This window comes from Saccostrea cucullata, unplaced genomic scaffold (assembly GCF_032062105.1).
Source record: "Saccostrea cucullata isolate Sc308-1 unplaced genomic scaffold, CSIRO_AGI_Scuc_v1 ctg2396, whole genome shotgun sequence".
Lineage (NCBI taxonomy): Eukaryota > Metazoa > Mollusca > Bivalvia > Ostreida > Ostreidae > Saccostrea > Saccostrea cuccullata.
In genome coordinates, this window is record NW_026920555.1 from 34939 (window position 1) to 107027 (window position 72089).

At 33.0% G+C, this 72089-nt stretch overlaps 2 protein-coding genes and 2 long non-coding RNA genes across 12 annotated transcripts in view; 1 reads left to right on the forward strand and 3 right to left on the reverse strand.

Annotated features, from left to right (window-relative positions):
• LOC134251039 (uncharacterized) overlaps positions 1-2183 on the forward strand; it is a 21586-nt gene extending 19403 nt beyond the window's left edge. For all 5 annotated transcript variants that reach the window (XR_009988657.1, XR_009988655.1, XR_009988659.1 and 2 more), the window contains one exon: positions 1-2183. This exon is cut by the window's left edge. The gene's annotated coding sequence lies outside the window, so the exon portion shown is untranslated.
• A 4944-nt stretch (positions 2184-7127) lies between these two features.
• On the reverse strand, positions 7128-13618 carry LOC134250992 (uncharacterized). 3 transcript variants are annotated; one of them, XR_009988643.1, is made up of 8 exons: positions 13564-13618; positions 12547-12690; positions 10063-10192; positions 9717-9864; positions 9388-9602; positions 8407-8583; positions 8126-8268; positions 7128-8001 (listed from the first exon to the last, which is right to left on the reverse strand). It is a non-coding gene; the product is annotated as an uncharacterized LOC134250992 (long non-coding RNA). The 3 variants fall into 3 exon arrangements; XR_009988640.1 differs by having other exon boundaries at positions 9388-9864; XR_009988642.1 differs by lacking the exons at positions 12547-12690; positions 13564-13618 and adding an exon at positions 10305-10459 and having other exon boundaries at positions 9388-9864.
• Positions 13619-14311: 693 nt separating this feature from the next.
• Positions 14312-27277, reverse strand: LOC134251004 (uncharacterized). 3 transcript variants are annotated; one of them, XR_009988646.1, is made up of 5 exons: positions 24685-27277; positions 24253-24404; positions 14769-14850; positions 14596-14672; positions 14312-14451 (listed from the first exon to the last, which is right to left on the reverse strand). It is a non-coding gene; the product is annotated as an uncharacterized LOC134251004 (long non-coding RNA). The 3 variants fall into 3 exon arrangements; XR_009988652.1 differs by having other exon boundaries at positions 24240-24404; XR_009988650.1 differs by lacking the exon at positions 14769-14850 and having other exon boundaries at positions 14596-14701.
• A 198-nt stretch (positions 27278-27475) lies between these two features.
• LOC134251019 (slit homolog 2 protein-like) lies at positions 27476-50039 on the reverse strand. Its single transcript, XM_062733383.1, has 5 exons — positions 49818-50039; positions 46420-46491; positions 31422-31493; positions 28703-28774; positions 27476-28496 (listed from the first exon to the last, which is right to left on the reverse strand). Exons 1-5 carry the CDS (start codon positions 49994-49996, stop codon positions 28283-28285), a joined length of 609 nt encoding a protein of 202 aa, XP_062589367.1. The 5' UTR covers positions 49997-50039; the 3' UTR covers positions 27476-28282.
• Between the last annotated feature and the right edge of the window lie 22050 nt (positions 50040-72089).

Below are 72089 nucleotides of genomic sequence, written 5' to 3' on the forward strand. Positions count from 1 at the left end.
TTTAAAACTCTCCTTTTCTGCACCTGAGTATTTAACCAATGAACTATGTACATAGTTATGAGGAAGAAGGATGCTTCTTTGAGATTTTTGAATTTCAGGGTCCCTGGATTAGAGATTCTTGTGTCTGGGGTTGGGGGTAGGGAGGGGAGGGGGGCTCTAATGTTTATATAGTGAAAACGCTTGAATTCTTTGAAAATCTTTTCCTTTGTTATTGGGTATAATGCCAATGATCTTAGTATATATTTATGACAAAAAAACGGGTTCTTCAAAAAATTGTTAATTTCCTGTCCCCTGGGACAGAGGTACTTGGGGGGGGGGGGGTTAACATAGTCTGAAATAATTTTATGCTTTGAAGTCTGTACTCAGCTATGTTAAGGCACGATATGGAAAATGTGACCTTTGCACGATTTTAATATGTATTACTTCTTATAAAATATTGTAACAAAGCAACTGAATAGATCTAGAAAATGTAATATAGCTATCAATAAGGGATATGACTGGGTCGTAGTTATTACCAGTACTATCTCACGTATCAGCTGTTGGTCACGTGACTTGTATAAAAATAGAATTGTTATGCTGAATCTATAAAATGGAAAGTGCAAGGGCATACGCTTGTTTTCAAGAAAAAAAATTGATACACACCAAAAGAAGTTTATTTCCTTTACCCAAAAAGTGCTGGGAGCTAGTCAGTGCTGTTTGCGAAATACTTCAAATTTTGCCGAAAATGCTTATAATTGCTGATAATTTCCACTCCGCTTTAATTCTCTTATGAATAAAAATAATCTTATGCAGACCAGGATCAGCTCCCAGAAGTTTTCAAAATATACACTATATAAGCGATAAATATTCCAAATTTCAGATCAAAGAAAATATAGTCTATGCCCTTGCACTTTTGATGTAAATACTGAATACGCTCATCGTTTTAGAGATATTCTTTACATTCCCTACCCCTGTACAGCTTCAATGCTACTAGATAAATTCATATTCTATACACATTGTATTAAATAAATTATTTTCTTTTAGTTTTTATGATTAGGTTTTAAAATTAGCAATAATATCATACTTATTTAAGCAATCTTATAATTATTAAACCAGTGAATCTAGTCCTCTGGATCACCTGTGCTGCGTCATATCTAGGCTGATGACGTCATATTTGAGGAAAGGCTTTTTTCTATTACTCGACTGTATTGCAATCAAGTATTGCAATTTTACAAGATTTTATAAATAATCGATCAAATAAATAAATTCAAGTTATTATTTACGCATGGTCATGTCGTTAATTAATTTGTGTGGCTTGTTAAATTTCAATGACGTCACAATTGAACATCCAATACGATGTACAAGGAATGTGAACTCTGACCTTCCTTAACATAGCTGAGTACTTTCAATTGGTATAAGTCAACAGCATTAAATTTTTTTTTTTTTTAAATTTCCAAAATTTTCAAAGATGTGGCCCCAGGGTTAGTGGTTCCTGTGGGATGGGGAGCTCAACTGTTGACCTGCCCTAACAGAAGAAGCCCTGACCCAGGGGCTCTGAAATTTTCTAAAGTGGAAATGCATTTTCTCTTTGTTACTATGATCTACCTCTGGGTTTTAGGTAACCAAAATAAGCATGCTGAGTGTATAATTATGATAAGCAATGGTGCCTCTTTCAAAATTGTTAATTCCATGGCCTCTAATTTAAAACATGAATCAAATTCAATTGTTGGAAAGTTGTCGCATGATACTCAGGTGACCTATAAGGCCCACGGGCCTTTTGTTCAATATGCTACATGTATTCCTCTTAAAGTTTAAATCGGATTTCAATATAACTTGGCACACAAGAAGACTATACTTAGATACATAATTCTGGTTATCGGTTTTTGATTTCGATGAACGGTGGTACCATGGTTACTAAATTTAAAAATTATGGTTTTATTTTACTTTTTTTATTTTGATGAATGGCGTTACCATGGTAACTTAAATTGAAAATATGTAAAATTTTATCAAAAGCTACTCCTACAGTTGTAGTCTTATTGCATTATCTTACCACAAGGAGAAACTTAATCAAAGATCATTTTTCTATTTATTGCTGCTGTATAATTTTCAAGCCCCAAACTACTTTTCTCTTTTTTTGTTATAAGTACAAACCAGTAGAGCTTCAGTCTCGACAGAGACATCTTGTTTGAAAAAAAAATTAACCCTGCATAAAAAATAGTGATTTCACAGTGATATCTCAAGTGGTTACTACAAATCTGAATATATACTATCGTTATTATTATTATCATTATTATTATTATTATACTTTTCCATGTACAAACATAATAAATATCATCTTTTGAATATGTTTTTTTTTCACGAATCAAACAAGAAGCCCTTAGGCTTCATCCTGTACCCAAGTATCGTTTGTTATGCTGTAGTTTACCAGATTTCCCTTTGTATAATACCTTTTTGGCCCAGCTCTACATTCATCCCATCTGGTCATTATTTTATAATTTAGAGGCTACAATACCCCAGAATGCTTTCACATAAGCTTCAGCTTTTATGGTCCATTGGTTCTTGATAAGAAGATTTCTAAAGAGTTTTCCTCTATATTTCTACAAATAAAATTGGATTTCCTATTGTGTGCCGCCCTTCCCCGGGTCAAATATTTTGAACAATTAAGAATCTACACCACACTAGAGTGCTTTCATATCAGTTTCAACTTTTATGACACAGTGATTCTTGTGAAGAAGATTTCTTAAGATTTTTTCTTATGTATGTCCTCGTAAAACTTTATAGTGATCCTGCCAAATGGTCATGATTTTGACAATTAAGAATGCACAATAACCCAGAATGCTACCACACACGTTTCAGCTTTTAAAAACCATTTTTTTCTTAAGAAGATTTTCGAAGATTTTTTCAGATATTTAATGTAAAACTTGGATTCCCTAATGTGGTCTCGGTCGCCCTACCCCGGGGTTATGATGGGAACAATTAAGAATCTAAACTACCTAAGAATGCTTCCACAAAATGTTAAGCTTTTCTGGACCTTTGTTTCTTGAGAGGATTTCTAAATACTTTCCCTATTTATTTCTTTGCAAAACTTAGATTCCCTATTGTGGCCCCGTCCTACCCCCCGGATTCATGATTTGAACATTTATTGACCAGTGGTTTTGAAAAAAAAAACAATTCTGAAGATTTTTTCCTAAGTATTTCCTATATATAAAATTTGGATTCCCTAATGTGGCCGTGACCTACCCCCGGGAATAATGATTTTTTACAATTTAACATCTACACTACCCCAGGATGCTTCCACAAACGTTTGAGGTTTTATGACTTCTTTATTAAGAAGAATTTTCAAGATTTTTTCCTATATATTTCAATGTAAAACTAGGATTCCATTCTGTGGTCCCATCCTATCCCCGAGGGTCATGATTTGAACAGTTTACAATCTACACTACTCAAGAATGATTCCGCAAAAGTTTCAGCTTTTATGGTCCATTGGTTGTTGTTGAAAGAATTGCTTAAGATTATCACTACATATTTCTGTTAAAATAGAATTCCCTTTTGTTACCATGCCCTAGTCCTCCTTCCGTTCATGATTTTAATATGCAATACCTACAGTAATAAGACAAAGGCACTCTAACTTTTGATTCATTCCTACATTTTGCAACCATCTAATTCAATATAAATGACAATTTTGCCATAAATTCTTTGTTTAATAAAAAGAACAGTTTAATAGAAATTAATGAATTGTCTTGATACCAGCGCTATATAGTAAATAATCCATAACTCCAGCTCTTGAAAAAAGGGAGTAGACGATATTTTTCATACATATGGAATTGTAAAGAATAACGATGCGGGTACTGTATGTCCCCCCGTGACATACAAAAAAACTTTGGTATTAATTTGTGAAATAACAGTCCATATTACCTATAAAAAGAACTTTTTGTGTCACTGGAGGGGTGAATTAGGTGAAAGTTATTTTAAAAATATTTTACATTTTCCATTGATTTCTGTAGTGAAAAACACAAATATTACCAAACTTTTGGAGTTATCTCTCTTGATTTTCAAAAAGAAGTAATGATTTATGAAAATCTAGTATTATCTTTTTTTTAATCATTGAATATGTTGACTTTTAAAAACTTACTTGGAAGTCGGCGGAAGAATAATTATATCATTCGCAGTTCTTCTGTTTCTTACATGTATCGCCACAAAATGACCAAAGCAGAAAACCTCATCTAAATCCGCGAAGTATTAAAAGAGTTATTCCGCTTGTAGAATGTCTAATTTTTCCTTCACCGGAAATCTAATCAAAAGAAATTAGAAACACTCGAAACGAGGTTCTGCTGGTGTGACGTCAGAACGAGGACGATGGTTCGAATTCAGACAACAGTTATAGTGGTGATAGTGACAAAAACAGCGATGGGTAGGTAGGTTCATCAAGATTTGAGGAACAGATCAATGAGATGACCAATTTGGTCACACAACAGTATCTTTTCAAGCCTGAATCGAGTTCAGACAATGAATCTACGGCTGTATGTCCCCCGGAAGCCACAAACAAGATCGACTTGGGAACAATGACTGACAGTTATTTCTCCTATATTTTGTCCTAATTGGCTTTTATATAATTATTTATTACATTGAAGTAAAGCTATATGTTCGTGATCAATTATGATTATACTCTTCCTGTTTTACTTCGATAAGAGCTGTTGAATTCTGCCGGTCATCCCGGCAAAAAAACTCATTTTCGAGGTAAATTATAATTTCCAAATGTATTAATGTTTAAAACAATCACGTTTACTTCATAGAATTCCACGTACCCAAGAGCGATGTAATCAAGTATTTTTATATATGCAAACAACAAAAAAGAAAACGAAAGATCGCGGATTTGAAATTGAAAACTGAATGTTATTGTAAGTAAAGTTTAATTAAGAAAATAAATGTTATGCTTTTTTTTTTATTTTTGCAATATACATGTACCATCTGACTATTTTGGACCGGCAAAGAATCACTTCAGACTGGCATATTTTGTCTTCTTAGCTATCTGAAAAAAAGTTTTCCACAACTCCTTCTAAGATTCACAAATGCCAAGTGTACACTTATTACCGGACCATATCTCTGTTTTACAAAAACTAAAATAAGAATAACTTTCATAAACTCAATTTGAATTTTGCGATGCAGAGCCTTTCAGTATTTAAAAAAAATGATTTATGGAATTTGAAATGAATAATTTATTGCATCAGCAATCACAAATTCTGGTTAAGTTTTTGTTAGCAAGTTCTTTTGAGAACTTGTCAGTTGTTACAAATATAGATCCCGCCCCCCATCAAAGCTCAGGACTGAATTAAATTTGATTAACATATTCAGACCGCAAGTAATTTAATATATCAAGTTTGCAACATTTATACTCACCTTTTAGAATTACACAAAGACTGAAATACTTTTAGTTGCAACTGTGGTCGCTGCCCAACAATGACTACTATTGCAGGGTCTATGTGCTACCAGGAAATTCCACATATAATGACCGTTCTTGAGAATCCTAGGAAGCCGTGCATCACAGAACATAGTGGTTTACAACAAGTCTGTCTCCTTCCATCAGTTTTATGTGTAGCTGCAGATCTGTAGCGTTGTTGTTATACATATATTTCTCTTTGACCATAACGCTACATATAACGTACTAAGTAATGCAATTTACGACGCAATATCTTTGCACACTTTTGGGATAATATCTCCATTTTCTATCATTGGTCAAACAACTATCTTTCACTACCTAATTCTAGGCACATTCTCTAGCCAATAAGTATGTTTTAGCTACCTCCCAAACATTTATACGAGGGTTGTCCCAAAATTCTGTAGACAAGCGTTGTTTTGTAGGAACCCTATGTCATACATTAATGAAACTTCGTACATAGATTAAACCAACACTATCTAACAATTTTATGGACAAATATGGAGTAACTCCACATATTATTCCAATTTAAAAGACACATTTCACTGTCTGGTGTAGGAAGGCGGCGCAATACCCAAAAGTTGCAGTTAAAATTTGGTATATTATATTTAAAATCCTACGGAGAAGTAATAAATACCCCGTATATTGTTCATGGATATAAAAATTCTTGGGTAATTAACTATGTTTCCTCAAATTTTGGTGTTTATGCTTTGATAAATATGAATTTTATAACGTTTTATATACATGGGGTTGAAATCCGAATTTGTAAAAAATGGCGGCTGTGTTGGCCCAAGCGGCGCACTGGACTATGATCAAGTATTTTGATCCTGAATTCACTCTTACAGAAATTTACCTGTCATAAATGTTTGGTAGATTATGAAACTTCTTCTCATCCTTAGTATTTAAAATGGCTAAAACGGTTTTTCTGTGTATATGAGAATAACAGTAACTAAAATAAAAGACAAGCTAAGAAATTGGCAAGAGTTCCATTGTGCAACTCCATTAGAGAAAAACAGACAAAAAAACCGTAGAAATATAATGTTTTCAAATTATTATTATTTCATACCTGTACAGGAACCAAGAACACACTTTATCCATCATGAAAATTTTATAAAAATACATTAATTTCTTTAAAAGATATGAGCTCAGTCTACGAAATTTTGGGACAGCCCTCGTATATGTCTCTACAGACAATAAAATCGCTTGAAGTGAATTTTCAGCAATCTAACAAATAATTTTAATCAAACGACTTTATCACTTGTAGAAACGACTATAAAGGGTTGGGAGATGGATAAAATATACAGATTAGTTTAATAATGTGTCTAGAATAAGGGAGTAAAAGTTAGTTATATGTAATTGACCAATGGAGGAAAGAACAAATTATCCCCAAAAGTTCGCAAAAAATATTGCGCCGTAAATTGCACTTATTTTGCATTGTGGGATCTGTAGCGTTATGGTCAAAGAAAAATATATATACAACAATAACACAACAGCTATGCAGATATTCTATGTGATGCATATATAATATGTGTGTCGACAACAGTATGAAGAACTCCCCAAAAATAATAGGTTAGTACAGTGTATCATTGTAATTTGAAATGCAAATTAAAATATGAATATTGGTCAGTACAAAAATATAAAGAATTTTAAAGTGAAGACAAAAAACTGGCTAAGTTTCATGATTTAAAGAATCTTAAAGAAGGGAACGGCATTTAAATATATGTGTAAACAGTATTCCATGAGATCAATAATGAAAACATTATATACAAATGTATATCATGCCTGCATAAATTTAAGATTCCATGGATGAAAAACGGTTTTGCATTTCAAACAAGTGATATTAAATGTCAAATAAAAGGGAAAAAAATCACAGCTAGATAGTAATACATGAACAAAACAGTAACAAAGAAAATAAAAAAAAAACCTGTAAAATAGACTGAACATAAGTAAAACGTCAACAGCAATGCAAGAATAATCTATCTTTGATAAAAATTATAGTTAAAAAATCAAAACAACAGACATCACCACCAATATGAAATTACTGCAAAATCATAAATAAAACTGACAAGACAACAATAGTTTAACGTGTATAAAAATAATCAAAACAGGAAATTTTAAAAATAAGTAACTTAAAATACGTAAACAACAACAGTATAAATCAATAACGGTATCTTCAATGTACATATACAATGTACCCTCACATACTTAGATATTATTACAAAAATATAATGAAAGGAATAGCGAATTTATTCATCAAAAAACGTTTTAATCTTGTAATATATAACAGGCGTATACGCTACATAGGATACAGTCAACTGGCTAGATGGTGCTGGGGATGGTTGGGGAGACAAGTGCGTGTACCATTTACTGCTTGTGCAGTCCAGAAAATCCGGGACACATATCCAAGGATTCAGCATGGCCCAATTCCTCCGGAACCTTGTCAGCAGCTAACCCATTGCATCGTATTTCTGGGGATGCACATACTGATCCTTCGCGCGGTGGCGCAACTCCAGTGTCTCAACCACACTGTGGCATCTTCATGTTGATGGCCCTTGTCGTAGCAGCATTTGTAAGAACATCAACATACTCTGAAAATGAATTATGTCCATCAAATCTAAATGAGCAAATGTTATACCTGTTCATGTTTCTTTTTATATGTATGTATATATTTATCTGTGATAATAATACAATGAAGATGTCAAATAAATTTACCATAAATACTTTGCGTCTTGACTCTCTTCACAGCGTATTCCACTTCATGTGCTTTGGAAATACAATGTTAGATTGAAGATCCCCCCCCTCTTGTTTGATCCTTGTTGGAATTCTCGTTCTAGTGAAGTGCTGCTGAGGCCAAGCTATAATTGGAAACAATGTGTCTTATATTTAATTTGTAGATAATATTATTTCCTGTATGTCACTGTCTTTTTATAATGACTGGGTACCATTGGAAATATCAATGGTAAAAGTATTGTTCAATAAGCAAGACAACATACCGACTTCGCAATCCAAAGTAGGAGAATTTATACATCCTCGGTGCAAACTAGTTTATGACTTAATGGAATGCATCTACACTTGAAGTTTGAAATAATGGAGAGAGCATGGGGATGTCCATCTTCATCTGCCCGCTATTTACTGTAACAATAGTTTCTTTTTTCTCCATCACTTTAAATCTTGAAAGTTACAAAAAAAAATTAATTTTAAAAAGTTGAAATTTAAAAATAAAACAAAAATCGGTGGTATTTTTTTAATACCAAACATCTTGCACTAAGTCATCCCCGATCCTAAAGAACTATATGCGGTATATTGCATATACTTGTCCCATCAAAAGTCAAATTTTGAAAACTTCCTGAAATGTGCTGAATTCAATAAATTGTAATAAGAAATATAAATTAACAGAAAATAGTATAGTGTCAAAACAGTGGATTCACAATTTTTGTTTTTATGACGTCACAAACTAGTCTGATTTTATATCCTTTTTCAGAAAAAGGAAAAAAATGGACAAAATTTCAACAATTTTAGCTTTAAAATCTATGGAGTGCAAGATTGTTCAGGAACAATATTGACATATGTCATTGATATTATCATTCTACACATTATATCAAAATATTGATCCTGGACACACATGCGCTCGGTGACTTTTACTCAAAATATCGACGAAATATGTACATTTTTCTATAAATTTCATAAAATACTGAAATTTACGTCATGTTGGTGACTTCATTACGTACATATGGCGTCATTACTTATGAAAGTATTCAGTGCTTTGAAGTCAGCATATACTTTCCTGTTTAAGAACTTAATTGAATATATCTCCATCAAAGTTTGATTTGGGGGGGCAAATATTGGTTATTACCGAATAAAGTTCTTTTGTTTTTGTTCCATTACAGAAAATGATAGCCATATGATGCGTAATATATATCTTTTAATTTAAGTACTTTATAACTAGAACTTCTGCCATTGTAAAAGTATCTTACCTGGTCTCAACCACCTCTCCCGTCTAGTGTTGGGTAAAGTGTTCACACCGTTAAAAAAGTTGTCCATGACCTTCGTGAATGTTCTGTACATGGTAGGTAATACTGGTCCACTTTTCCCATCTAAGCTCATTGCCTTCGTCATTAGGTGCTAAGGATACCCAATACAAATGGTTTGCCAGACGTTTTATCCCCTGCCAACAACTACTTAGTAAATCCTAAACTTAAAAACATAACTTATATGTTCATCTTGACTAATTCAGTTACCAGTAAGTAATACTTATGTAATGGCTCTAAATTTATCATGATTTATGTGCACTACTTTCTCCCACCTATTAAAAGAGTAATGCTTATTTCTATTATATTTGCTGCATGCCACACATCGATGCTATGTGTCGTATCTGGTATGTTCTTACGCATCAACTACGCAACCTGAAGATGTCTGTCAGTCACTATCTGGTTTATTGGTAACCTATTCTGCTAAAAAAAAAAAAACGAACATCTCAGATCAAACCCTCTTTTTCCATACATGTATAGCAACTTCCACCTACTTCGTTACAGTACTCTGAAATGGATTAATAAATAAATTGCATTTTAAATATCACTTTAAATTACAACACAGAAAAAAAAAACAAATTCTAACATAATCATTAAACAAAAAACATAACATTTTATCACCTATACATCTCCATTGCAATGTAATTGCCGGCTCGACGCCCGTGCTTCTTGTACATCAGAGGCTTGCTGGTCTCTCCACACTTCTATCACTGCTGGGTGGAGGTAGAACTGTTGGTAATACATAAAGGTCCTGTAAGAGATGGAAGCCATGTTCAAGAACTTGAACATTCTAACATTTTATATGCTTTGCATTGACAAGAGCCTGAAAACAGCAAAGCACAGGATATTTCGAAATTACCTACATGAATGCTTCCAATTAGGGGGTGACTAAGTAGCATTGTTAAGGCTGAGAAAAGGGGGCGGTCCTAATTTATACGGGAAAAGTTTACTGTAACGACACACAAAAATATAACTTTCACGTATCCCTCATAAAACCAGAAAATGAAATATACTCTTCAAAAAAAGAGACGCATGGTAGGAACAATGCCCTGAAAAAAGCATGATAGTTTCGTCATACATGTACCTTTAATTTTTGTATGGATACGATGTACTCGAGTTAAATGCATGATTTTTTAATGCATTTGTTAACTTTACAGCTATTCTACAAGTCTCAGAGACAAAAAGACCTGATTTCGCAAAATTTCCCCAAAAATTTTGATTTCAATTTTCATTTGTTGAATTCCTATGCAATTCCTTCAGATACAAAGGAGCTATCAAAACTGGGGGTTCTCGATATTTTGAATCTGGTTTTATCTGAAAAATGGCGCTTTCTAAAAATGCTGCATCTGAATGTTGCATAGCACAAAAAGGAAAATGGGCGACTGGAAGCAGGGGTACCACAATCTACAATTGCAAGAGGTTTTAATGTTACACACAGTCCAATCACTTCCGAGGATAACGTAAATTGTATGAATGTAATGCAAGGACGTCATCTAAAGCATAAGCTATTCCTGAACTACACAGACCATCTAACAAGACCGTTTTCAGTTGACTACGAATTATTGCAAGAGGTTTATACATGCCATTGTTCCGACCCCACAACACCCCAAATATCGACTTCAAAGATCTCAGATCAATAGAGTATAACCACAGCATCACTGCTGAACATTTTGGTTAACATACTAGTCCAGAATGTTTATCTGAAAGCCTCAGATAAGTTTAAGAGTGCTTATGCTTTGTAATGAATGTTAGACAGATAACTACCTTCAGGACGTTAAAAATGTTGGTGTTGGTTGTGTAATGATATGGAAAACGGTATTATAAGAAAGTAAGATTGATTTGGTTCGAATTCAATGGACTTTGACGGTAAAAGGTACTCTAACCATGTTCTACCTACACATACCCATTCAATTTTGCAGCATCCTAGAGCCTTTTGCAATCTCACAATACACAGCCACATATGGTTCGTTTGACACACCTATTCTTGCAAAGAAACAACAACCTGTTTCAGTCACATTCATCTAAATCGCTAGATTTAATGCAGGTTAAGCAGCATTGGACAAAATGGATTAATATGATTTGCCATAGACAATCGCATCCCCAGACACTCCAGCAGCTGACTCAAGTTCTACATTTGGAGTGGGAGAGTATTCCTATACACCTTTTATTACACGCATTAGCTTCCATTAGATGCCGTTTGTGTCTGCGGGGGGCATACCAGATTTTGATCTTTAATGGTCTTAAACTGACTATAATTTTAAAATTGTTTAGTAATCATGACATTTAGACAGAATTACTGTTGCTTACCACATTTCTGTTTTATCAATGCACCATTTTATTAAATAATCTTTATGTTCAATGTGTCACTAGAATTCTACTTTGCGTTTCTTTTTTAGAAAAGTATAATTTGCAACTTCAAACTGAATTAGCATAATAATCGACAATAAAACTTATCATGCAATAAAAAGAGATAAATAGTTAAATCCCATATAAGTAAGTAGTTAAATCCATATACAGTTGGTTATAAACAAATCACTTGTCAACATCACATCATTTTAGTAAAAATGTGGTATTTCTTGTGCTTTGAGAGGCAGATTGAAGATTTTTTAACAATGAAAAATGTGTTTTATTATAAAACAGTATATGATTTACAGGTTTTTAATAGGGTATAAATACCGATGTATATCCTTTGTGTAGTACACTTATTCATTAACTATCGAGAGAATGTATTTGATGATTTTTGTCGTGTTTTTATGTTTAGGTTAAGTATTTTGTACATGGTGATGCCTCATCCAAACTTTCTGTCGCAAGGGCATACACTAAACAAATCGTTGTCATTTTTGAATTACAAAAGAGTTACATAAGCTGACACACATAAACAAGGAATTTCTTTTCAGGATCTGCCCTAAAAAATATATATGACATTTGTGCTTAAAACCTTTATACTGTTACACATTATTAACTGACAAAATGATTAAATTTAACAGATATATTATTTACTTTTTTAAGCAAAAATTTAAACAGTAATCAAACTTGCAAAGAGTTGTGATTTCCCATTTTTGTTACATTCAAATTAAAAGAGACCAACAAAAAATTAAGGATTACCAAAGGTCACTCTCCACAGTTTCATCAGACTCGGTCGACTTGAAGGAAAAGTCAGTTTCTTCCAATCAATCCTTCTCACTTTCAGTCTCCCATGAGACAAATGCATCTTTGACAGGAACTTCTGGTTTCCAACTTTGGGACAGCCTGTACCTCGACAAAGGTATTGAATGTATTAAAATTCATTTTAAGATATTAAACTCTAATTTCTTATCCACAGAATAAGTGTTAAATAAATATGGAAAATTACATAAAAACTCAGTTATTGGAAGTTGCTGGATCCTATGAAAATACTTTTGTAATTCGTTATATCCATATATATCCCGAGACAGACGGATGCCAGACATGTGATCAAGAAAAACTCACTTAAGCTTTCAGCTCAGGTAAGCTTAACAGTTCTGTATGTACGTATCAGTATATGAGGTTTGGCAAAAGAAAAGTGAGGTCAACTCAAGGAAAGAAAGGTCAAGGTCATAAAATGATGATTCAGATGAATATAATGCATCAGCGTATGGAGTTTGACACTTATTTAAGATAAAAGAGGTAAAGATCGAAAGAAAGTCAAAGTAAATAAAAGTTGAATAGCTCTTAATTTGCACGAGGGCTGTTAGGAAACTATTGAGTTTATACCCCTTCTCTTAATTAACATATTGCAGTGAATATTTGTATATACGTTTGACAAATAGTAAGAAATATTAATAGCAAAAAAATATATAAAAAAATCTATTTCTTTTTTACAGTGGTACATTAATGTGTCAATGGTAGGAGAACCCGGCGCAGTCTCAAAATCAGATATTGAAAATATGTAACACTGGTAAGATCGTACTTAATTCAATTTAAACATAATTTTTTTTATCTAATTTTCTATTCAGGTAATCCCCCAGATTAGAAAAACAATTTTATATTCCTAATGTTTTCAAAAAACGCATATGCATCCAGCTTTGACAATCTTTAGGAGATTCAAAGCATGTTTTAAATAATTAATTTACAATAAATTCAAAGGATATTTGCATTACATACCAGCTGTTTTCATTTTTGATATCCTTGACGTTCCTGCATGTGGATGTTTTGCTTGAAAGTTTAAAAATCAGATAAATAAGTGAATCAATTTCACAGTAAGAACAGGTCTCTTGTTGTCTAATCAAATTGAAAGCTAGTTGGATAATTCTAGACTTTATTATTTTCAATAACGTTTATATTTCTTATAATAATTGATAATAATAATATTAAAAATCAAATGAATTGCCTTTCAAGAGGGTACATTTTTTAAATATATGAAATTCAGAAAACAATTTAATTAATTAATTAGCTCTATATACGTGTACTTTCAAAACATAGATACAAATCAATAATTTTATATTTATATCTCTTTTCTCTGTGATAAATCTTTGAAAGTTCGTAGACTTGATACTTTGATCATTCTACCGGTATTTATATTTAGGCAAGAAATAGGTCAGGAGCTAATGAAGATAAAACTTTCAATCTTATTTCAATGGAAATATATGTATAAAGAATCACTGTCTAGTTGGTACACTTAGCCAGGGATATCAAATAGTTGGAAACAATGTGATAATTTACGCCTAATGGGCTTTGCCCATAAGGCGATTTATCCCACGTTTTTAACTATCGTTGGTGCCCTGGTACAATGTATTAGGCAGTGATTTTTTTAAATAAATATCATTCCTTTAGTTTATAAATTTTATGATCAGCAACAATACAGATAAACGATCATAGGCATACTTTTTTTTCGGGGGTGGGGGAGGGGGGTTTCGTACTTGTTAAATCTACCATAATCATGGTTGGATGAAGAGCTGGCATGTGTGTTAAATTCCGAACCATGCTCTCTGGCATTTTGCACACATCTAATTCCATTGGTGTCCCATTCATAACAGCATAGCTTGAATTGGTCTATCATATAAAGAAATAGAAACAGTGAAGAATACACATTAAATGCTACTTTATACAATTCATTCTGAAATACCGGTAACTCTCTATCTGCATTTTTACGAAAATATAGAAAAGGTCGAAGAATGCTACATCATGACAGCTTACTTTTATGTATTTGCTGAAACTTCAGCTGCTTTGTAAATCATTCATTTCTCTGGATACTAAGTTTTCTTATTGGTCATCTTCATGTAAGAAATAGGAGGTCTAAATTCTTGATAAGTCAACAAAAATAATTTGTCATCCACTGTGCATTATTTGAAGAAAATAAAACTACATACTCGTTGTTGGATATCTTTTGGTAGTTCTTTGGTGGATTTTATAGATTCCCAAGAACATTAGTATTTTTAAGTTCAAAATATACTGTAAAAATTAAAATAGACTGATGTGAGGAATCAATTCCTTAGAACTGAATTGATCTTTTCAAACATTAAGATGGTTGATTAGAAATGACTTCTTTACAGTGTACACAACAAATAATCTCGAAATCAATTGTTTAATTTTTACATTATTTAAAATTTATTACAGATTCATATAAAATAAAGAAAGAGAATGGTTTTTTTTTCTTGCATTGTGGTTCTTAATTTCTTAATTACCACTACAGCATGTTTATGTACCCCTTATAAAAAATTCAGGGGAATATGGTTTTTGTCATGTCCATCCGTCTCTGTTTTTTTTTCTCTGTCTGCCTATCAAGCTTTCCCACCAAAGCTTGGGTGGGACTATGCTTTTCCTATTTCACAGTTTTTCTCTTTGAGACAAGAACTTTCTTTTGGGCACCTCTAAATTTGACCATTTGACATTTACCTTTGACGTTGCGCACGGTGTTGGTACCACCATATCTAACTCTTTATGTCGAAAAAAAATTGGCGGTTTCGCGATGTCATATTTACTTTAAATTAAAAATAAAATTAATTATGTTATCTCAAGTAATGAATAATTCTTAAAATTTTCTTTTAAATAATTTAAAATTATTTTAACTATGACGAGGCGTTACTTAGTATTGGTCATTTACGGCGAAATTGCCGTGTCCGACGTTACATCAATTATTGGTAGCGCAACTAAATGGTATGAAAAAATGCACTTACAACTCTCTGAATTAAATGAAATTTAGGGGATACAATAGAATATATGCATTCTTTAAGATATTGTTGAGTTTTTAACATCATTATATCAGATTCATGAATTTAGACTGGATCTACAGTGCGTAAGTAAAATGTCTAACAGTACAAAATCGTTTCCTTACACTGACATTAGCCGAAATGGAGACGTGTACCAGACATAAATCCCAGACAAATATTAATTTTGGTGAATAATCTTTTAGTACATATATTTCTTAGATTAATTGGATTACATATTTTATATTACTTTTCCAACGTAAATATTAGGAAGGCTTTCTTAACTGTAGCCATTTTGTTATGCACGCACGAGTCAGTGTATTGTTACTAAATATGTCTCAATAACATATCAAAAATATACAAATTGATGTAAGATATAAAGCAATCATGTATGTAGCTTGAAAGAACATTTAATGCTGCAATTAGTAATTACACAATCTTTACAGTAATGGTCTACATGAAATAAATGAAAGCATCAGTAAAAGTGTAGCCATTTTGTCACAGGTACAAAAAACGTCATTTTACTCAATGCGTACACATGACGTCGCGAGCGTCAAATTATTATCGCCGTGGCTTTTCCAAATCAGGTCCATAGTACCAGCTTACAAGTACTTGTGGACATGCAGAAACCATCCCAACCCGTCCTCGATATTCAACCCCGGAGCTTGTTGGAGATTCTTTCACTAATTAATATTTGTTACACTTAATCATCATGTGTACATGTATACCAAAGGAAAAAAAAATATGAAAACCCCAAAATGATATCGTTCCACAAAAAATACCCTACTAAACGAAGTATGCATTAAAACAGCCCCCCCCCCCGCCTCCCCTTCTTTCACCAAAAAATAGTAAAATGATTTTAGAGTTTTCGTGATAAACCAGATTTTCAATTATGGTGGAACGTCTCCATCCCTCCTTTTTTTTCATCCCCTCAATATACTAAATTGATACTTATTTTTTTTTTAAATTTAAAATGACACCAGTTCCATTGAAACGTAGGAAGTATAAAAATTTTAACTCTCATTTTTTTTATCTATACACCCAAAGCGCATGCGGACGCTTTATAGAAATAAAAGACTTTTACAGGGGCGTAGTATCAGGGGGGCCAGGGGGCCAGCCCCCCCCCCACTTTTTTCCCGACATAACCTTTACTATAGAAAATGTTTACTGAAGGGAAGGTTGCCCCCCCCCCCCCCACATTTCAGCAAAGGGTAGTGTTATAAAGAAAATTTACCCCAAAAGTTTCAATTGAAAGATAGTTGGTCTTGAAAAAAGTTAGCCACTACCCCCCCCCCCCCACACACACACACACACACACGAAATAGGATTTTCGACTTCGGGCAACTTTTAATTTTTGTTTTTTTTTTGTTTTTGTTTTTTGTTTTTTTTTTGTTTTTTTTTTTTTGCTCGTCAAGTTTTTCAGGTAAGTAAAAAAATTTTTGCTCAGGTTGGCCCCCCCACTTTCAAAAACAATGCTACGCGCCTGTTTTAATGACATAACTGAAAAAAAAATATTGAAGGAGGTTGAAAGGGAATACTACTTATATATTAAATTTTCTCCTTATAAGACAGACAAGTGAAAAAAATAAATAGAAAGAGGAATATTCACTGAGTGCCTTTGGCATTTCAGTAATAAAAATTTTATTATTAAGATATATTAATAAACATCTAAATATTTCAAAAAAGAAGTTCTAACATTAAACATTATGTGCCCTTTTATTTTTTTTTATATATACTTTTGTAAAATAAAATTCATTTAACCCCCTTCCCCGCAGTCACGCATTTTAACGCATATACCATTTCCTATTTCTAACGCAAAATCATGCATATACCGTTTCCCCGCAATCACGCATTTTCACGCACTTTGAAAAATTCATTTAATTGTTAATTTATTAGAGAAAACCACACATATATAAATTTCTAAAAGTTTAATGGCGAATAATGGCCATGGCAGCACTACAATTTTCAGGAAATTACATTTAGTTACTGGTTACAATCGTAACCAAGGTTACCGACCCAAATACATTGGGCGATTTTGGCAACCCAAATGGCAAATGGCAAATACATGTAAATGAAAATCATCATGAAATGGGCAAATACATTGGGTGATTTTGACAACCCAAATGGCAAATACATGTAAATGAAAATCATCATGAAGTAGGCAAATATAGAAATGAATATGAAATAAGCAAATATACAAATGAAGCTGTTAAGCAACCTACTGGCAAATAATACATTGCAAATGTTTCATCCAGTCTGACACAAATAAGCAAATTGAAATTTCACACATATTGAAAATAATTATGTACAGTTGTAGCGAGCCCTGGGAACAGATGCTCACTAAATATAACCCTATTTAAGTTCAGCTAAAGATTGCATAGTCTTATTCCATCCATTATACATACAAATCGGGAATCGTACAAAAATCAGTCACATGTAAGACACCAGTGAGTTCTGGGGCAAGATACTCACACACATATAAATCACTATTCAAGTCCACCGACAGATTGTGGAAGGCATCTAGAGAATTGTAACTTCATTGGTGCAGGTACGGTAATAGTTGTTACATCAACAGCCACCGGAGGTTACAGCCATGCAGTGCGCCATAACGAAGTTAGGTGTTGAACTACGAGATGTACAAGGTTCACATATAAATCACTATTCAAGTCCAACAACAGATTTTGGAAGGCATCTAGAGAGTTATAACTTCATTGGTGCGGGTACGGTAACAGTTGGTTACATCAACAGCCATCGGAGGTTACATCCATGCAGTGCGCCATGACGAAGTAAGGTGTTGAACTACGAGATGTACAAGGTTCACATATAAATCACTATTCAAGTCCAACGACAGATTTTGGAACGCATCTAGAGAGTTGTAACTTCATTGGTGCGGGTACGGTAACAGTTGGTTATATCAACAGCCATCGGAGGTTACATCCATGCAGTGCGCCATGACGAAGTAAGGTGTTGAACTACGAGATGTACAAGGTTCACATATAAATCACTATTCAAGTCCAACGACAGATTTTGGAACGCATCTAGAGAGTTGTAACTTCATTGGTGCGGGTACGGTAACAGTTGGTTACATCAACAGCCATCGGAGGTTACATCCATGCAGTGCGCCATGACGAAGTAAGGTGTTGAACTACGAGATGTACAAGGCTGAAAATAGAAAAATTTAGGCAGCAGAAAATTGACACCAAACAGACAATTTATTTTATATATTCATACATTACATATAGGGTGTTGGTGGGTGGGAATTTTTTAACACATTAAAAAATAAATAAACAAATTTTTATCTTGAGATGCAGGATATGTCTGCTCCCCTTCATTCTCTAACGGAAAAGGAAGTCCTAAGGATTCGACTAAAATACCAAAGTTGAAAGAACGGAGAAATACTAATGACCCGATAACCCCGAATATGGGCCTCTCTAATAACGCGATTTAATTTTCAGCAATTAAATCGAATTATTAGAGAAAACCACACATATATAAATTTCTAAAAGTTTAATGGCGAATAATGGCCATGGCAGCACTACAATTTTCAGGAAATTACATTTAGTTACTGGTTACAATCGTAACCAAGGTTACCGACCCAAATACATTGGGCGATTTTGGCAACCCAAATGGCAAATGGCAAATACATGTAAATGAAAATCATCATGAAATGGGCAAATACATTGGGTGATTTTGACAACCCAAATGGCAAATACATGTAAATGAAAATCATCATGAAGTAGGCAAATATAGAAATGAATATGAAATAAGCAAATATACAAATGAAGCTGTTAAGCAACCTACTGGCAAATAATACATTGCAAATGTTTCATCCAGTCTGACACAAATAAGCAAATTGAAATTTCACACATATTGAAAATAATTATGTACAGTTGTAGCGAGCCCTGGGAACAGATGCTCACTAAATATAACCCTATTTAAGTTCAGCTAAAGATTGCGCCAATGGACACTATGTGTCCACCGCCACAATGGCGGTAGCTGAACGCTTATGATAACCCCCCCCCCTCCTTTTCAAAGAATGGCAAAGCAAATAAATTAACATTGCATACTAAGACAAATGTGTATAAAACAATCACATCAGCTACATCTATTGTGTGTCTATTTTAGTGTGCTTTACATTATTTAGTCAGTGAAATAGAGTGCCATGGCCATTAAAGCCCACCCTTGACATTTTAAAATTATTCAATGCTTTCCTCAAAGTTTCAAAAAATATCTCATTGCCTTGCTCTGACAAGTGCACCCCATCCTCTTAAAGTAGAGTATGATCAACCAAAGTGAACTCTGGGCAACAAATATACCCCCCTTGATGGGCCAACAACAAAGCTATAAACTCAAAACCCAACTTTAGAAAGAGCAAGGTTGTCCCTAGCAGTACGCCAAATCAATCTAGGTAATATCTGAAATCAAATAATTTTCCATAATTGTTGTTTGATAACAGAACTTAAATTGAATCAAAAGAATTATTTATGCTATAATGCTAAACACATAATGGAATTTGACCAATGTCTTTGCCATTGCAATGTAGAACCAGATTATAATTTCATACCTTAACATAAATTTGATTTTTGGGAGGAGATGTCACCATTTCATGCCGCCTTTTCCCTGCCACCATATATTAGCTTTCAATCTGGATAACCCAAAATTGGAACTCCCCCCCCCCCCCCATTTTTTCTAGCATAACCAAAACCAGAAGTCTCTGTCGAGACTGTAGCTCTACTGGTTTATACTTAAAACAAAGGAAGAGAAAAGTAGCAGTTGATACCTGAAACTTTAAAACAGCAATAAATAGAAAAATGATCCTTGCCACTCATCAATATAAAAACCGATGCACAGAATCATGTATCCTAGCATAGTCCACCTGTGTGCCAAGTTATCTTGAAATAAGACCAAAACTGTAGGAGGAGTAACATTTTGAAAGAATTTCACAGAAATTTCTATTCTTAGTAATCATGGCATCACCATTTGTTGAAATCCCAAAATCATGCCATAATATTGATATAATTGGCAATCTAGCATCTACAGAACTTTGCAGTCATGACATGCCTACCACCATCTTTTTCATAACAACAAAGTCTCAAGTACCATCAAGTTGACATTTAAAGCTTGTACCTGACAGATATGTTCTTACCTTAGAATATGACAGATTATCTATTATCTATTTTTCATCAGGATGCCAAATCGGATGTGACCCACAAGATAATAAGACAAGCCTTGAACTGTATAGGGAGAGGGCTAAAATAGGCTTTGCCTGCTGCCCAATCCCATTCACTTATGTGAATAAAATTTTGTATAAATAAAAAAAAGAACTGTATATTGTTTAAACTGGAACAAGCTAAAAAATGTTATGTCCCTGATTACTTTAGTACCAACCCATTCACTTGGCCTCTTAAAAAACAACCAATGATTCTTGAAGAAAGTGCCACAACATAATTCTGAAATCCATGAACTAACAGTAAATAATTGGAGTTGATCATTGTTTACAAAGTCAATTTGTGGAAAGTAACAGCAGCCATTGAACAAATCTAAAAAAGTAAGCCACACTTTCAAGTCCTCCTTAATCACCACAGAAACCCTGATAAAGTGATGTGGTTTACAGACCCCTTGCATGATGTCATGAATTATGCCTAGTGAATGCCCGGCCTAACAGAATGGCACGCAAACAAAAATTCAACAAACCTGCAAGAGCCTTAAATACTTTTAGGGTAGCCTTCTTTCTTGACATAAAACTGTTGCTCAAATCCTTTAAACTATTCTACTTATCAACTGGGATTCTTAACATTATTTCAAACAAATCTAACTCAAAACCCAAAAAGGTCAGGGGAGTGGAAGGCCACACTGTTTTATCATCAGCTATTGAGGGGACACCTAACTGCTCGCATAGCCCCACAAAGAATGATATGAGTTCATCACGTGTATTCCTACCTGCCCTACCAGGAAACCAAACATCATCTAAGTACTAGTACTGGTAATGCACAACAGATTTCTCACCAGACTGTTGCTTCAATATCCATTCTAAATATGATGAAAATTCCTCAAAAAGACTACAAGACACCACAAAATATTTATTTAAATCCTAAAAGCTTAAAGATCTGCTGGGTGAACAGGAAGCAACCTAAATGCAGACTTGAGGTCCATTTTTCCCAATTCAAGGCCCCCTTACCTAACAAACTTAGTAACCTAACTGCATCATGTAATGAGGAGTAATTGACTGAGGAGCAAGATGGATCAATAAAGGAATTAGCACTCAAGTTTTCTGGTTAAGATAAATGATGAATCAACTTAAATAATCCATCTTTTTTCGGTACTAAACCTACAGCTGAATTAAGCCTAAGACTGGGAAAGGGTCTTGAATGGAATGGGCCAGTAACTCTTCCAGCATAATTTTTTAAACTTTTTTCAGAATTCCAAGCTCATTATCCCTAGCTGACTTTAAATTAAAACAATTAGTAACTACCCTTTTGACCATTAATTTAGAAACCTTCATAAAACCCCTTTGGCAAAATTTCTTTACTCTTCCTATTATAATCAGAGTTTTGTAAATAAGCTGCATAAATTTCTACTTTAACTGGGGAATAACCTAGGTCCTGCAGATTGTGTTGCACTGGGGAATCATGCTCAAGGCTGAAGTGGTCTTGTTGAAAGTCTCTGGTTCCTGTATTATAATGGGTACCTTTGACCTGAAAAATCTCTAGAAGCATCTTGATATTTAGCAGACGGGCCTTTTTAAATGGATGAGGCCCGCTACAATTCAAACATTTATGTAATTAATGGCACTGCTGTTTCACACAAACCCAATAATTGTTATAGTCATAGCATTTACCCCCCCCCCCCCCAACGGAAGGTTTTGCACCGGGCAATAAACGATGGTACCATGTACAGAAGCTAAAGCTCCTGATCAAATTTTCATGAAACACTTGAATTTCTTGGAATTCTCATTTGAAATTGACCATTATAAAACTGCCACCTTATATCTGTTAGCCTATCTGCTAGCCCCTACACAAACAGTGTGGGTTTAATTAAACAAGCCAAAGAAATTATGTAGGGTGTACTGTGGCATATACTGAAGAGAAAATTAAAAATGCATCAGTCCACTGCTGTACATTTGTAATTTTAACTGTAACCCTTTCAGTTCAATTACTACTTGACCATTAGAGACTGTTAGTGTTTGCTTATCAACCATCAGGACCGGATTGGACAGAAGCTGTCCTAAATCAATGTATTAGCCCTCAACATTTTATGTTTGATTTATTCTGTAGCATTTTCCCCCAAACTACCGCATATACCATCGATCTCATTACCTGTTGTATCAACATGATTGGCTGTCTCTACATTGAAATCAGATTCATTGCTGGAACTAGTGAAAAAAGTAACCACACTTCCTGACACTTGTCGTAACCATGGTAACAATAATGTCTGTACAGGGTATGCTTTCCTCAGACGAAACTTCTGTAGATTCGACTGATCCCACTTTTGGTTTAGGCCCGCTCGTAGGTGCTGATTTCCGCTTCGCCGGCTTGGCAGCGGGTTTAACTCTAGGCATTTTCTGAAACTACCGACTTTGGAATAAGAAAAACAATATAGAAATAGGCCTAAAATAAAGTTATTATTATTATTTTTAATATTGTCTCAGCGTTAAGACTTCGACAATTTTTTTTAAATAAAATCATTATTATATTTTGCTCAAATATTGACTAAGCGTTACGACATTTGTTTTATATTACGCATGTGGTTTTTCAAAATCGAAAAACATCCGAAAAGTCATGTAGGTAATGATGCAAATACACAAGAAAATAAAGATTGCTAGAAACATTCTTCTTAAATTTCATGCATAACATGAATTTTTTAACACATTAAAAAATAAATAAACAAATTTTTATCTTGAGATGCAGGATATGTCTGCTCCCCTTCATTCTCTAACGGAAAAGGAAGTCCTAAGGATTCGACTAAAATACCAAAGTTGAAAGAACGGAGAAATACTAATGACCCGATAACCCCGAATATGGGCCTCTCTAATAATGCGATTTAATTTTCAGCAATTAAATCGAATTATTGCCAATTTCCTTCTATTTTGTACTTGCAAAAATCTCATCAAAGAAGAAAAGAATTTTTTGTATTAAAATATAGCGTCATAGTATTATTTACGCTTAACTTTAGAGAAACGTGTACCACGCTAAATGGTGCTTGCGGGGAAATGGTAAATTTCTATTTCTATGACGTGAACAGTTCAGTAAGTTGTAAAGAGTTAAAGATATAAAATATGCATGTATTAGGTTCTAAACGTTATAACAACGGTATGACATTTTAACGTTATTTTGACGTAACGTCAATGTGTACCAACACCGTGCGCAACATTTTTGAGTTTGACCCACTTTTACAAAAAATAAACACAACTTAAGCAAAAACAGTTAAACAGATGGTGCTGTGGCTTTCATGCTTCACATCAGCACCCATTGTAAAAAGACCTATCATTGGGTAAAAAGAAATTTGATTTTGACCTTATAGTTTGACCCATTAAAAAAATTTAACCCTGGACATTAACATTTGAATGGTAAGTACCAGGCTTTTTATATTTCACAGGTGTATTTCTTAGAAGAAGACAGTCCATTGAATTGATACCAGCAATTTTAACCTTTAGGCCTTGACCATGAAGTTTTGTTTGCATCTGAGAAACCATGATCGTCTCCATAAGCTGCGATACAGGGGCATCAGTGTTTCAAAAACACATCTTGTTTTGTTTTTCTCTTTGAACTTTAGCATTTGAATTGTTGGAGTTGTGGTGATCTACAAGGTATACGTATTATTTCTCAAATATATTATGTAGTTGAAAAACGTACTCGGTAAGGTATTGTTTTGCATCATGCACACAAGAATCATTTTCCCAACAAAATACAACCTGTGCACTTTATGATCAAGTACATCGTAGGCATAAACTTATCTAGAATATGGATTACTCATTAATTTTACCCGAAAAATTGAACAGAAATTGTTATTCCATGAAATTATGATCCTGTGTAAAAATTACATTTACAGTATATTCATTATCTTATGGTAAATTACTTACTAATTGGCCATTGTGATAATTTCACTAGAGAGGAGACTTGCACCCTGTTTGGTTTGTTGTCGTCCGTAAGGGATACGGTAGTTGATTGCTCATAAATTGGTTTCTTGAGCTGGAGGGTGTAAAAATGGGGAGCTGCCTCCTTAAATCAATGGAGGATACAGAGGAGCTGGCCTGTGTGAGATCCTAGGCCTTAAACCTTATTATTTGTGCTCTTTATGTATTATTCTTATTGCTATGCATTTTTCTTGACTCTAAAATAACGATAATATCTTGCAGATTTATTGAGAATGCTTTATAAATTTACAATGTATGTACATGTATAACACCAGAGCTTGTTCTATTTTTGTTTTAAATAAATTATCTGAGTGTAGACTTCTAGCACTAGGGTTTTTTGCTATGATTTTATTAATTTTTTTTTCTATTGTGATGGTATATTTTTGGATTATTTTTGGAGAAACCCTTCAGCATCTAGATAAATTGTGTTGATTTTTTCTCTATTAACGGAATAAAGGGACGATTTTTTCTCTGAGTATAACAATGCCAAACATTGAGAACGTTAACCACTTCGCTACCCCAGTCTTCTTATTGTTTGTGTCAGTTTGAGTTTAAATAAATGTGTTTGTCGATGCTTATTTTTTTTCCAGAAATGTTCAATTTTGATATAGAATTGGTTTACCTCCATGCTTTAGATACAACAAAAAAGAAAAGAAAAGATTAATTCTTTATAACCTCGTCAAATAAACATTTATATCTAATAGATTGATTGATTGATTTATATTGTTTAACGTCCCTTTCGAGAATTTTTCACTCACATGGAGACGCCACCACTTGCCGGTGGAGAGCTGCAAATTTTGTCCTATACTCAGCACTTAGGGCCATTGAGCAGTGGGGTTCTTTTTCGTGCCAGCACCTACAGCGACACGGGACCTCGGTTTATACGGTCTCATCCGAGGGACCGGTCTCCAAGTCCCACTGTGGGATTAAACCCGGGAAATTTAATTAAAAATATGAGTCAAAATTGTTCAAAATAACATTTCTAATATAAAACAAAATATTTGAATTTATTAAAACTTCGTATTAGAGTAAAAAATAAATATGTATTCTTTGTACTCTGTAAGAAAAAAAAAGATTGGAAAATGAAAGAATTTATTGAAAATAAAAAATTACTTATTAAAAATTTGATACGAACATTTTTTAATGGAAAAGTGCCTTTAAAACAAACAAAAAAAAAGGGAGAGAAAAACAGAATGCTGATCAAAGAAAATGAGTTAAAGATGCAATATTTTTCAGCGTATCTACCACTGAGACCCGGCATGCATTTACTTACCTTGAATAGGTGTAAAAAGTATTTTTGGAAATAAGGAAATTTTAAGGAACACTTTGAATTCAATTTCTATTAATAACAGGGTCTTGAAATACACATGTGCGAGTAAATGTAATTGAATGTATAAAAAAATCTTACCTGTTCAGGTGCCTTTTTTATAACATCTTTTTAGTTACAATATGCTGTACATTAGTATTGAAAACGAATTGACAATTATATATAAGGTGTTTTTCTTCTCTATCGTTTCATCAAATGATTTTTATAAGAATTTTTTTTAAATAGAGTATTGTACAAATAAATAACTTACCTAAAAGGTAACCAAATCATTTTCTCTCCGTGCAAACAACGAAACAATGTAGTTGCGTATCGCTTTTGTAGACGGTTAATGAGACACAAATTGATTTAGATATGAAGTGATTTTTTTTCCCAATTTTCAAGGTCTTTTTTTTCGATCCAAAAGATTTTGTGAAAAAGAAACCAACCGTTTGCAATAAACCTTTAATGTGATTGATTAATTTTCAAATGTTCTCTCTCTCTCTCTCTCTCTCTCTCTCTCTTTAATCATGGAATTGCTTCTTGATTTCCATTGTAATATTTTTTTTTACCTGATACAGAGGATATGAATTACATTTTCATTATTTCCTTTCCAGTATTACACCAATCAGGCTGGAGTATTGATCAATGATGCAAAAACCATTAATTTTTTGTTTTAATCGGTCAGAATCTACTGATTACCATCTTTATTTTAAGATATTAGAAGATTTTGTGCATTTGAATACGGCACATGAGGTTCATAAACATGATAAAAGTCAGACATACATAAACTCTTCATTTAAATATTTTTCTCAGTCATACGTATCATTAATCTTTCAGAAATTTAATAAAAACACACTACGATAGTCGTTTAAGTAAGTATCTAATACTTCGGAGAGTTTTTATTAGTTTTTCACTCAAATCATCTAAAACAAATGCTTACTCCCTTCTTTCTTAAATTCAGTCAAAGTTCATTTTATCTTGTAAGCTATAGAATCTCTTTCTAGTGTGCAAAGTTAACCAAATTTTTATGAAGCAATTCTGACGTGCAGATTATCATTTTGATAAAAATGATAAAAAAAGATCCCATTTAAGATTTTCATGAAAAAATTGCATTAATTACCAAATTTGGTAACAGCAACAGTATGATTACCTTGGAGGACGAATATGAAGATATCGATAGCTCTTATAGTTTATGGGTAAGTATTCACACAATGATGATAACTGATATTTTATAAATATTGCATGTAGTTTAGTGGTTGACGGTGGTTTTCGAGTGACAAAATTTTTTATCAAAACAAAAAGGTTATACAAATCAAGGCGCAAAAATTTTCCGAGTTTGAGGTCAGGGTGGGGCCCACAGCCACACCCAATTAACATTTTTATTAAATATAGTGTATTTTTGGGAGCAAAAGTTTTCCGCCAGTGCAAATACATATTACGAGAACCTTGCGCGCATAAATTATGTTAGGTCAACATTTATTTCGTAGTAAATCACTTTTCGTCATGCAATGTTGCCTTTTGCTGCGCTGGACGGCGAGGCTTCATTATTCAACGGGAAATAGTCATCTTTTAGGAAATGTTTCTCGGCGAATCGGATTCAACCAATTTACATGAAAGAAGAATATTTACAACTATACGTAAGTAAAGTAAACATAAGTAAAGTACACATAAGTAAGGTAGGTTAATATACTCTAACTTGCTTTGTCACCCCTTTCAACATCAATGTTACAATGTTGAATTTTACCTCACCTTTCAACTTCAGTTGAGTCCAAAAAGAGGTGTCTATTATAGAAAATGTTGTCTATGTGTCATTTATAGGATATGTTGTCCATGTGTCAATTATAGGATATATTGTTTATGGGTCAATTATAGAATATGTTGTCGATGTATCAATTATAGGATATGTTTGTCTATGTTTCTATTATGAATATGTTGTCTATTTTCTATTATAGGATTCTGTGAAATCACTATTTTTCGTGGGGGTTTAATTTTCGTTGTTTTCGTGGTATAAAGAGACCAATGAATTTATGTCCACCACGAAATGTATATTTTCATATGCACTACTTATAAAAAGTTCTTCATCCACGAAACCAAAGCCCCACGAACCGACATTTTTTCCTCAAACCACGAAAATTTGACCCCACGAAAATATGTAATTTACAGTGTGTTGTAAACGTGTCTATTATAGGATATGTTGTCTATGAGGAAACACAGACAAATCAGTGAGAGTTTTTAAAGTTAGAAAATGATAACTGTACCTGTCGTTGTTGCAGTAGTGACGTCACAATCCATGTCCTCTGAGGACAGATCCCGCAATAATACTCCAGTCAGATTACTGGGAGTTGAACATGTCGGTTCAGACCATAATCGTAACTTCAAGTTTCTTAATTTGGCAAATCTGACAAACTCGGCTGAGATGCAGCCACAGTGCAGAGGATTGTTTTCTACTGTACTAAAATAAATAAAACAGTTTTAATGTACATGTTAAATTTGGAATTAAAATAATATCACAATTATTTGATTAGCGTATCAACTGATACCTACATAAAGCAACTGAATTAATTTGTAGAAACAGAAAATATTAAAACCATGTTAATTACGCTTTACGATGCTATTAAGACTGGAATGATTGAAAAATTATATATCCAGCATCCTTACAGAGTTTCTAATTTTGAAAGTCCCAGGAAAATATCTCTGTCCAATACGGTTATGTTATTGTTATGAATGTACCTACAAAAAAGATATTTTATTAATTGACGATAAATCCGTAATGTTCGTGTATTCAAATTTGATTGCATATACTGTTATGTTAAGTAAATATCTAATGCTATAGATTGTGAAGGAAGTTTGACATATGACATACATGTAACAATTACAAAGCTGAAGAAAAAATTGGTCATAGGAAAATCTGTATTGAAACTTAAATTGTAAATATTTTCTAAAGTGTATGTCATTTAGTTTTTCGAAGATAAAATGTGAATAGTAAAATAAATATATAAAATAATATTATATTGCTTTAAAATGTACAATGAAACGTACAATTTTGTTGTTGTGGTTATGTTTTAAGAATAAATCGCTTTTAAAATACTAATGAGAGTTTTATAAGATTTTATGTTTCATAAAATGTTTTATATACCTACAATCTTTCTTACATTGCTTATAACATAGTTTGATTAAAATTGCAGATGTTATTGATTTTTAATGTATTTGGAACGGGGTCGACTGGATCGAAATCGAACTCTTGTTTGGATCGGATTCGGCTTGATCGGGATCGAGTGCTCAATTAATTTAATTTTGCGGAAACATGACGTTGTAGTCAATTTACCGCCAACTCCCATTCTCCCCCCATTTAATACCAATATTTGAAAAGGAAATCTCAATTGTTGAATTTTTGTTGTATAGATTTTACCGCATTGTATAACATCAAGTATTTAGCATGCCGTGTGGTCTCTTTGTTTACCTAATCTTCTTGTTACACAAACTTGGTAATCATTATATAACAAGAGCTGGAATAAGCACTAACTCGCAATATATCATATATAAGTTGAAACTATTCATTAATTGACCTTATCCTAGCTATAATTTACATGATTGTATGTAATAGTGTATATTTATGTGCTTTTGATCACTTTCGTCAAGTATCTGGTCAATAAATTACATTTTCACTCAACTCAAATTCTCATGTTTTCTCTAGTTTTTTAAGCAACAAGAACAAGCTACAGAAAGGCTTTCCATATTATGAGATTTACTTTATTAGTGGAAAAGTTGTCGAAATAAATAAGGCTTTCGTCAAGTAACGGCTGATTATGCCCTAAAGACTTTCCAAAGAATTTTTTTTTGAGGGGATCTTTATCTTAAGCTTTCACTGAAGACAAAAAAAAGTCGAAAGATTTGTCTGAAAAATTTACAGTTCTTAAAACAACGATTAAAAAGTAAGAGTCATCACCTTTATCATTAATCTATGTTTGATACTTTACATTAAATTCCTTTTTCATGAATGTTTCCTTAATTATTTTCTTTGATTTCGTACTCGGTTGCATAAATTAAAATAAAATCCTATAAGCTAGGTCGTGGTTTTGCTTCTAGTCGGTAAAACTGGTAACGAGTACACAATATCTATTGTTTGTACAATTTTCTTGTTTTCATCTGATTACGACGTCACAAAAATAAAATGTATTACATCATATCTAGACACAATTCCTGATATAATGGGTATGTTATTGTTATATTAATTTAGGGACAACTTATCACATTAATAAAGATTTTAGTATTTTTTACGATGTGATGAGTTGCCAACATTTCTAGATATAATATCTTTTGTTGAAATTACATGTAGAATTTTAGTGAAATATATAATTGTTAGAACAAACAAAGTTTTCAAATACAACGAAGGCTTATTACAATTCGAATATATCAAAAAAGTGATTCATTTTGTGTTATCAATTTCATCTTCGCGGGCTTTCCAGAGAGTTCAGAAATTTTTGCTAGTCGGAAAGGCCTGCGAAAATTGAAATTGATTGGATAACACATAAAATAATAAAAAGATATGGGAACAAATTTCAACTTTTTCCCTTTGAAGGTATTTAACACTTTAAAAAATATTACAGAAGTTACAACATAAAAAAACACCAATAAACCTAAAACATAAATTAGTTAAAACTTTTTAAAAAGTACATTTAAAAATATATTTATGTGTTTATGAAATGTACCAATTATTTTAAAGATACCTCCAGTTTATTTATTTGAAGTGAAGTAGATATATATTGCTGCCGTACAATAAGTACTTCACAGGTTGTATATCAATGCATATATTTCATATTAAAGTTCCATGCATTATCTATAAAGAAACAATGCTATACAAAAGTCAACGTGAAAACCGAGAAAAACAAATTAAAAAAACGACTTTAACAAAAAAAAAATAAAGTATTACATCTTATCTTACAAATTTCAGGAGAGATTATATTTCCTTTTTTTTAAAGAGCATGCTAGTTTCAAACATTATTGTAATATATACATGTATATATAGAGAGAGGAATCCAACAAACACAAGCTCATTTAGACTTGAATGGGTTCATCATAAAGATCTAGCTATATTAAATCAACAAGTATTAAGCACCAAATGTATTTGTTTATACCCAGTGCATATTTTTGTTGTTGAATAAAATATTGGTTTGGTGAATGTCATTTGAAAACATTGCTATTTAAAAAGATTTCTTGACTAAAATTGAAATAAACCCAAACTGCAAACAAAAAAATGTATGAAAGCAATAGTAGAAAATTACTAGTAGTAGGCATTGATTCACCAACTGAGACTGTGGTAGACTTTTAGTTAACATATATAACTTTTTCTGTTACAATAAGTACTAGACATACTTACAGGTAAGTTAAATTGTGTAAGCTGGCGAAGGCACTGTCATATATTGTGGTGATTTTGTTTCTTTCAAGATCTCTACGAAAAGAATAAATGAAATTAAGTGTAGTCCTTTTACAACATACACCCATTAAGAATATTGATCTTTATCAAAATTTATTTTAAAATTGAGATGAATAAAATACTTAGTTTTAAGAGCAGTGCAAGCATGGGTTGGAAGATTTTTAAAAAGAAGTACCAAGATATAAATCTTCTCTCTGGAAAACAGATTTTTTGGATTGTGTCAAAATTTGATCAGTATAGGACCATTGGTGACAGAAGAAAAGATACGCATATAAGGCCAAGGACTTGACGGTCAGATGAAAATATTGATAATGTGAAGATAATCATCAAGGAAACAACAGAGAAATCAATGAGAAGAGTCTTTAGAGAACTTGATTCAAACGTTAGTTTCTCTTCAGTTTATAGAATATTGAAATTTGAACTTAAAATTATCACCTTATAAGATTTCGATAATGCAACATCTGAAAAATACCGATATTTCCTCCCGGCTTTGTTTTGCTAAGTGGATGTTGAAAAACATTTCTTTAACCGACATGCTATGGTTCTCGGATGAAGCAATTTTACATTTGATGGACATGTAAACAAGCAAGACATGCGTTTTGGAGGGAACTTCAAAGCCTGACTTCTATGAAGAGAGATCATTACATAGCCAGAATGTAACAGTCTGAGTGGCAATGAGCAGTATCAGTATCATAGGACCTTTTTCTATGAAGAGGATGGTAAAACCACAACAGTAAAATCTACACGATACCTTACTAATCTGAGAAGAGGAATAGAAATTAACACTGTTTGGTTTTAACAGGTTGGTGCCACTCCTCACATCGCAAAGATTCTGCTGGAATTTCTGTCTCAAAGGTTTGGAGAAAACTTTATATCTCTTCGATCAAACATTGAGTTGCCACTACATTCACCCGATCTCAACCCTTTAGATTTTATATTTCTTTTTATGGGGATATTTAAAGGATCGTGTTTATTCACCACCCCCACAAGATAAAAAATGCTCTGAAAATGGCTATCAGAAGAGAAATTTGACATATTTCTTTGGACACTTGTGCAGACATATAATCAGAAACTTCAGACACAGAATGAAACTGGTGACGGAAAAAGGTGGAAATTTATAAAGAAGTATATGAAAATAACAAACAGTATTTAATCTCAAAGTCCATAAAACAATACAAAACAAGAACAGAGCAATCACAGACCTCCGAAACATCAAAGGTGGGATCAGTGCCATGGAGGAGTGAGCATCCCCAGCTGACCGGTGACACCCGCCGTGTGCTCATTGCCACGACAAGGAAATCAAGGAAAAATCCGTCGACAATTCAGTGTATAAATAATGGACTAACAATTGGTTTGAAAAAAATCAGTCAGCAATTGACTCTATGATAAATTGTATTTGATTACAAGGTCATTGTATCGACCATAGAACTTACGAAATGAAGACTTTAAAGGAGACTGCTGATATTCTTGCTTCATCAACTTGCTTGTCAATAATCTACCTCGTTTTAGAAATTTTTCATGCGTAGATCATGCTCTTGCGTATCGATGCAACTGAGATATATACACGCTGGATGCAGTTGATGGAGGTATATTGCTGCACAAGTAAGGAAAGTTGACGATAGAAAAGTTAAAGTCATCACGTTTATCATATAACTTGGTTTTAAGGTTACCATTACAGTCTTTTTAAAGTAAAATATCCAAGTATGAAACAGATGTGTCAGACTCTGTGGTATCTTTTATGTCAAGTTCTCCTGGATATATAGTATCGACGTTGGAATGGAAATTACCATTGTTAGTTTGCAATAAAAAATGAAGGCAAATCAAAGTATATCTGTAATGACCATGTTGTTAAAATGTCTGTCTTACAAATAAATGATCTAACTTTTGAAAAACTCTTGTAATAATTAAATTGTTCTTTTTTTCTGCAAACTTTTCTTTCATGAATGCGGCATAATTTGTTTTTTATGAAATGGCAAAGTCGGGACAAGTTTGTTGAAACACCCTGTATTATTAAGAATTGCACAAAGATGAAAGAGTATCTAAAGCAAAGCACCAACACCAAGACATCACGTGACTTCTAATAATAGCGAAACGTTCCTTAATAAAAAAACTAATAGAACAACAATAATATACATGTAGTCGAAAAACATCTATTTTGCCTAAAATGTGCTACTATAAACCCACTGTCCTTTCAATAAAAAAAAAAATCATTCCCACATTTGCACGAAACCTTAAACGATGTTTTGAATTTTATATATATGACCCGAGATTTTTCGTAAATCCATGATGAACTCAGGATTCTAGCAGCAATTTCCTAGTATTTTAGAAGGCAAACTTTCCATCTGTACAAATCATATATTGTGAAAAATCCAGCTTTTCGTTTTCTGTTGCATTATTTTAGTCATGAATGACAGAGGAAAGGACGACCGTAATACGTAGATAGCTAACTGTCTTCCAATGAGAATATAATCGATGAAAAAAAAAAATTAACATGCTGTTTATTACTGAACGTCACATGCATTTCACATAATAATCATCATATTTGCTTTTAAACACAATTATACGTTTCTTTGTATATATGTCGTCTTAACCAGATTCTCTTAAAACCAAATGATCGATTCCGAAGTTATTTAATGTACATATGGCGTCATCGGTGGTAGATTTTAATCAAGATGAGCGATTCAACAGTATATAAAAATAAAATCATTTTATTTTTGTTAATGTTTACACGTTTCTATTCAACTTCTGGAATTAGATTTTATTTCTAAATATCAATATTACGAAAACATGTGTTCTTAAATTGGTGCCATCTCGCCTACTATGACGTCATAATGTTTCACTTATTTAGTATAGGTAGAATATTTTGTTTTCTTATAACCGTCCGTTAATCGGTGAGGTCACAGTTTTTTGCGATTAAAATAAATAAATAAATTTCCATACTTAAATTTGTACAAAGAAATATTTGGTGATAACGAACATTATTCAAGTTGAAAAGTTCATAAGAGAATGCAAAATGCAATTTAGAGCAAAACAAACGCGGAAGTTTCTAACACATTAGAAGATGAAAATGGAAAAGTTCACGACAACGCCGACAACGATGACCATGGAGGAGACAACGACGCGTCAGACAACGGACAAATTGTGACTGGTCACATCCGCCATGTGGTTCTTGTCACGATCGGGAAATACCGGAAAAATCGATTTTTAATGCGGTATTTAAATAATGGATTAACATTAAGTATAAATTATCAGTCAGCATTTGACTCTAATTGCATTTTCTGACAAGGTTATTGTATCGACCATAGAAGTTACTAAATTATGACATTGAACGAGACTGCTGAAATTCTAAATTTCATCAACTTTTTCGAAATTATTAATAAAGAGAAAGAAACTGAATGCAAATTGCTTTCCACATTAATTATTACTATAATTATTATTATTGTTGTTATAATTTTTATTTTTACTCGAGCAAATAATCAATTGCAATTACAAATCATCAAACAAATTACATCAATAAAATCAAATTGCGATCGCTACAGTGGTTTCGTACATCTTAGCTATCACAGTAAAACAATATTGCTATAGGTACATGTATTATCATAGTTATCATTATCATAGATATATACTGATATCATAACCAGATCTTATCACATGTACTATAAACTTAATGTACGAGGGGTTATCAAAAAGTTCGTGGACTGGCGCCATAAAATTAAAACCGCTTTAGTTACATCAGTGAAGTTTGAAATATATATTCAGCATCATCTTTTCTATCTAAAGAATAAACCATGAATCAAAAATTTTAATTTTCAATAAATTAATAATGTTTTTGTAAGCACTAGTATGTCCAGGCGGCGCAACCTCGAAAACGACGTTTTTGCGACCTATGTGTGTCTGAGAAAAAACTCTTTTGACATGAACATTTGACATCCAAAAATCCCATTAATTCAGGTGTGTGTCGGTACACAATTGTTCCATAAAATATGAAATTTTCACTTCATTCTGGAATTTCTATGAAATTTTATCGCAAATTTTACATGGAATGTCCAACTAAATGAGGCCTTGAAAATGACGTCAAAAGGGGGGAGGGGTTTCTTTTTCCAACATTCTATAAAGTTTTGCCCCTGAAAAAACTTATATAGACCTAAGAAATGTTTAAACTGGCTACAGAGAAATAATATGCATCCAGAATACTTGTCTTTTAATGTCAAAATAGATTCAGAGAGAAAAGGGATACAGAATTAATGTCGATTTGTAGTCAAAGTGTGAAAAATCAATCGCGTCAAAAAATGACGTTGATCATATGTTGTAGGTATTGAACACTCATAAGCAAAGTATACTGGCACAATCAAGCGAGGATGTCTCCCAATGTATAAATCTATTTGGAATATTATATTCATTGAAAGCCGCTGTTCATGACATTGTAAAGTCATATAAACAAGGCGGGATTAAGTCCTTACTCAGCTCCAGGGAATCTCATCTAAAAAAGTACATGAGGTAGAAGAAGAGGACTTTGAAAAAACAATGACGTTGTCGGACGTCATGAAAATAAACGACGGCAGCGCCGGCTGATCATATTATGTCGTTTTTATTTAAGAATAATTTGGCAAATAATGAACGTATCAAGCTAAAATTTTCAACATTTCTTTATTTTTTGTTGTTTTATGTTCCATATAAATTTTGAAAGCACAGACTGCATAGTACTTATTTTATAGCCTCAGTCCACGAACTTTTTGATAACCCCTCGTAAATGTTAAAGTTTTCTCCAAAGCCAGATGAAACATGAAGTCTAAGGGCCTTAACGGTCACCTGAGTAACATACAACACTGTAAGGAATCCATATAGAAGTATAAAACAAAATTAATTGATATGTAGACGAAGCAATGTTGCCCAAGAATTTAAAAAATGTTTAGTGTGATGTACCAGACTGCTCCTAAGTTCGAATCATATTTGGTTTTCCAAAGTCTTACAGGGATGATAATGAATGCAAAATTTACAAACACCATGGACACTTGGCTATTATGGAAGGTATTGGGTATACAATGTGGATATTTGCACCTGACACTATCTACAATAATTTTTTCCTGGTATCCTCATTTAATCAAATATTAACGATTTTATCAAAGTACTTTCAAGGATTTCTTGAACAGATACAGCATTTAGCAAAGGGGAGTAATTCTCATTTTCTCACTTGCCACTATTGTGGTCTTTAATTGCCTCTGCATGGCTGAGAAATTGCCCACTCGGTGTTTAACAATATTCAATCAATCAATCAATCAATCAATCATTTATTTGCCTCTTAGAAACCTAGAACCAAGGAAAAGGCACGATTACTTATGATTATATCGATAATATTATTACATTGAATTAAATGCACATTTAATTATATCTAATACCCATACATTGATGTTATTGCAATTAGTTTGCTTCGTACTCAGGGACAGAAAATAATATTTTCAGAGCATTAATGCAATTTTCCTAATTTATCAATAACACAAAATCCGAGAAACTGCTACTCATGTACCATGAAAAGTTTGGAAGAGGCCTCCTTTCTCATCATAACTATGGATTAAGTTTGTTGAAAAAATATCTGTTTGCAGAGGAGAAGATTTTTAAAGCAGTAACTTACTTTCAGTTTATAATAAATAAACCCCCCTCCAATACCTCTAATACTACCCCAAAATCAAACTCATGATGAAGGAGTCATGAAATTCACAATTTTGAAGAGGTACACTTCCTCATCATAACAATGTACTTAGTTTTTCAGCTTTATTCCCAGAAGCAAAGGAGAAGATTTTCAAAGTTTTAATTTAAGCGCTTGCACTTGTCATTGCGTGGACCCGCAGTAAATATATAAGCGAGGTTAAACCGGATGACATGGGCATACGTCAGGCTACGCATGACCGAGAATGCTGGAGAGTTCGCAATTGTTTCATCTCGGGTCTGTCCGTCAGAGGTCGGAAAAACAACCTCCGCCAGTCGGAAATGCCAGAGAATTTGCGATTGGGAGAGTTCGTCACACTAAGACTGCTTACCCGTAGAATAATTCAAAATTCAGAATTGGAATATACCATGTTCATCGGCAAATCTCGCTTTTAAATCTACATAGCGTATTTATTAATATATTGGAGAATCCGAATTTCTTTCTTATACATTAACATTTTTATGAAAACTAAACATCGATTCTATGGCAGATGCATTGTAAAAAAATAAGGAGGGCTTGCAGAATATAGAATAACTACTTGAATTAAGAACTTCATTTAACGAATAGTTCTACGTTTTAAAAGATAGAATGTCTTCATCGGCATTTGTTTTGTGCATCAAGCCTCACAAAATTAATTTGTTATGCAGCATTCCAAATACAGCTTGATACAGGCCTGTTGCAACCGTTTTCCATGTGGAGGAAGGGGAAGGGCTCTGAATAAAATATGCGTACTACACGTGTATCATCAGACCTATTTTTCCAATTATAGATTTCTTACGTATAAATCCAGTCCCAGGCATTATAGGTTACATGTATATTTATAGCCAATTTTTTTTTTAAATGACAAAACTATATAGGCCAATCGGAGCTAACATTTAATGAATTTATCTAAATTTTATTTAGATAAAAGAAATTGAGTATTTACGCATTTTATTCATATTAAAACAATGCATGCATACAGTGCAGGGAAATAATTTTGTTACAGCATCAATGCTGATTTTGGTGCTTCCTATGCTTGCTGATTTTGATGCTTCCTTTGCTTGCTGATTTTGATGCTAGTTATCCTTATCCTGATCCTGGTTTGATCCTTATCCTGATGCTGGTTTGAAAGTAGGTCAATGCTAGTAATGCTACCTGAAGTAGGGTTATCCTGCCGGAAGTGGATAATTCAAAAACAGCTTCGCTATTTTAAGCCATAAAAAATAATTTTTGGGTTGATTTTTATTTTTAATTTGTATTAAATGACTTTCCTTTATCTGTTTTCACTTTTTACCGAAAAAAAAATAGCGATTTTTAACGAATTTCGTTTTGTCGTATTGCAATCGTAAAGAAACAAAATGGCGACATAGTGGAAGTTGGAAATAAAAAATTATAAATCTTCATCTTGCGAAGTTATCGTAACATACTTATTTGATATTGATTGCAGCTAAAATGCGATGATTTATCCTTTTTGTGATGCGATTGCAGTAGGTGGAATAGCCTAAGTGTGTGCAACGTGTAAGCATGGAAACGTGGTGGACAATGAACATGATGAAATTTATGTCAAATCCAGATGAAAATTTATTGCGTGTCCTGTGAATGTTTTAGCGAAAATATTATGCTTTATCCTAAATGGAAAAGTCGTAATCCAAGGAACCAATAGATCATCAGTACAGTCACTACAACCACTCAGGGGGTATGTAATTGTAAACAATGTTTTGTTTTTTTTTAATCAGATTATATAAAAATGGTAGATTATGTGAAACAGATTTAGTGATACAAAAAATTAAAAACTCATAACTCTGAGCGATTAAGACATTTAAACATGTTAAACCCATGTGATTTTAAAGGTCAATTTTTACAACTGAATAAAAAATAAATGATTTTTTTTTATTTAGAATCTGCAGATGCAGTATATTCTTTAGTTAATCCACAAAGTATCAAGTCAAATTATACATAACCCATTCTTGCAACCACAGCCAAAATGTACAACCTTCTCCCGTTCTGACTGTGGTCAAGTGAGAAAGAATATTTTGTAGCTCGATCATTAATATTTTGTAGCTCATAAAAATATTGACCATTTGCAAATAAAGCAATGTAAGATATTTTACTTTGATCATGATACCCAGTCGCAGTGTAAGAAACACTGTTGAATGTATGTAAATTGTTCATTTCAATTGGGATGGAAAGAAACCCATGTTCACTTACAACATCAATTTGTCATATGACGTCACAATAAAGATTGAGGCATCAAGATAAAGATTAGGAAATTTTTTGATCAAGCAGCCACGAGCAGGAGAGCTTCACGCTTACAACATTGTGGTAATGTACATATTTAACCTGAACGACTGATAACCAAGTCCACCCAAATGTACTTCACTCAAACGTAGTACATGTATTTCAGCTTTTGAACCAATCTAGAAGTCAACTCTTAAACAATAGTATGTATGGTTACAGATTTTATCTTTGCAGTCTTAGTTAGGCTGTTCCCTATCAAGTACTGCCCTGTGTCTAGTTTACGAGTAGAATCTAGATTGAACTTAAGGCTTTAAACAGATATATAATTTTTTCAGAAGGCAGATATGTATCTATCCTGATATTTGAGCTACAATACAATGTCAATATGTATCAAATATTTGAATTGGTCATGTTGATCAGGAAGTCTTTTTTGTATTGAACAAGATGTGTTTGTGAAACACTGTGCCGCCGGCGGTAACAAAGTTAAAAAAAACTGTTTTAGCATATAGGTCACAGTCTAGGGCATAAAGTCATTGATCTCAATGTCATTTGAAAGAACTTTATTAGAGGAATATGCATACCGAGTATGAAGTCTCCATCTCCTATGATTCAAAAGTTATGGTAAAAGTTCGAAAGAACTATTTTAAGCATGTGGGTCACAGTCAAGGTCACAAGGTCATTGAAGTTGGTGTCTTTTGTAAGAACTTTTTAAGTTGAGTACGCATGCCAAATATCAAGTCTCTAGCTCTCAGAGTTAAAAAGTTATGGCGAATGTTCAAATTGACAATAGACAGACAGACAAACAGCTGAACAGATAAACAGACAGGACATAAACAATATATGCCTCAGATCTATCGATCCGGGGGCATAAAAATTTTAAGAACAAACCATTTCTTCACAATTATTTATGAATAATTTTCATTTGATTAAAAAGAATAAGCTGTACACATGGTACATCCGCTGTAAAACAAAATTATTTTATATAAGTGGTGAGAATTATTACTGGTATGTATTTTTATATAAAAATTTTGATTTTAAAATATGTTTATCGTATATAATTAACACAAAATATAAGTATAAACAAAAAAAATGCCTTATTCTTTTTGCGATATTTAAATATTTTTACATACATATTGATATACGTGTACTTAATCCTCACACAGAAACTTTATTATCGATTAATCATTTCAGCCTCAATGGCTCCTTTTTATTTTTACTGGAGTTAAAAGAGAAAAGCTAAGTGTTTGAAACTGTGATCATTACTTTGATATTAAATAGCTAAATTATGTTCAATTTGTAAAGTTACTTATTGTCATTGTGCCCCTATTTCATAGCATAAGTTTTAGTAATCAGTGACAATTTATTTTCTTTAACCTGTAAAAAAATGAATTGCTCTTAATGTGTAAAATTAAATAATTTCCTCCTCAAGTTTGTATTTTGTATATTTGTGTGATGTACACATTACTCACTGTATAAAGTTAACAACTGTAGTTAAAACTGTATTTATATCATTGTTTTTTAATATTTGGCATTTTTTGAAATTAACTTAATTAATGTTTCATATTTTTCAGGCCCATGACAGAGTAAACAAAGCAGAAATTCCTCCAAGATTAATGTATGCTGGTCTTCTCTTTGGACCTAAATCCAGCTGATGAAATTCTATCTGTTAAAATAGTGAAAATTCAAGCCAGGAACTTCTGTTAATCAGACAGTGGCATTAAAACCGTTGTGATGATATGCGCCAAATCCATTGATGACATACATATATACATTTTAAAGTTATCTCCCACTTAGATCTAAAATGAAATGGACAGAATTTAAAGTTTAAAGTGGATTTCAAGTGATTTGTGTATTGTACATAAATAGATGAGATGTATGTAAAGAGAAATGCATCCCTGCTCTTTTGTTCAATCTTACAACTGTTCATGATGATTGTCCATATATAAATTGATTTTATAGAATAAATGAAAACATATATTTTACATTAGTGTGATGTTTGTTTTAAGTATAATGTACTAATTGAGAGAAACATGTTTATATGATATTCTATCCAAGTTGTATTTTTAGTATATACATTTTTTTTAAAAAATACTGCCCCTGATATTTTATTTTTGAGGACACCAACATTCCATGTAAATAGGCAATATTTTTGTTACATGTAGTGTTGTTATTGAAGCTGAATGAAGAATATATGATTCTTAATTGCATTTTCTTGAATACTCTAAAAATAGATTTTTTAGAACACTTGAAAAAGAATATCAAACACTTATTGATGACTGGTAAATTTTCACTGATGTGCCAAGATTAATGAATTGTAATAACAAAAATAGTAAAACCGGTGTGTCCTGATTCATTTAATTCTTAATATTTTGAATTTAAATAAAAACATTTCTTTATTTGGATTTAATTCTTTAAAACTTTAATTGGAAAATTCCATATTTATAAATCTGCAATAAGAGACTTAATGTGGGGGTAACACATTGTTTTTAGGGTATTTTAGACTAAAGTAAATCATTTAAATACATAGAAAAATAAGCTTGTAGTATTTTAAATGCCTGGGAAACACGTGCACGCTTTTTGACATTTTAAAATTATGTTCACTATCCATAGGATTTTAAAACCAGTACAGGGAATGAAAATGACTCCACCATCAGCATGAATTCATTAGGCCGAAATAAAAAATACTCTTGTTTCCTGTCACCCATCCTACCCTACAATTTACCCTCCGACCCTAAAAGTTTTTATTACATTTTCATTTTTTGGGTTACTATTTTCCTAAAGTACTAAAGTTGACCAAAAATATTTACAGAACTAATACATCATAAGTGTACAGGATACCTTTACTTTATAAATCTTTATTAACAAACTTTCTTGTTATTACATACTATATGTTCTGGCAGTTCTGCATTCATTCAGTTTTCAAAATAAAATTTTTTCCCAAAATAAAATTTTTTCCCTACCTACCTACCCTAATTTTTTTGGTCAGGGGACAGGAAACAAGAGTATATTTTCTTTTGGCCTTATAGCGTGTTCGTTATAACCATGTTTTACTGTGTAGATATTTCTTCCCTTAACTCTTGATACTAGACAGTGTTATAAATACATTTTCCTAATTGCTTAAGCCAGTAGTTTAAATCATCCAATATTTATATATGCTCTAGTGTACCATAGATAAAGAGTTTGCTGCTAGCCAGATAATTCTTTTCATCTTGATGATATACATGTGAAATTAAAACTGTTAATTAAGTACCGTACAAAACAAATTTCGCAATTTTAAAAATGAAAACTTAAAATAACATGCTTAACATGAAATTTACAGTAACATTTTCTATTATCTGTTTTTCTGTTCTGTCTTAATTAACAGCCTTGGTAAAATGTTCATTTTCTGAAAATTTAGCAAAATCTTATATCATCTTTACCAAATTTTTCTTCTACCACTCCTTAGAAGCTAATAGTGCTGTATTAGGGCACAATATATTTGAAGTAGGAGACAAAACAAAGATTATTTTATGTTTGTTGTAGAACAACAAAGTACACATGTAAAATTTTAACTTCATGGAAACAATAAAAACAAAATTTCCAGTGTCTAAAAATTACAATTTATTTATAGTCAATGCCAAGTTAACCAATGAAATTATAATATAACTGAAATTACAAAGTGTCCCATAACATCTTTTAGAATTTTATGAAATAGTGTAATCATTGAATTATTAGATTTATAGTTTTACAATTCATGTCCCATATTCACTCTTTTTCACTTGTATTATATTATGTCAATAAAGTCAAATAAATAAATAAATAGAATCATGGTGTTCGCATGAACAAATGAAGTTTGTTTTTCTTTATCACCAGTAGTTTCTTTCAACAAATTCACTTTCTAGAATTTTTTTATTGTAAGTTATAAATCCACCATTACATCATACTGTTCATGTCCTCTACTGTCCCTACCCTCTACTTTTAGGAATGAAGAACACTTGTCTTTTTTAAAAAGCAGAATTTTGTTCGAATCATCAGTCTCCGACATCACTGCATGTAGATTGTCCGGTCCTTTGAATGAAACCATATAAACCGAATTCCAGTGTTGCAGTTCATGTAGGTGTTGGTTCGAAAAAGATCTTTCACTTTTCAAAGGCTTTAGTGCTGAGTACAGGTTAAATTATGCAGCCCTTCACCGGAACGTGTTGGCGTTTTCATATGAATGAATTAGATCTAGATTCTTATGTGCGGTGATGAAGCAACAAAACTGTGGACTATTCATAGCACTCCATTTCTATAAAAATACAAAGAAGACAAGAATTATTTATTGATGATTGATCACCTTAATAATAATATTATTTTTTTTTAATCTCCCACAATTTTAATTTGGGAAAAACACAAATAATTATTTATAGCATATACATGTATAATTATATAGACTTAATTCCTATTGATTAAAGTTTGTGTATTTAATTGAATGAGATCTTATTTGCAAGGGTATAAATGGAATCAAGTACATTTAAAAAATAAATTCTACATACAGAACATACTACCTGCAGATCTGTAGCTCTCCGAAAAAAAATATATGATAGACCGGAGAGATACAGTGCCACCCATTGAAAAAACTGTATATTTATTGCACACAAAAAAGTGCACTTGGTTCTCAATTTATTTCTCCATGTTTTTAAAACTGTAATCTCAACATATTACTAACCATGTGTTCCTAACATATTCTTTCGCTGTTTCCACAACCAAACATTCCTCATAATTGTTGTTAATAGTCCTCCTGACCCTAATATTGTAGTCCTCGAACATTTCGCTTATTAATACTGCCATTTTGGTTTCAAAGATAATTCGGTCCAATATGCTTCGTTCAGATGTCAACTACGAGAGTACTTGATTGAGGATAAAGGAATTTTTTGAAATCTTTCCTTTTTTGCAATTGAGGTAAGAATTTGGAAGAATTAATCAAGAACCGAGCACACTTTTTGTGTGCAATAAATATATAGTTTTTTCAATGGGTGGCACTGTAGCTCTCCAGTCTATCAATATATATTTTTTTCTGAGAGCTACAGATCTGCAGCTAAGGACATACAAACTAATTTGTATAGACAATTTTCTACTATGAAGATGCTATTCATCAAACATGGAAAAGAATATGTAGTGAAAAGGTTTTAAAATAAATGTATGCATATTTTCAAGCACAGATCATCTCTCCTATATATATCATAATTATTTTAGCTATTTCACAATGATTTTTTGTACATACACAAATTCATTTTTCTGCACAAGTTTTTATAAAGTTTAAGAACTTTCGCATTAAAAAAATATTTTCACCAGATTCATTAACATAAAATCAACTATTGCATTGGATTAATTATTACGTTTTGTTCATTACACATCAGTCTATGATTAATTGTTTGCAGATAATCTCGACAAAAGCACTGCAACTTTTATTTCTGACTTCCGTAAATTTAGAGGAAATTCGGATTGAAAAACTTCGTAGCATGTGTATGCCCATAAAACCCAATTGAATTTTGTAGTAATTAGTCATACTCATAATATCATACTTTAATTATATTGTTTAACTGATTTTTCATGTGCAAGCCTTACTACTTACCCCTTTATCACCGATCTCAATATCAGCAATCCGTGGCGTGGCCTCACCAGTAGACTCCATAGCGTTTGGTGATCAGCTGATTCAGATTTGAAAATATCACGAGGTTATGGCTATTGAATTAATTTAATAATAATCTTAGGATTATATTGGCCAATTTGTCTGCAAGAAATACATTCTTTGTATTTATTTCCGACTGAAATAGGAATGTCTATTTGCGGTTTCGTTTTGTGAAAATCAAATCTGTAGTTTTAGTAAACCAGGATAATCCTGATTTTAAGTAGGTCAATGCTGGTTTTAAAATAGGTCAATGCTAGTTCTATCCTTTGCTTGCTGATGCTGATCCAAGTAATGCTGTTTTTTTAAATGCTGATGCTGATGCTAGCTCTATCCTGATCCTACTTATGCTGATCCTGATGCTGGTTTATGTAACAAAATTAGTTCCCTGCACTGTAGAAGAAAAGTTATTTGGATAAACGGTCTGCAAAATCAATCGCCATGCTTGATTGCATTGTATACCACGAGGCAATAGATGTTTGACACGTCGAGAATCAAAACTTTGAAGGTGTTAATGATAAATAACGGGTAACAAATATCGTGGTAACAATAGTTCAATTAAATTATTATTTGACATAACTTTTTCCTTCTATGTATATGTACAGTGCTTGTGTGTATATAAAATCCAAAGACCTTTCGGAATTACGTTATTGTGCGTTCCAATTTAAAATTTATACATTTACACTGTGAAAGCTTTGAACACATACAAAATATAATATTAAGAAATCTGTTAGCGCACAATATATAAATTTAAGCGTTCATGGGCTCCTCCGCCAAAGGCGCTAAAATTAGTTGTGTGCTAAATATTCTCGTTTTACAGTATATAATTATTAGAGCCCCACCCTACCGCCAAAACTCCTGGCCCTGTGGTCATGAATTTCAAAATTATGGTAAAAGATTCAATGCTGATTACAATCAAACCAACAGTTTGACTCCTTGATGTCCACGAGTATAGAGAAGATTTTTAACGATTGCATTAATTTCTATGTTTTTGGTCCCACCTTTCAGGCCCCAGGGGATCAGGGACCAGGAAATTAACAATTGTTGTTTCCCTTTACTCATTATGTTTTGTTCCAAATTTGGTTGAAATTGGTTGAGTGGTTGAAGAAAAGAAGATGAAAATATTCAAATTTAGCGCACGGCGGACAACGTACAGACGCACAACGACGGCAGTAAAGAGATAGCAATTTGTCACCTGAATTTACTCAGGTGTCACCTTAGTTTAAATCTTAAAAAAATGAATTGTTATCATGCTCAAATGTTAAATAAAAGAATTACTATGAGTAGATTAGATACGAACCCATAAAATCAACAGATAATTGAATTAGGTATTTAGAGAAGATAGTTAGAGATGATTAATATATACTTACATAAACTGTACATTTGACAAACCATTGAAGGCATTGGTCTGAATAATGGTTATCTTGTTGAAATTTAACCACCTAAAACAGATTTTTGAAATGAATGAACAAAGTACATTTGTTTCATTTAACATTATTTATACAAGTTTATTCCATCAAAAGGAAATTGATTAAATATGGAATATAGTAAAGGAGTGGGTTTTAAACATTTATAGATAGCGTTTTCTGATGGTTTCTATTTTTAACAATATAAGCATTTTCTTGTGCTCTACACTAAAAATCACAAAAAGCAAAATTTTATTCCTACCGATTAAGTACTTGTATGAAAAAAACATAGTTTCTAGGCCCCTATTCTCTACATTAAATTGAAAATTAATTGAAACTACTAAATTGATTTATTTGAAAAAAAAATTCATCTGCACTGGACTCAAACTTAGATAAAAAATAAATTTCATATGCGAAGAATTTGTTGAGACTGCAAAGCCCTAAGCGTTATTATGTTTCGGGAATTCTTGAAAATACTCCTCTAGAAGGGTTCATTCAAAAAATACGTAGACAATGTTCCTTATCGTCATACAATTATTAATAATATATTTTGGCAAACAAGAGGGCCATGAACCACATCGCTAACCTGAGCACATTGGCTAGGAAAAAAGAAGACATTATTTTTCTATTGAAAAGTTTAAACCCAAAAGTAGTCCTACCCACGTTTTTAAAGGGAAGAGGGTTTAATTTGCAAAACCCTACATCTAAACTTCCCGAGAATGCTTCCATATAAATATAATCAATCAATATGGCTTTGCTTTTCTTGAGAAGGAGATTTTTACAGAATTTTCTTATATAATTCTATGTAAAATTTGGTCGGCCATTGTGGCCCCGCCCTACTCTCGGGGGTCATGATTAGAACAAAACTAAATCTACACTACCTGAGGATGCTTCCCCATAAGTGTCATTTTTCTTGTCACAGTAGATCTTGACAGGAAGATTTTTAAAACATGCTACTAAATTTTCACTATTTCTGGATGATCTGTTCTTTAATGAGGGTGTGGCCCTTCATTTGAACAAATTTGAATCCCCTTTACCCAAAGATGCTTTGTGGCAAGTTTAGTAGAAATTGACCCAGGGGTTCTAGAGAAGAAGTCGAAAATGTGAAAAGTTTACACACAGACAGACGAACAGACGGACAAACAGAGGGACGCCGGACAAAATGTGATCAGAAAAGCTCACTTGAGCTCTTGTCGAAGTATGGAGTTTAATTCGATTTTATCAAATATTAATAGAACGCAGGTTAGCAATTTTTTCAAAGCAACATGTTATGTTACTACGTAGCACGGTTAACAAATATTGTAACGACAAAATCAACGTCGAGAAAGTTTCTCAAAATAACTCTTCTTTTGAGTTTCATAAACGGTGTATATCGTCTTCTCCATTCGTAAAAACGTATCCGAAACTCTTAACACCTAGTTTGCCAACAATTGTGCAAAAAGCTTAAACTAGATTGTCAGCGTTTTCAGGTTCTCTACTGTTTAACTCTATTATATTAGTTCCGCATCAGTGAAACGCACGTCTCGCTCAATGACGTTCCAAATTCTTTTGACAAGATTTTTTACCTTAACCTGTTTCTTTGCAGACCATCCATCTTTCGATTCAAACTTTATACCACTCAAATATTGTATATCCCATTTATACAAGTACATTGTTTATCTTTATACATTTCCTGGTTTATACAGATTGCTTTAAGTTTGTTAAATAAGTTTCCCGAATGCAAAGCTAAATCTTATTACTACTCGCTGTTCCGTGACATTCCCCAACGTCATGTCTTTTGCCCTTTTTAATCAAGACTATATGCATTTAGAAATTGATATCTTTCAAAGGGAGCGACATATTAAATTACCTGATAGCATCCTAAGTAATTCGGGAAGCCTTAATTTAAGCATGTAAATATCATTTCGTTTTATCTTCATTTATTGGAGGTATAGCTAAAGATACTAAGTGAAAGTTAATAAATTAGTCGAATTTCACAGTGCTCCGTGACCCAATTTTTACTGTTTTTAATAAAATGATACTTTAAAAAAATATATGGGTAGACTCTTAAGACTTTAGGTAAAATATCAGATTGAATTGTTGCAAGACTCTGTTGAAAAACGATTGGATTACCTACCTTGCATGAGCAGTTTAGTAAAGGAGACCGGAAAGAAAGGAACGGAAAGTAAAAGAGGAAATGTGGGAGAAAAAGGAAAATTTTCAACTTTGAGAAGTTGGACAAAAACATAGTGGTTTGTTAAAAATGTATTTTTCATGTACAATTTTGAGTAAACCTTTGAAAACCCTAAGTCTTTAAAGCAAAAAAAAAGATTAGGAAAGTACTTTCAGAATTATTTATCTTTCTTACAAACACTGAGTAATGCAACGTACATTTACTGCCTATGTACAGCTAGCGTAAAAAAGAGTAACCTGTTATATTTTCAGTAATGTTTAATTCTGCAGTTTTTAGATTACTTCTAATACAATCAAACATAGATACAATGTAAATGCTTGTAATGTTATTTAAAATAATTAGAAATATTATGAATATTATAATTATGTATTAAGTACATGTAATTTAAAAGTGGTCATGAGGCTGCACTACTAGTATGACTCAAATAGGGCTCATATTACACACATAAGCCATTTCAACTCACCTCCTTCTCCAATTATAAATCAAAGTTTCAAAACTTAAACTATGACCAAATCTTAGTTTTCAAACTAAGTCAAAGACCGACTTTTATCTTGGTACAGTCAAGATAAGCTATCGTATTTTTGCGATAGCTATCTCGACAAAAAGAGATAATTGATTTTGTATCAATTACGATTAGGATCAATTAGGATTTTGTATCGCGAATTAAATTTAACTCATCATGTCAAGATAGCTATTGCAACAAAATGTGATAGCTTATCTTGACTGGACAAGATATAAAGTCGGTGTTTGACGACAAACCTGAAAGTTATCATGACTTGACGAGAAAGTTATCTTGATTTGACATGATATGCTATGTTGACAAAGAATATGTGGATGGCATAAATATGCCACCATATGAACCACACACTCCAACTTTAAAATCCAGAACTCCTATATATTTTGAAGCTTGTTTATCTGCTTCATGATTGGTCCCCTGTGTAGCTGATTCATGCTACTTGTTATCATTTATATTGACTAGCATGGTGGAAATTGCATTCATATATTATAAAAGAATATAATATTATCTATGCTTCAGTGTATAATTTTTGACATATTTTAATCAAAATATCACCATTAAACTGATGGCTATTATAAGGTAACATCACTTTGAACATCAAACATCAAGTAAAACACAAGAATTCATTTTTTTTGTTCTACTTACTAGGAATGCTTTGAAACAGTTACTTACAAGCTACATGTATCTATGGGGATATTGGTAGGTACTTCAGTTAACCCTCTATCATAACAGTTCACAAATGTCCCATCACAGGAGGCACTCCTTCGACAGCTACAGACACTAGGACAGGACTCAGTCACAGGTTCGTACATCAGAACACAGAGAACTAACGTCCACACAATCAGACCCATTTTGGGAGTCAAGACGTTATGTCCCCATAAATCCTTATCACTTAGCAAACGTTGACTTCAGCAGGAGAATTAACTTCCTCTGTGTTACTTTAACAACATGTTTAATGCGGAAATATTTCAATAATGGCGTTTGATTATCGTAAAGTTACGCTATCTTTAAACATTTGTTAGTTTCATTTTAGAAATCCCAGAATCCCATGTTTTAGAATGTATAAGGCTAGATTTTTTATGAACTTTTTATATACATGTCCGTAAAGTTCGTGGACAACATTGATAATTACGGAAAAACATTGACAAAATATTTGAAACTATTATTTTCATTAAATTCATGTTTCATTTCAAAAATGGGCAAGTTGTCAAAAAAACAAAGCACAAATAGTTATAATTTTATCAGATACAAAAAAGACGCACACTCATACCCGGAGCACTAAAACGAAAATTCTTGACGTTACCGACGTCAAAAGCTAAATACGAGCAGTAGTAACTTTTGTCAACATAGTCAGCGTTTACCTCAATACATTTCTTATGTCGTTTTGACCTGTCATAGAAAATATTGCATAAAATGTTCAATGGTTCATTCTTAAAATAATATTTAACAGTGTCTCTCTCATATCCTGCAAACATTCATTGACAACCATTTTCCGTGTAAAGACGATTTTATTTACGGAAATGCGGCATGATCACGTTACGAAATTCATATTTTACAGCACTGCAATCTCGGAATAATGGTTTTCCTTCACACATGTCATCCTGTAAACTGTTCATTCCGTCCATATATATTATATGCCACTTAAATACCTGTAAACAACTTCTTTTGCTATGTTTTCCCGATTGTTTACAGAATGTATTGATCTCTGTAGGTGTTTTCCGGGGTCAACGCAGAATTTCATGACTGTTCACTGCTCTACCTATTCCGAAAACGTCTCTTTTTTGAACGATTCCGATCCTGTCTTAATAAGTTGTAACGCTGATTGCTCAGCCATTTTGAAACTTTGAACATTCAAATTTTGCAGGTTTAACGTGATAACTTCTGTCAACCTATCCCGTGAGGATCCGGGTTAGAATAGGTCCTCAGTACCCCCTCACTTGTCGTAAAAAGCGACTAAATGGGGTGGTCCTTCGGATGAGACCGTATAAACCGAGGCCCCGTGTCACAGCAGGTGTGACACGATAAAGATCCCTCCCTGCTCAAAGGCCGTTAGTGCCGAGCATAGGCTTAAATTTGCAGCCCTTTACCGGCAATAGTGACGTCTCCATATCAGGGAAGTATTCTGGAGAGGGACGTTAAACAGTATAAAATCAATCAATCAATCTGTCAACCTCATAATGTAAAATTCTTTCAGATTTCCCAAGAATTTTTTGAAATACAAATGAAATTTAAAAAAGTGATAAATATTTTTAATTAAGATTTTGCGGTGCTCCGAGTCTCCATTCCAAGTCTAATTATGAAGCCATAATTGTAATTAAATATTTGAATTTGGACAAAGTTTTACATTATTCAATTCACATTAAGTAAAGAATAAGAAATATGCCAATAATAAATATCTATGACACAACTTTTATTAAATTTTTGGCTTTTTCACGAACTTTACGGACAACCCTCGTGTATGTGTTTCTTTGAAACAAATGCAAAAGACTGTAAATGTTTTTTTTTCTTTCTACACATGTAAATGTAAAATGGCATGATTTTATTGGAGTCTAGTATTTAAAAAAAAATTAAATGACGTTGACGAAAAAATAACATTTCCTACATACTTCATCTAAGAGGTCTTTAAAGATATTTTCTCATTTAATAACAAGCACTTTGCAGGAAAGAGACGACCAACAATCTGTACAAAAATTGCCCTTACTAATGCCACCCGTACACTATTATATCTAGAGGAGAATATGTATGGAAAACAACTGAATACTCGATAAAATGAGGAACACCATCAGACTTCAGAAAAAATATAAAGAATAACTGGAAAAAATATCCTGACGATTGTTTTACATGTATTACCGTATAAGTAGAATTTTTAGCGAGGATTTAATTTTGGCATTATTAGCGAGGGTGCTGATATCGCTAAAATTGAATATCACTAAAATTAATTGCATATTATTTGTAATAGCTTCTTTAGTAAGCATTTTAAAATCGCTAAAATTACTTTTCGCTAAAAATAAAATACCAGATTTTAGGTAAAAATCGCTAAATTTGCATCTCGCTTAAATTTCAACTTATACAGTATTTGGAATGACAGCAATGCGAATCTAAGAGTTACTGGAGCCTAAATCTTATGTACGATTTAGATCTAGGTCCTGACATCAACTTCGCAATGAACGAAAGTTTTTAAAGCATTCCATATGTGAATGTTCTTATACCAAAATTTTGAAATTTATATAGCAGGGGATCCAAGATAACTACGCTTAATCTGTAAATTCGCAATATCCGTGTTCGTACAAAACGTGTTTTGCTACAAAACAATACAAATCGAGAGCAAAGCGAAACAGACCCTTAAAAACGAGAAAAAGATCAGGTGACAAGTACAAGTAAGCAACCCTTGTCGACCATTTACAACACTACCGTGTGCTGCTTGTCATAATCGAGCGAACAAATAGTTCTTAGACAATTCAATGTTAAACAATGGCCTAAGTTTGAGTATAAAAAGTGGGTCAATATATTTTGAAAAACATGACCTTGTTTTATTTAAGGGTTACACTTCTCATAGACATATCAAGCATGTCACTCGTAATAAGTAAATATCAAGGATTATTTTAAGTGCATTTAAGTACTCAAACATCACGACTTTACATTGTAAAGAAAATTGGTCACTGGGAATCTTCCTGAGCAATGGTTCGATTTTCTTTACCTTTTTGCACTTAAATTGTAACTCGTAGGTTCATTACCTTAATTTCTATCATATTTTATTTGATATATAATCATATTTTATGTTTAATAGTTTGAAAAATTATTTATCATTGATCAAATTGTGCAGATTACTGCATGTTAATTATTGTGTGATCTTTTGCACAAAGAAGTATTATGTTTGGGGTATTCAAAATCTAAATATACAATACATTTTATTGTATCGAGCTTTTTATGACTTTAGTGGTGAACTGTAGGAAGTACATTGTAGTTTTAAAATAGCGAAAGAAAACTATGAGACATTAATGTAATTTTTTGAGTTACTTGTCAAATTATGCAATTTTCAGGCAAATAATGTTGCATCTTTTGTGTAGACGTATGATTTTTTCAGTCCGAGATGTGAACTCATTTTATTCCTTTCAACAATATTTAAAACAGAAATGCAATGATTAAACAAAATAAGTCAAAATAAATCAATTTATTTTTTCAAATAATATATTTATATAGAGAAGGAACTGAAATGTTTTTGCGAGATGTTTTTGTTTTTGTGATATTCATCACTTCCTCGACAGCTGACAATTTTATAATATCATGATATGTATTTTTAGGTTTCTCTGCAAATAATAAGGAATTTTATGAACCACAGGATGTACAAGAATACAAAATAGATTACGAAAAAGGTATGAGTGAATGAAATATTTCCTCTTTTCTTTGACGTTCTACATCCTCAATTATTTATATCATTTAAATCAATGTTGTTTCTGACTGTTTATCTCATAATTTAAAAAAAAAGAAAGGAAACAAGAGGCCCATGGGCCACATCGCTCACCTGAGCAATTGGCTAAGAAAAAGCACATTTCAGATTAGAACTGAAAGTTCACTGAGAGGGTGGGTGGGTGGGTGGGGGGGGGGGAGGGGCTTGAATTTTACCCCCCAGGGGGTCATGATTTGAACAAACTAGAATCTACACTACATAATGATGAGTCCCTATAAATATCACTAAGCATGGCTTTGAAGTACTTGAAAATAAGATTTTAAAAGGTTTCCCTATATATTCCTATTTAAAACTTTTATCGGCCATTTGGCCTCACCCTACCCCTGGGGGTCATGATTTGAACAAACTTAAATTTACACTACCAGGGGATGATTCCATAGGAGTTTCATCTTTCCTGTCTCAGTGGTTCTTGAGAAGAAGATTTTTTTCTATATATTCCTATGTTAAACTTTGATCGGCCATTTTGGCCCCACCCTACCCTTGGGGGTCATGATTTGCACAAAATTGAATCTACACTACCTAAGGACAATTCCACATGAGTTTCATCTTTCCTGGCCCAGTGGTTCTTGAGAAGAAGTTTTTTAAAAAGATTTTTTCTATAAATTCCTATGTAAAACTTTGATCAGCCATTTTGGCCCCTCCCTGACCCCGGGGGTCATGATTTGAACAAACTTAAATTTACACTACCTGATGATGATTCCACATAAGTTTCATCTTTCCTGGCCGTGTGGTTCTTGAGAAGAAGATTTTTAAAGATTTTTCCTATATATTCCTATGTAAAACTTTGATCGGCCATTTTGGCCCCACCCTACCCCCGGGGGCCATGATTTGCACAAACTATATTCCTATGTTAAACTTTGATCGGCCATTTTGGCCCCACCCTACCCCCGGGGGTCATGATTTGAACAAAATTGAATCTACACTACCTAAGGACAATTCCACATGAGTTTCATCTTTCCTGGCCCAGTGGTTCTTCAAAAGAAGTTTTTTAAAAAGATTTTTTCTATAAATTCCTATGTAAAACTTTGATCAGCCATTTTAGCCCCACCCTACCCTTGGGGGTCATGATTTGCACAAAATTGAATCTACACTACCTAAGGACAATTCCACATGAGTTTCATCTTTCCTGGCCCAGTGGTTCTTGAGAAGAAGTTTTTTAAAAAGATTTTTTCTATAAATTCCTATGTAAAACTTTGATCAGCCATTTTAGCCCCACCCTACCCCTGGGGGTCATGATTTGAACAAACTTAAATTTACACTACCTGATGATGATTCCACATAAGTTTCATCTTTCCTGGCCGTGTGGTTCTTGAGAAGAAGATTTTTAAAGATTTTTCCTATATATTCCTATGTAAAACTTTGATCGGCCATTTTGGCCCCACCCTACCCCCGGGGGCCATGATTTGCACAAACTATATTCCTATGTTAAACTTTGATCGGCCATTTTGGCCCTACCCTACCCCCGGGGGTCATGATTTGAACAAAATTGAATCTACACTACCTAAGGACAATTCCACATGAGTTTCATCTTTCCTGGCCCAGTGGTTCTTCAAAAGAAGTTTTTTAAAAAGATTTTTTCTATAAATTCCTATGTAAAACTTTGATCAGCCATTTTAGCCCCACCCTACCTCTGGGGGTCATGATTTGAACAAACTTGAATCTACACTACCTAAGGATGATTTCACGTAAGTTTCATCTTTCCTGGCCATGTGGTTCTTGAGAAGAAGATTTTTAAAGATTTTTCCTATATATTCCTATGTAAAACTTTGATCGGCCATTTTGGCCCCACCCTACCCCCGCGGGGTCATGATTTGCACAAACATGAATTTACACTACCTGAGGATGATTCCCCATGAGTTTCATCTTTCCTGGCCCAGTGGTTCTTGAGAAGAAGATTTTTTTAAAAATGCCATTAATTTTTCTCTAACTCATAATTATCTCCCCTTGGAAAATAGCGTGGCCCTTTATTTGAACAAACTTGAATCCCCTTTACCCAAGGATACTTTGTAGCAAGTTTGGTTGAAAATGGCCCAGCGGTTCTTGAGAAGAAGTCGAAAATGTGTAAAGTTTAAAGCGACGACAACGACAGACGACGGACAAATTTTGATCAGAATAGCTCACTTGAGCCTTCGGCTCAGGTGAGCTAAAAAAGGCTTTATGTAAAAAATACTTAATCACATCTGTACAATACAGAATTCCGTTGAGACCAGTGAATATTTTATTGCGTAAAAGATTGTCTTTCACTACAAAGTGTATACATTGTGTTTAATCCAATGAATATTGCGATTAATCTCTTGTCTTTGTGTTTAATCGGAATAATTGTTTTTATTGATCTTAATGGGTTTCCGTTATACATTATATCTTCTTATATTTTTTAGAGTCAGAGTAAAGTATGCTTTTATTTATCTTTATCTATTTTGTTTAAAGCTACATGTACTTAATCAGTAAATCTTTTATTCATCATTTGGAACACTTTTTAAAAAAATGAATCCTTCTTTTTAAGATTCTGCCCAATAAAGCAATGTAATTTGGAAAGTGATATGATATATTTCAAGATATATTTTTGCATTAGAAAGATACCTCTTTTATAAACGACCGTTCACGGTAGCTCAGTCGGTAGAGCACTCGCTCCGTGATCAGGAGGTCTTGAGTTTGAATCTCAGCCGCGACTGACCTAAGTCGATAAAAAATGGGTAGCAACGGTTCCTCCGCCATGCGCTCGGCACTTTGAAGTGAAAGTTGCGGGTTTTGCGGATGAGACCTTACAGCCGAGGCCCCATGTCAGTGGCAGGCGTTGGCACTATAAAGATCCCTCACTGCTTAATATCCCTTAGTGCCGTCTCCATATGTGAGAAAAATTCTCGAGAGGGACGTTAAACAATATACAATCATCAATCTTTTCTAAACGAAATGATTGCTAATATGTTTTTATCTTCAAATCCCATTCAAAAATTTCTCACTCGTATAAAAAAATGTAACAGCATGCCAGAGAATACATCAAATTTACACGGAACTCGGGACTATTATATAATCGGAGTTCTTCATCGAACCAAAAACATTTGGGATCCCTGTTTTTCAGTTCTCACCTGGAAAGAGCGTGACTTTTTCTTCTGATACCGCGCGCTTGGGATAAAAACAGTCACTACCTATTGTAACCTCAAAGGTTTCACGTGGAATGGCGAAGAAGAATCAAACGCAGGCACACTGTACACCCACAAGATATTACATTATCAGGTATTTAACGTCTTTCCAGAGCTCTGGGAACTTTGTGTAATTTTATCAAGTAATGGAAATGTTTGAAGCAATTCAATACATTTAAAACAATTCCTTCATGAGACCTAGAACAGCTTTTAAAAAAGTCAGTTGCACCATAAATTTGAAGACAAGGATGTTCACTATATAAACACAACAGCTAACATTCTCAATCAAAACCTTTACATTCAAACACATTTGTAAAGTAGGAAATTAACGTATATTTATTTAAAAAAGTTGAGTGACAATACCTTTTTCTCTTTTCCGAACATTAAAAAAATAGTGCAATTGATTTTGAAATTTTCATGTAGAATTGGGATCACTTTAGCTAAATCTTGAGTTGAAAATGTACAGTTGTTTGGAACACTACTTTATTTATTGATGAGAAAGTCATTAATGTCCATCTTTATGTTAATGTTCATGTGAATATGATTGTTGAAAAGCTCTGAAAGTATCACTGCTGATATAATATCTAATTTAAAACTATTCATTATTTGTTCTTATTCCATCTGTTGAACATTATATTGCATGAATAAGTAGATACTTAATAATTTGGTATTAATGGAGAGATATATTCATTGGGAGAGAAATGTTAAAAAAATGTTGTTGTTAAATTCATCATTTTTCTCAATGCAGCGGGTGTTTTCGTCAGATCATGACGGGCGGTGTCAAGGTTGTTTTTTTTTCTTTTTCTTTTGTAAACTAAGCTATAACTACTTTGGTTTATAAATAATGTCATGAAGATATTTCGGTAAATTCAACATTGCTACAAATTTCCCCGAGTATGATAACATAACTGTAAATGTAAAGGACCTTTTACAAAATCGTAGTAAGTACTAACTAAAGAACTTCAAATTAAATATTAAATGTTGATATGAAATTGCAGCTTTTATGGCCTTTTGAAACTCCAAGGACTGTGAGATAAAAAAAAATAATTGGAATATATGGAAATAGCGAATAGTATTTGAGCTCAAAAGTTCATTAAACGATGCAAATTTTCAAGCAGAGCAAACACAGACCTTCTAAAAATCAAAGGTTGGACCAGACGTCACGGAGCATCACCCGACAACCGGCCAGAAATTCGTCCACCCCTATCATTATCGGGAAATCAGCCAACAATTCAGCATGCAAACAATGGCCCAACAATACGTATGAAAAACGTCAGACGGCACCTGACTTTATGATAAATTGTATTTGCTGACAAGGTTTCTGTTTTAGCCATGTAACTTACAGAATGGTGGTTTTAATTAGGACTGCCGATATTGCTGTTTCATTAACTTGTTTGTCAATAACTTATTTCGTTTTAGAAATTGATTGTACACAGAATATACCTTGTAAATGATTTTAAATGGGTTTATTGCATGAATTTGAGATTTCTTTTTGGTTCATATCTCAAAAACAGATTTTTGTACATCAACGAAGGAATGTACTGATGTATCTAAGACGTGTCTTCGAATTTGGGCAGAACAATTTGGCATATGCATATGTAAACATGAATATATCAGATTTGGAACCGAATGTTTAAGTAAGGGATAAATAACAAGATGGTGTTGAATAGTTTAGAGAAACCATTCTCTCCTAGGGCCGATGGCCCGAGGAGGGGATGTTTACTCTAAACTATTCAACACTATCGTCTTATTTATCTTACTTAAAAAAATTCGATACTTTGGGCCCCAAAGAAACATTCACCCATTCAAATATCCAACTTCCTGTAAGACAGTAGGATGTAGCCCATTCAAATATCCAACCGTGATACAAAACAATGGCCTAATTGAACACCCCTTTTTATTCATGGACTAGTGAGCATGAAACTACATGGTGCTGATTTCATTTTAACCCTTTTCATTGTACTGAACAGTCATGAAATCAGACAAAGAATATTTTTAAATCCAATGTAAATTAGAGAGTTTCAGATAGTCTTGGATACTTTTGACCAGAAAGCTGAAGAAAACTACAGGATTTTTATAAATGGTTGGAATTTTGTCATTACGTATCATAAGATGATGGTTTGTTTAGGAAAAGTATTGGATTCTTATGGAGTTCCATTTGGACAATACTTGTAGTAGACTAGTAATGCTTAAACAGATAAAAAGATTGGCGGTGTTATGCTGAACCTGCTGCAAAAAAATTCATATCAAGATCTGCAATCAAAATGGTGTCGAAAAATGGATGGGCTGTCAATTATTTAAGTTCTTTTGGGAAGTACGCCGGAAAAGAATGAAACAGAGAGGAGTATCGGATAATCTGAACGGATTTACGGATCCTAAAATAATATTTAGCAATAAGAGGTGATGCAGTTCAAGATTCAAGGTGAAAATGTATTTATGTGTTAAAAAGTGATGCTTCCAAGTTTTAAGACCGAAAACATCCCTAAAAGTGTGCAAAATTCGGAGGAATCGTTATTTCTGTGAGCATTGGAAGTGCATTTGAAACACAATAAATGCGAAGTTATTACGGTATTTCCGTATGAACTGGAAATTAATTCTAATAGTGTGGCGAATTTGGAGTAATTATTTTATTTTTCATATGCATTGGAAATACATTTTAAAATTGTTTTATCTCTTTTGTTAATTGTTTTATGTTTTTTGCACCTCCGCTGGGTATTTAAATATCCAACCGATAGGCAGTTGGATATTTTGAATATCCAATTGCCTGTCGGTTGGATATTTTGAATATCCAACTGATGGCCTGTTGGATCTTTAAATATCCAACTAGTGCTGGTTGAATCGGTAAAATATACGTAGACTAATAACAATGGGTGACGTAAAAGAAGTTTTTAAAAGGTAAATGCTCATCAGACTCGCTGATATTACCAAGTTATTTAATTATTACTTAAAGTTATAAATAAGTTATAAAGAAATACATAATTTTTTATCACTATTTTTAGGACAATATGATTGATGTACATTTGTATAAGGAATTCGAATATCAATCTTTACATAACGAGAAGAGTTACGTTTTATATTTTTGAGGCAATTTGAAACTGAGAGATCAATGCAAGCGAAATAAGCAGTGTTCAATGACATCTGGCTCCGTTTGTAAGAACGATACGTGTGTCTGTAGGCCAGGATATGTCCAGTCGAGCGATTCAGATGTATGTTCATTAAAATATGTTTACATTACAGCTAAGTAACAATATCATTTTATGCAGAGGTTAAAACTAAATGAATTTCGGCAAATAAATGTTAACGCTCTTTTACTTTCACACTCAATTACCGTTTATTCTCATTAATAATGGAAACATAATTCGATAATTGAAGTATTTTGCAATATTGACACTATTTGAATGTAGAATGCACTGACTGGGATGACGTCAAGGATTAGTTGAAACGTGGTTTCTCTATACTTGAGGCACAATAACGAGTAGATCAATTTATAACTATAGCTTCAGTTGAAAATTAAATGAAACGTAATCTGACAAAAGTGGAAACATATTCTTTGAAGTATACTCACCTATATTTTGAAGTCTAATTGAATTTTAAATGTAGAGATCTCATATAAAGCCGCCGTAAGTCACGTGCACGCTTATACGGTATCGTACTATAATGAGAATAAAGCTCCTCAAAAATCTCAAAAATTCTAAATATCTTATTCATTATATATTTAAACACATGTTGATATTATACTTACTATTTTAAAAAGAAATGGGAAATGGTTTTGGGCTGTTTGGTATTCTGTAATTGAATAAATTTATTTCAATGCATATTCAGTCAATGCAGAAGTTTCTCAAGATACGGCTAAATTTTACCTTTTTCCGGACATAAAGAAGTTGCTCCCAACACAAATCAGGTTCAGGAATGTTTCGTCTGAAAGAAAAACACATTCAACTTTACAGTGCATGGATATACACGAATATCGTTGAACATTTTTATATTTTTTCATTATTATACTTTCATGTTAAGGGCCCTCCATACACACAACTTATGTTCTCATATTATTGAGCATTACTTTTATCAACAATATCAACCTTTAAAAACTGTCCAGGGATTAAAGTGTAATTTATACTGATTTTTTTTTTTTGAAATAATAAGACTTGAAACTTTTCCCAAGGCGTTTTCATACTTAGCACAACAAATTTTGTCCTATCCTTTCGTATATTTTTAAGCTCACAGAATAAGCATAAAAACTAAATTTTATCGATAAACTTATTTTTTACAGAAATTTATTTTATTTATAAAAAGTAAATAAAACTCATTTTTCTCTAAAATATATATCGAGAAAAATCAATAAAGACTCCTTTTGTAGAGAAGAAACTTTAATGAATTAGATTAAATCAAAGAATTGAATTAAAATGAAATGCACTGATGTACAAAAATATTTTCAAAATCTTTGGAAACAAAGTTCCTTTGTGGAGTTATCTTTCCTGTTGCCCGGGACTGAAAAACCTTAGCAAGTCTCCGCATACGTCAACATACTGTATTTACTTATTATTGGCTACTGAACAGTCAACTGGACAGATATTAAAGAGGAAAAAAAAAGAAACGCATACACTATTTAATCAATATCTATAAACACACAATGAGATGATGTATAATTCGAACGCACGATTTAGTGTGCAAAAATTTCAACTATCATAACAGAGGTTGATTAGCCTAGAAGTATAAAATAACCGGAAGCTTTCTCGTCATACCGGAACCCGTTGTTTACGAATTATTATGTAACATCATCCCGGATGTCTGTTGTTCTTTTATTTATTTTTTAGAAAAAAAAACCACACATTTTTTCCATCGGTCACTCCATGATCATACCATGTATTCATTTTTTTATAATTCAGGGTGTCGCTCTAAGTGCACTGCATACTTTTCTCTTACCATAACCTTTACCTCAAAAGCATTTCAAAGATTCTCTCTTACAAACGGTATGTAATAAAGTTGATTCGATTATTGTTTAGTTTTTGTGTGATTGCGTGGGTGATTAGTTTTAGTTTATTGTTTTTTGTTGACTATGTTTTGACGGCAGTGGGTTACCATAGACAGGTGTAGTATGTAAGTTATTTTTAGCGTGAGGCGTGAGTATAAAAGTGACCGGTTAGGCCAGAGTGGTCAGATTAAGGAGCGGTAACAAAACCAGCCGGATGCCACGTTGTACTTGTCCTATACGTTCTCAGGTTGTGGCGAATACTACAGTTTATAGGGTCTGTTAAACTGGTAGCCATTGGAATAAGGAAGGTTTGTTTGGACTAGCATATTTTTCTGTTTTCCCTATCTCACTAGCCGTGCGTACAGTGTTGTAAGGTGTGAGGAGTGTTTGGTAAATGTACTCAACAAAGACCAATAAGAGACCTATACGTGGTGTGAAGTTACAATATGGAGGGTCATGCGGGTGCTGAGGGTGTATGGTTTTAAGGACCTAGGACGTTCTTTCCAAGCCGGAGGGTGAGACCAGCGAGTCCGGGCCTCCAACTACCGTGGTGAATCATCTATTGTCGATTGTCCGCATGTGTATTTATCGGGGCGGATCAGCACGTGGTGGCGGGAGTCCTTCAGCGTGTCTTGATTAGTGAATTTATAATAAATAAATTTTGTGAATGAAATTTGAGAAAGGAAATTCCAAAAACTATTTTACAGATCATTTTTAAAGTGAAAATTTTCTAATTTCTAATAAAGAACAGCTATTTGTAAATCTTTGAATCTGATACGCGAATTGAACAAAAAGACTATTGATTTAAATTAATTTACATTGTATCTGATATTTATATAATTTATTACTGTTTTATACTATTTCCAGTTTGAGTGTTGTGTGAAAGGAGGGAGAGAGAATATTATAATTATTTTCTTTTTGTTTATTTTCATCAATATTTTTTGTTAAGTTTACAAGTTGTTCTTTTATATCAGCCGTACAAAATTCAAAAAAACTCATTACACGGTACCAGACCAAATCGCCAATGTACCAACTAGAAAAAAACCTGAAGTAAAAGTATTTTTTCTCTATATACGTCACGAGTCACATGGTGTGGAGGACCCTTAAATACTAAAATCTGATTGGTTAAGACACAGTTAACAATTCCCCAGATAGCAAGACATAGTTGGGCCAACGTTGGCCCAATTTTTTTTTACAACGTTGGCAGTTGGCCCACGGTTGGTTACCTTACGTTGGCCCACGGTAATTTTGCTCATCGGCCCAACGTTGGTCCAACATGTTGGCATATTGTTGGGCCAACGTAGGTATAATTGTATTACAACTAACAGCCAACCTTAAAAACTGGTTGGTTAGGTTGGCCCAACGTTGGGCCTTTGTTGAAATGTCAGATGGCATATTTTTGGGCCAACGTAGTTATAAGTGTATGCCAACTAACAGCCAACCTTTACAACTGTTAGGTTAGGTTGGCCCAATGTTGGCCCTATGTTGAAATGTCAGATGGCATATTGTTGGGCCAACGTAGTTTTAAGTGTATGCCAACTAAATGCCAACTTTAGCAACTGGTTGGTTAGGTTGGCCCAATTTTGACCCTTTTTTACAATGTCAGATGGCAAATTGTTGGGCCAACGTAGTTATTACATAGAAACATTTGCAATTGGTTAGGTGATTCTTTACATAAACCTATTTTATAACTGTTTAAAATAATTAATACACAATTCAATCTGCATTCATAATGCTTACATGGACATGTTCAATGAAAACATTACTAATGATTCACTGTGATAATATTTTATATACATCATTTCAATCATAATTTACAAATAAATTTTAGAATAGACAATAGAGGTAAATTATGAAAATTTATCAATTCAAAGTTCTTAAACAGGGCTCACTTCCTTTATTACTGTCCTTTTGTTGTATTCCCGCTCTTTTTCCGTCCCTTCGTCGCCTCCCGTTTTCTTCATCTTTGATCTTTGTCATACGGACTCGTACTTTATACACATCTTTATGCATGGTCTTCGATTTCATTGTTATTTACCGCCACCACATTTGTTTTCCTTGCATTCTCTGACTGAATTTCTTTATTACAATCGTGTCTGTAAAAGACAGTTAAGAATTAGATAGATAGAAACAACCTTAAAGATGTTATTTAACCTTTACGTACAGTGCTTGTGTGCAAAAACATGAAAAGAATGAATTCCGAATCAATTTTAACAGTTAACCTGAATATATAAGAATAAATATACTTACATCGCTTCTAAATGCAGCTATATAGCAAGTGTATAATCCACAAATCCCTCCATTATCACCACCTGTGAGCAATTGAATCTGACAGCTCACTCCAAAGTTTGGTCACGTGTTAGCAAACGCCTAACTTTTGTTTCAATTTAATTATAAAGCTGTGTCATTTTGATTTATGTATATGTGGGCTTCATTCACATCCTATTCCTGAGAACTTATTCAGACTTCTCTAAATTCTCATGAATACAACGCTTATGAAAAAATTCATAATTTCAAAGGTTTTATTTCAAATAAATAATCATGCATGTGAACAATTAAAAAGGTAAAATAAAACACTCTTTGGTGCTTTTAAGTTAAAATTTAAAATGTTGAATACAAAAACAGTCATCCAGTTAAAAGCATGGACATAGAATGTCAGCTCAGCAGCTAAAATTGACACCATCTTTAGTTGGCTGTAAAATAATTGGGCCAGCGTTGGCCCAAGATAAATATCCTATCTTTGAAACACATAAACAATAGAACACTCGTGCTAACATCGGACCAACATACTACTACCAAATTGATAAGACACTTTCTTTAAGGGTGATAACAAACATTGGGCCAACGTTGGGCCAACATACTACTACCAATTTGATAAGACACTTTATTAAGTATGTATTACAAACATTGGGCCAACGTTGGGCCAACATACTACTATCAACTTGATAAGACGCATTCTTTTTATGGGTGTATAACAAACATCGGGCCAATGTTGGTCCAACATACTACTAACAACTTTAAAAGACGCTTTCTTTAAGGGTGTATTACAAACATTGGGCCAACGTTGGGCCAACATACTACTACCAACTTTACAAAATACTTTTTTTAAGGGTGTATTACAAACATCGGACCAACGTTGGGCCAACAAACTACTACCAACTTTAAAAGACACTTTCTTTTAGGGTGTATTACAAACATCGGGCCAACGTTGGGCCAACATACTACTACTACCAACTTTAAAAGACACTTTCTTAAGGGGGTATTACAAACAGTGGGCCAACGTTGGGCCAACATCAACATCCCTCCTTCCTTGGGAAGTAAAGTGAATGGAAGTTGCTAACGTTGGACCAACGTTGGGCCAACATAGGAATTCTGTCATGGTCGAGAAGGTTGGCATGGTGACATTGGTCCAACGTTGGCCCAACGTTGTTTCCCCAACGCCAACCATACAACCTTTTGCCAATGTTGGCCCAACATAGTCTTGCTATCTGGGTCGTGACAACGAGAAACACAACGGTAAAGTCACAGGCGTGGAAAGTATGCGCGTACAGTGCAGGGAACTAGTTACATAAACCAGCATCAGCATAAGCATTAGTAGCATCAGGATAGACCTAGCATCAGCATCAGAATTAAAAAAAACAGCATTACTAAGATCAGCATCAGCAAGCAAAGGATAGAACTAGCATTGACCTATTTTAAAACCAGCATTGACCTACTTAAAATCAGGATTATGCTGGTTTACTTATAATAAAGATTTGTTTTTCACAAAACGAAACCGCAAGTAGATATTCCTATTTTAGTCGGAAATAAATACAAAGAATGTGCTTCTTGTGCTTAAATTATTCGATATAATCCTTAGATGATTATTAAATTAAATTAATAGCGATAACCCCGTGGTATTTTTAAATCTGGAACAGCTGATCACCAAACGCTTGGAGTCTAATCTGAATGTGTGAGGCCACACCACGGATGGATTATATTGAGATCGGTGATAAAGGGGTAAGTAGTAATGCTTGCGCATGATGAATAAGTTAAACAATACAATTAAGTCTGATATAATGTGCGTATAACTATTTACTACAAATTTCATAGGTTTATGGGCATACACATGGTACGAAGTTTTTCAATCCGAATTTCCTCTAAATTGACGGAAGTCAGAAAATTAAGGTTGCAGTGCCTTTGATGAGATAATTTGCTATCAATTAATCATAGAGGTGTATTGAACAAAACTTTACAATTAAACCAATGAAATAATCGATTTTGTGTTAATTCTGATGTAAATATATTTTTTTAATGCGAAAGTTCTTACACTTTATAAAAACATGTGCAGATAGGCATAAGAAATCATTTTCAAATAGCTAAAAAATAATTCTCATTATGATAGATATATCTATGCATGATAATATGCATACATTCATTTTAAAAACTTTTCCACTACATATTTCTTTCTCTTGTTTTGATGAATAGCATCTTCATTAAGAGGTAAATTGTGTAAAGAAGTTTGTAAAACTGTCCTGTAATGTAGAATTTTATTTTTTATAATACTTGAATCCATTAATACCCTTGCAAATAAGATGCAATGCAATTAAACACACCAGCTGTAATCAATAAGAAGTATGTCAATCATTATTTGTTTTTCCCAAAATAAAATTGTGGGAGATTTGTAACAAAAAATAATATTAAGGTGATAAATCAGCAATGAAGAAATCTTGTCATCTTTGTACTTTTATAGAAATGGAGTGCTATGAACAGTCTGCAGTTTGTTGCTTCAACACCGCACATGAGAATCTAGATCTTTCATTCATATGAAGACGCCAACACTTGCCGGTGAAGGGCTGCATATTTTGACCTGTACTCAGCACTTAGGCCTTTGAAAAGTGAAAGATCTTTTTCGTACCAACGCCTACATGTTCTGCGACACTGGAAGTCGGTTTATATGGTCTCATCCAAAGGACCGGGCAATCTACAGTGATGTCGGAGACATTCAAAAAAGACAAGTGTTCTTCATTCCTAACGTTAGAGGACATGAACAGTTTGTTGTAATGGTGGATTTAACTTTCAATAAAAAATTCTAGAAAGTATACTTGTTAAAGGAAACTGCTAGTAGTAAAAAAAAACCTTCATTTTTTCGTGCAAACACCATGATTCTATTTATTTATTTATTTGACCTTGTAGACATAATATAATAAGTGAAAAAGCAGTGAATAATGGGACATTAACTGTAAAACTAAATTTTCCTTTCATTTTCCCTTCTCGAACCCCTTTGCTCGTTTAAATGTCCATTGAAATGTAATGAAGCGTCACGGTAGCGACTACGACAAGACGTGGATTTGAGGTATCTTGTGGGGATTCTATCTATCGTAATCCAAATAAGATTGAAGAATTCAATAATCCAACCGTGAATACAATAGAGTACAATGACTGATCTCCGCTTTTGGTTACGTTCGTTCGTAAGATGTCGGTGTTTCTCTATTAGGGCAATTCTACCCACTGAAAGCGCATCACCAAAAGGATAAATCATCGCATTGTTAGCTGCAATCAATACCAAACAACTATGTCACGATAACTTCCCAAGATTTAGTAAATTATTTACTTCCAACTTCCACTGTGTCGCCATTTTGTTTCAATTCTACGATTGGAAAATGGCAAAACGAAATTCGTTAAAAATCGATAATTTTTTTCTGTAAAAAGTGAAAACATATAAAGGAGAGTCATTTAATACAAATAACAACTAAAAATTACCCCAAAAATTATTTTTAATGGCTTAAAATAGCGATACTGTTTTTGAATTATCTACTTCCGGCAGGATAATCCTACTTCCGGTAGCATTACTAGCATTGACCTAGTTTCAAACCAGCATCAGGATAAGGATCAAACCAGGATCAGTATAAGGATAACTAGCATCAAAATGAGCAAGCAAAGGAAGCATCAAAATCAGCATTGATGCTGTAACAAAATTAGTTCCCTGCACTGTACGGTTTATCGTAGAATTCTCAAAACGTCAGTTGCGCGTTTGAAAGAGCAGGAATACACTTGGCGTCAATGAAAGCTTGCGTCCGATGTAGTTTACTTGAAAACAACAAACAACAGACGAAATAATGTATGCTTGCGAGTGCAGAAAGAACGAAACTTTAGATGATAAAGGACTCTTAGAGTATCAAAAAAAAAAAACAATTAAGAGGCCATTAATTTTTTTGGAAGTAACGTGGAATTTTGAAAGCTTTCTAAACGTGAACGCAAAGACAAGCGACGATTTTTATGCTGACATCATAAATCAAGAAGACATTCAGTATAATATAATTAATGGTGCCTGTTTTTGAGGGTAACAGTTGAAATTGACACCCCTTGGAAAACCATTGTCAACCTCCGCTGACGCGTCGGTTGACAAAGGTTTTCCTTGAGAAGAAAATTTCAACTGTTACCCTCAAAAACAGGCACCATTTATATAATGTTAAATATGTTACGTGACGAACAGCTGATGTCAGTGAAAACGTTTTAGCCGAACTCAGCAGAGAACCGATATATTAATATGCAAATGTAGATTTCAATTTTATCAAAACTAATGCTGATTTAAAAATATTTACTTATTATGGAAGTTTATTCTATAAGAAATCAAATCAATGCATGTCATTATGATCGCAACGATTTAAAAACATTAATCGAAGTAAATTAAGTCGATTTAATTTGATAGTATTTGTAATTTAGATTCAAATCGAATTGAATTCAAACCACTTCAATAATTCTGAATCAAACTGTAAATGTCTTCGTAAGCATAATATTAATATTGTTCATGTTTTCTTTCCTATTTTTCATAATATGCAAATGAGGACAACATGTGTAAGACCGTTGTGGGTACTACGAAAAATAAATAAAATTACTAATTGTATTTTCTTTTTGTAAGTTCTGGAAATGAGGTCAGTTCAACCAAACAGAATGGCTATAATAAATCATTCAATAAATACGTAAAATCATTTTATATGAAATGAAGTTGAACTGCAGATATTTATATTTCCCTCTAGAATGTTACGGAAGTTTTTTCATAAGATTACTTTGTATAAAGATTTTTTATTCAACATATAATTATATGTTGAGAATCTCAAGTATTAAAGACATTTTAGGATTTCTCAGTATTTTAGAAATTAATAGCGTTAATTAAAATCAATTTTTTTAAAACAATAAAAAAATGGGGACATAAATAGACCTCTACACTATAATCAGGTCCCAAGTAGTAGAAAGCATCCCCCTGTTGATCAAACACTTCGATTGTATGCTGCTTAACTTGTCATGTTCATAGACAATTCGATATTAATTAAATAATGGCCAAGGAATGAATATGAAAAACGTTAGCCAATATAATATAATATAATAAAACATGATTTTGCTGTTCTTAACAAGAGTATTTTTAAAATTTTGTCCTTATAATCAATAATTAGTATTTCTGTACTAAGCCAAAACTAGTTAGTTTTGACTCACCCAATACTCCAGGGGCATTATATATAAACAAAGTAATTGTAATCTACAGAATTTCTACCGAAGGGTGCCTCAGCACAAATGTCGCATTTTCTGCAAGTTCTGGTCAAGTGTTTCTCCAGAGCAATATTTTTTAAAGGATATCCTTAATCTCTTCATTAACTAATAGTTTTCTTCTCTTTGAAAAAATTTTAAGACTTTGCCCTCTCAACTCAAATTCATCTACCAAACAACACATTGTTACAAATGTGGTTGAAAATGTTTCGTTAGTTCTTGTAAAGTCAAAAGTATGTGATGGTAAACAGTTTGACAGACAGACGGACGCCAGACAATAAATGTGATGAAAGACGTTTCTTCTTGAGCTCTTGATTCAACAGAAATAAAAGTTTGAAAATCAGGTCATTCATTTCGAATTGATATCTGTCTTTAGGATTCAAAATATCAATGCGTTTTTATCTTTTTTGAACAAATGAATTACCCCTTTTCTCGTTAATAACGTGTCAGTTGTTTAACAATCTCGTTTGAAGACAGCATTTCGCTCATTTTACTTTCTTTAATATCATTGTTTTGAAACCCATTTTTATTGATTTTGTGGGAACTTCCCGAAAGAAACCATATTAAATGTTGGATATATAGTCCACAGCTATCAGAAGGATTTAAAACAATAGAAAAAAAATGAGTTTAATGTTTTCGTCTTCAAATGTGTGCATAGAGAGACACTTTATGCAAACTAGTAAATTACTAATATACTGTAATTTGTATTTACGTAACTGATTTAATTTAATTTCTAAAATATCTTTTTTTTTGTTAAAGTTATTTGAATTTTTACTTCCTTTCTTTCTGCCTGACCGGTTTTAGTAGTTGCGGTGAAGATGATACATACTGTGTTTGATAATTATGATTTTTTCTTAGAAAGGGGCCATCGGGAAAATACTGCGAGGCGTGATCGATGTGAATTTTGTAAGGAGTGTAAATAAAACGGTGTCTTCTACATATTCCCACTTTTTAAAAATCTCTATTCCAGGTATTCCCACTTGCAAATAACAATGGATATTGAGATATAATCAATTTGTTTTTAAAGTAATTAGTCTAATTATGTCCCTTCTTAGATTTACCTGCATTTCATGCATTTAAAGTCAGAAAATAATGAATAAATATACAAAAAAAAATATTCCCAATAATTTCTAGACCTACAGTGTATATAAATGTAGAGAAAGGAGTGCAGTTTAATATAAAGAGAATCAAAACAAGAGAGACATAAGACAAATGACAACATTATGCCTTAATACCTTGACAATTGCTTTTTTCCACTTGAATGGCTTTTAATGAAATATAAGAAGATAACAAAAATATTTAAGCTCAAAATTAAGCTCATACACCAATATGAAATTGTAGCAGAGCAAACACCGACTTCCAGAACGTCCGATTTTTGAAGCTAAAAATCTGTCGACAATTCAATGTGTGAATGATGAACGTTAACTAACAATAAATATTAAAAACCTCAGCCAGCATTTGACTTAATGATAAATTGTATTTGCTAACAAGTCAATGTATCGACCATAGAACTTACAAAATGTTGACCTCAAACGAGATTGCTGATGTTCTTTCATCAATTTTAATATAAATAACAAGATAATTGTTCATACGTATAACATCACCCTGCTTATGGAATCAACTGAGAGATGTAGATCCTGTACACAGGCGATGAAAGTATATTGCTGCATAAGTAAGGGAAGTTGACGATTAACATGTTGAAGTCCTCACCTTATCATAAGGGTTGGTTCTTAGATTATCATAAGAAATTTTAACATATTTGTCAGAAACTATTGTCTTTTATCTCAGATCACCGGGATATAACAACAATTATTAGAATAATAACTGTATTTATGTATTTAATGCGATATTCTACCACGATTATTGCAAAGATCAAAGAAAAGCGGCGGACATTATTCTCCAATAAATCACGAACGTCATCTAAAAATTATCAGATCAGAAACACGTATCAAATCTAAACAATTCAAATGCATGTTTGGCTTGAAAGCAAGAAAGAAAGAATGAAATCTTTTTGAGACCGCATCGATGTGCATTCTTTTGCAGTATAAACACTGTAAATTGCATAAAGTTGCTGATGAATGTCGGTTTTTATAGTTAAGCGGGGCTATACTAAGGACCTCCCTACACATTTAAACAACGTGATTTAAGTCCTAATAGATTAGTAAAACAGGAACATGATTTTGATATTGTATATTCATTACAACTGATCAATACATATTACGAACAATTTTGTAATTTAAAAAGGCTATTTTTAATGTGACGAAAACTCAAATTGTCTGTATTCTATACACAGGTAAGCAAACAAATTTCACCTCTGGTGTTAAATGGAACTTCGTAATCGAGACATGGTGACCTAATTCGTTTCTCTATAGAGGAAATGATCAGCCGTATTTTAGCGATTTTAGCAGACATGGTAGAATAGCAATCAAGTCCTTGTTGTCGTGAATGATGCAGAATAACCTCCTCGGTCTCGAAATGTTATTTAAAATATAAAAGCCTCGGCTAATGCCTCAGCTTTTATCTTTCAAACAACATTTCTCGACCTCGGAGGTTATTCTGCAACATTCACGAAAACGCGGACTTTATTTCTTAAATTTGTTTGGAGGTTTCAGGTAACATTTAGGTTGGTAAATTGTGAAAATTCTCAGATCCACGCCTTGCCGGATGGATTAATCTAATAGAATGTGTAAGGTCACGTGGTCAGCTCAGCGAGTCATTCATACTCGCGCGCTCACCACCGCTAACATGAGGCACGTCTATTTTGAAGAAATTACTACTTTTTGTGATCGTTATAGTCAGCCAGGAGACGTGCTGTCTTATTGCATCATTTTGTTGATTAT

What these genes read in the sequence shown, in the direction of transcription:
- LOC134251019 (XM_062733383.1), bottom strand. Translation starts at nt 49,996, where the DNA reads ATGGGTCTGATTGTGTGGACGTTAGTTCTCTGTGTTCTGATGTACGAA. An exon ending in CCCATAGATACATGTAGCTT is followed by an intron (nt 46,492 to 49,817) that starts GTAAGTAACTGT and finishes AATCTGTTTTAG; the next exon opens with GTGGTTAAATTTCAACAAGA. An exon ending in TTGTCAAATGTACAGTTTAT is followed by an intron (nt 31,494 to 46,419) that starts GTAAGTATATAT and finishes TTCTTTTCGTAG; the next exon opens with AGATCTTGAAAGAAACAAAA.